Source organism: Budorcas taxicolor, chromosome 11, assembly GCF_023091745.1.
Source record: "Budorcas taxicolor isolate Tak-1 chromosome 11, Takin1.1, whole genome shotgun sequence".
In the NCBI taxonomy this organism is placed as follows: domain Eukaryota; kingdom Metazoa; phylum Chordata; class Mammalia; order Artiodactyla; family Bovidae; genus Budorcas; species Budorcas taxicolor.
In genome coordinates, this window is record NC_068920.1 from 104,133,183 (window position 1) to 104,202,691 (window position 69,509).

General features: G+C 48.6%; 1 protein-coding gene and 1 long non-coding RNA gene across 7 annotated transcripts; one reads left to right on the plus strand and one right to left on the minus strand.

Annotated features, from left to right (window-relative positions):
* Positions 1-483: 483 nt before the first annotated feature.
* On the minus strand, positions 484-21,363 carry LIMS1 (LIM zinc finger domain containing 1). Of its 6 annotated transcripts, none has more exons than XM_052648954.1 (11): positions 21,270-21,363; positions 13,892-14,051; positions 11,318-11,384; positions 10,562-10,772; positions 10,050-10,199; positions 8,445-8,595; positions 7,942-8,034; positions 6,715-6,763; positions 5,492-5,567; positions 5,163-5,306; positions 484-3,130 (listed from the first exon to the last, which is right to left on the minus strand). In XM_052648954.1, exons 2-11 carry the CDS (start codon positions 14,045-14,047, stop codon positions 3,016-3,018), a joined length of 1,212 nt encoding a protein of 403 aa, XP_052504914.1. In that variant the 5' UTR covers positions 14,048-14,051; positions 21,270-21,363; the 3' UTR covers positions 484-3,015. The 6 variants fall into 6 exon arrangements, with proteins under 6 accessions (XP_052504914.1, XP_052504910.1, XP_052504911.1 ...); XM_052648950.1 differs by lacking the exon at positions 21,270-21,363 and adding an exon at positions 17,433-17,722; XM_052648951.1 differs by lacking the exon at positions 21,270-21,363 and adding an exon at positions 17,433-17,720 and having other exon boundaries at positions 10,562-10,682.
* On the plus strand, positions 17,840-20,174 carry LOC128056250 (uncharacterized). The gene is made up of 3 exons (XR_008200157.1): positions 17,840-17,968; positions 18,323-18,428; positions 19,934-20,174. It is a non-coding gene; the product is annotated as an uncharacterized LOC128056250 (long non-coding RNA).
* Positions 21,364-69,509: the final 48,146 nt, after the last annotated feature.

Sequence of the window (69,509 nt, forward strand, 5' to 3'; positions counted from 1 at the left end):
ATCTATTCTCTTAGTAATTTTCAAATATGTAATACATATTAATAACTATAGTCACTAAGCTGTATATGATGTCTCTATGAATTATTTATTTTATAACTGGAAGTTTGTGTCTCTTGACCCTCTCCACCCATTTTGCCCACCCTCACCCCCCACCCCCCACCCCCTGCCCCTGACAGCCACCAATCTGTTCTCTGTATCAATGAGCTTGGTTTTTTTAATCATTCCACATATAAGTGAGATCATACACTATGTGTCTTTCTCTGACTTTTTAGTAGTGGCCTATCCATGCTGTTGTAAATAGCAAGATTACTTATCTGTGGCTGAATAATGTTTCATTGTTACACAGACCACACTTTCTCATTCAATCTTTCATTAGTGGACACTTGGGTTGTTTCCAAAATGGCTTTCTTAAGCACTAGTCCTATATCCTTATGGTTCCATGTCTCAAAGCCGTTCAAGTTAAGCAAAACATAACAGTTATTCTTAACAATTATGAACATTTATTAAGCACCAAGAGTATACTGCACTGGTTGCTATGTAAAAACATAATTATTGACATAGTGTCCCTGCCACTGAGTTTACAATCGAAAATGAAATACAACAATGCTGTAAGCCAACTTCAAATTTTCCTTAATTTAGAAATTGCTATTTTGGCAAACAAATAAGGCAAAAATGACCTACCATCAGTTACAATGTTAGTAAGATGTAAAGAATGTTGACTCGTACCCAGACATTTTCCCAATTATATTAGGCTTGATAAGGAAAAGAGCACTTAGAAATGTAGTAAACAATGAATTATTTCAAATGCCTTGTAGGATTTTAAGCAAAGATTTGTTCACTAGCCTGAGCTTCTCCCTTCTGGGAGGAAGCCATGTGAAACTAAGTAAGTCCATCCTCTCATGCACTGACAACCGTTTACTCCTTACTCCTGGTAAGAGCTCATTGATCCCTTGCAGGGGGCAGGGAGTATGTGTCTGAATAAAACACCCCATGGCCTTGGAGGCTTCAAGGGGCAAACTTGCAGGAATTACAAACTCATATTTTATGAGAGAGGTGAGCAGCAGGACCTCTGGGCACAGAAGAGACATGAAGCCTGTAGTGATTCAGCCCATGCCTCTTCCCAGTGATTAGAAACAGTTAAGTGGGCGCTTTCTGCTCTGGATTTCCCGTGTGGGAGCATTTAGGAATTCAGCATCAAGACCCCAGACTGCAGATCCTGCACTGTATCCACAGTACAGTATTTAATAAATACTTTAAAGATTTTTGTTGCTGGTCATGTATTAGCTGACAAAGGCACGCTGAAGGGAATTTGATTCTTGCTGTCAAATGCAAAGACTGTTCAGACTTCTGAACACAGTCTAAAGTATATATTATTTTCTATCACTGATTGTATTTGGAACTCTAAAAGAGCACTAAAAAAAATTAAGTTATTGGTTATAAATTAACTGAAAACTGAAATACAATTTACTGTAAAGTGCATGCACAAGTATTTAAAAATACATGCATACAAATATCTTAATGGCAGACTGGTAGCATCCTGAGATTTTTTTTTTTAATGGCAAAATAACATTTCAGCAATTTTTTGAAAATACCAATAATTTTCCCCGTAGAAGCCCATCTTTGCAACTTTCTTTTATATGATAACATAGGTAAGTAGCAGCAACATTTAAAAAGTGTTCACAAAATTCACTTTGCATATAGGTTTATGGAGAAAGACATCCAGAAACTTTAAGATAAAACTTTGCAAAATAAAATAATTCACTACTTTTGGCCTAAAGTTGACACTTAAACACCACTCTTCCAATTTAAAAGTGTTACTTATAACTCATACATACAGTAAATAAAATCTAATTATAAGATTTGTAATAAAAACTTGAAACACATATCAACATAATTCTCTTCTAATTAAGATCACAAATTAATTTCAATGTGTTTCCCTAAAAAGAAGAAAAAAATTTTAATATAATCATAGCTGTGGTAAATGAATTTGAGTTTACAAATCTCATTCAATACACTTGTTTTTAGTTTGTAAGGTATGAAACAGCTAGAATTCCTGATTAATGTATGTATTTTTCTAAGGCAAGGCAAGTTTATTTATATATAAAGCATAGATATTAGCATGGTTATAAAGGCAATATGATCAATACATAAACATTCACGTTTTTTAAGTGATACATTCCCAACTACTTAACATTTAATTTCATATCCTACTCTAAGACTGCATCTGTGACCTTAAGCTTCAAAGTATAATTGCTGTAATACATGAAAAAATACTTCATTTTTCCAATATTGTAAAGTATACTGTATTTTCAAATACCTAGTATAAATTTTTTCTGCACAAAATTTTAAAAAGAATACTATTAGCTAGCTATAACTACTATGTTAAGTAACTGTATAAAGAAGTTCACAAAGGAGAACAAAAATTAAAACTAAGCTTAATACTTATTGCATTTAACCATAACAATAAAAGTCCCCAAATCAAGTAGTTCTGAATATACTTGTTTCATATATGAGCAATGTGTATATTCATTTTACAGTCACTAGTTTGATAAACACACTAAGATTCTGTGAGATATGGTTTTCTTTTTTATATCCTCCCCAACTGCAGTTGTAATTAATTTTCTTTCAAATACAAAGTAAATAATGTTTATATTTTTTTATCTGAGTCATGTAAAAACTGACTCCTTTCATTTTTAAAAGTTATATTTAATATTTTGGACCCTAATTAAAATTTAACATTTAACCATGTTTCTTTTTCTATTATGTATCATCTACATTTCAACAAACTGATAAGGGTTATTAACAAAGGCAAATCTTGATCTCATCCATGTTTTAAATATGATGACAAACTTTTTTTCTCTTTAATGAGAAAAAGGAGATGAAGAACACCAACAGGTGTTCAATAGGTCCTCTTTGCTCTCAACGTTTTTGAGACTCAACTTTAAGACAGGGTGCATCAGGTCAGGCAATGTTGTGATCTCTTATCTTTGCATAGAAGAGAAAAAATAAAGGAAGTTATTTCCTTCCTAAGGTCTCAGCTAGCTTCTTAAGTCTTTTCTTCAGCTCCAACGGAAATTTCTCATAGCACTTCTTACAGACTGGCTTCATGTCAAACTCCACAAATTTATTCCTAAAGTTAATAATAATAAAAAAAAGTATTAGTGGAAATGTATTCACATTTGTATATAGACATACAGATAATGTACAGTAATTTTATTGAAGTAAATGAAGATACTATGCATATTATAACTATATTCATATTAGCAAAAAACTGTAATTCTACTCTCAATTCTAATCATTATGGTAAACATAAACTGCAATACTATTTGAAGAAAGTTGCCCTTATAAACTGCTCTTGTACAATGATCTATGTGATACAGAATGCTGATTACATTTTAGTTGTGCTAAGTATGCAGGGAATCTAACGTGAATAAAACTCAGATAAAGTCAATCATTTTAAAATACTGTGAGAACACTTTTTAAAAACAGTTATTCAGAGCAAAGAACTCTATCTCTCTGATAAGACTGATACTCTTTATTGAAGGTGTAAGTATCTCATGTAGTATTTTACATGGTGGAGCTATGAGGCTTCATCTTGCCTGGCCTCCTGTCCCAAGAACAATGATCATCTTCAAAAAGAAAAACCTAAACTAACATCTAGGTTACTTTGGTTGGCTGTCTCACAGAAAATTCAAGAGCACCAGTGGACCATGTGGCCTGTAGTCACATCTGTGATCAGTGTGTATATGGAGAACTCAATTCTTTAAAAGCCAGGACAGCACACACCCTCAATTCACTTGTGCAATTCCGGACACATGTTGAGAAGACCTCCTAGCTATAGGTGATGCACTTCCAGTTGACAGCTATCAGCGCTCATAGCCGTTGAGGTCATGAGTCCCTAACTGTGAATGGAACAAATGCAGAACTTTCTAACTAGTTCAATTTCTGTGAAATTACATCTAGGAAATGTGTGGGACACGTTCAGTGACACACTGTTATCTGTTACAAATTATTACATCTGTTGATACAATTTTAAAGAACAAAAATAACAAAATCCTGACCACATATTTAAACTGAAAAACCTTTTTTTTTTAAACACCATGTGAGAATTATTTTCTGATTTGTTTCCAGAGATCCTAATGATGACAGTAATTCAAATGTTATGTTTCAATTGGCAATTTGATTTAAATAGTGCTACTGAGTTAAAAAGTTCTCCCAAAGTGTTCTACAGACCCCATGAACTATAGCTTGCCAGGCTCCTCTGTTCATGGGATTTTCCAGGCAAAAATACGGGAGTGGGTTACCATATCCTTCTCTAGGGGATCCTCCCAACTCAGGTTGAACCCACATCTGCTTTAGCAGGTGGATTCTTTACCACTGAGCCACCAGGGAAGCCTGCTAAGCAAACCTTACATTGTGTTCATTTTCTATCTGAATTTTAATTTTTCTTTGTAGAAGGAAACTTGAAAACTGAAACAATAAAAAACTTTTAGAACTCAGAACACAATGGTCCCTATGAAGAACTGAGACAGTCTTTCTAACAATGCAAGAGAATTTCAAAGACTGAAATATGTCCTGTGAAAACCAGGAATTGTACAAAAACACATACACATATCCAGAGATGCCGTATCTTATTCTCTACTCTAGATGGTCTCTGCTTAGATAGGAAACATGCTGAGAGGGTTTAGTTTAACATAGAACTTAGAACATGTAGCACTGGAACTGACCAATTATATTATTTTAGGCATAGAAGCAAAAAACTAGGATTTTAAAAGCTGTAATGATCAGATAGAAATACTTTGAAACTTTTACAATATCTATTAAGAGATTAGAATTCTTCCCTTTGAATCCACTGGAAAAAAAAGAAATCTGTACCATATTGTGATTAAAAAACGAGCTGAGAGAGTCTACAGATTCAAGGAAGCAAGTGCAGTACAGGTTATGTGAAGGGTGGACCCTATTAAAGTGTGTAATTTAATAATTAGGCAAAAAGATCAGCTCTACACAGGACAAGCCCACCTATGCCAGCCTCTGGCAGCTACAAATACATGCCAAAAAGAAACAAGAAAAGCAAGAGATGAAACCAGGATTAACATGTATTCTAGAGGACTAACCACAGGAGAAAGCAGTAGAAATGGTGGCAGAGGGACAGAAAAGCTCACAGACAGACTGGCTTTTTCTTTTTCTGCTTGTCCTTATCCTTGGCTTCTCTCTCCCGCTTGGCAAGTCTCCTCTTAAATTCTTCTGGCATTTTCTCATAACAATGTTTGCAGACTGGCTTTAGATCAATCTCAACAAACTTATCCCTTTGTGTAGGACAGAGAAGGAACAAAAGAAAAGAGGGAACGATTAAAGGAGGAACCTTTGCTTTGAGAAGGCCTGGACAGAAAGAAGCAAGAAGCACCAGGTCTTTCTTTTCCAACACTGAATGCTCTCCACAACGTCCCCCGCGGGTCCCACCCGAGGGCTCGCAGGCCCAGTGCACACCTACTTGAGTGTCAGCTTGGCGCTGCAGGTGGAACAGGCAAAGCAGTGCACACACCAGGCCTTGTTGAGGGCGGAGACCACTGGGGAGAGAGGGGATGGTCACTCACCTGCAGCTCGGCTCACCACCCACCCCTTCCCCAGGCTGCTTCTCTAGGGCTTTCCTCACAAAAGAACCACACACAGCATTAAGCATCTCAGTGCCATTAACTGATGCTCACGGAATCAGTTGAAGTTACTCACTAATTTATCTATCACACTGTTAGAACACACAGTCTCAGCTCTGCATCTGTCTCCCACAACTGCAGGCCTCACCTCAGGGAAGGCCATCACTGCCTTTCAACCTGTATTGATGGTTAATGTTTCAAGGCATCTGAACAGTAGATGCCAAGTCTTCCCATCAGAGCCCCCACTCCCCAGCCTCGAAGGTGCAGCCCAATTCTCCTGGCACCGCTACCTGCCTCCTGCCACCGGCCCAGCAAGGAAGTCTGAACTAGGTAGGTAATTAAAACAGGAGCCAGGTGCTAACCCACTAGCCAGGGTGAGTCTGCCTCCCAAGCTGACACTAAGCTCCTCTGCCCGCTTCTCTCTCCTGGTAACTGCCTCCCGCAGGTGGAGGTGAGATTTATTTCCACCGGCACTAAAGATCACTTTCCTGAAGCCACCCCTTCACAAAGGGCACTTGGGCAGTGTTTCAGAAAGTATTTCCCAAATTTGGCTCTCTGCCCAGAGGCATGAAGCAGGCTGGAAACAGCAGTGTTTACAACTTCACCAGGAAGCTTCTGGCAGAATCTGCTAATGACTGCTGGCAAACAGCTGCTTCCTTTCCATGCTAGTCAATCAGGCCTCCTCATACGGGAGCAGGGGCAGGTTCTGGAAAGGTCTAGAGACAACCACCAGGTATTCACGTCTGCAGGGTTCAGGGGGCCCTCCCCAAGTGCTCCTAATGAACACACCTCGCAGCTTCCACGGAAAGTAATTCCAGGGATGGGAGGGAGAAGCAAGACTCGGGATCAGTCGTTTCTATGGTAATGACCTTGCACCACTGGCCTAAAGTGTCATCACAAGTGAGCAACAAGTTCAATTCTTAGGAGTTAGCATTTCACGGCTAGAGATCACTTGGGAAATACGCCAAAGAAAGAGGAAAAGTAACCGATGACCATCGCAACATTTTCCAATTTTCACATGACCCAGGGGTTTTGAGTCCAAAGGTGCCCTACAGGTGCTCACCATCGCCTTCTATAACACGGTTGCAGTGGAAACAAACATCACCAAATAGCTGGAAACAGGAAAAGACAAAAAAAGTGGTAAAATTAAAGATATGTTACAACTAAGTATCAGAACACCAAACATTTAATATAATTTCAGTTCTTTGTACAACTTGAAAACAAATACCCTACAGCATGTTTCTAGCTTCCATATACATGCATTAACATACAGTATTTTTCTTTCTGACTTACTTCACTCCGTATAATAGGCTCTAGCTTTATCCACCTCAGTAGGACTGACGCAAATGAGTTCTTTTTTTCATAGCTGAGTAATATTCATTGAATTGACAGAATAGTGTGGAAACATATACATTACCATATGTAAAAAAGATAGCAAGAGGGAATTTTCTGTGTGACACAGGGAGTGCTCTGTGACCACCTAGAGGAGTGGGAAGCATGGGAGATGGGAAGGAGTTTCAGGAAGGAGGGGATATATGTATACCTGTGGCTGATTTACATTGATGTGTGGCAGATGCCAACAACAATTATCTTTCAATTAAAAAAAAAACAGCCTGGCTACCTAAACTCAGAATTTGCTGTTACTAGAGATGATCAGTAAATGCTCACTGACTAGTTTTTAGTTCCTACAATGAAAACATTTTACTATTCATGTTGATGAAAAACAAAACACGGCTCTGGAGATGGTCCAGATTTCAGGATGGTAAAGGAGCATGAGAACCCCAGACTGGGCCCAGCACTGGAGTGGAAAATAGGCCGGAAGGACATTACTCGGTAAAGTGACAGAACTGGAAAGGACAGAGTAATCAATACTGATAACAGCGGTTAGACCAGTGAGTCCCATATTCTTGGGAAGCACACACTGAAGGGTTAGGGGTAAAGGACCACAGGGAATTTATCATCAAATGCTTTAGGACAGAATCAGCACACTTTTGTACGTGTACATTGACTCGCATATAATGAGACGAGCATTTATGTGTGCGTCAGAAGAAGGCAGGAAGGACACACACGTGATGAAGCAGGTACTTAATCTGAGTACAACGTGTAGGCATTTTCTTTGTATTTATTATTTTACCACTTTTCTCTGAGTATGAAGTGATTTTACAAATAAAAAGTTAAAAAGCCATGTGTATAGCCCAGTGTCCGTCTCCCCAGAGCTCTCTTTGCACGTAACTGTGGAGAAGCTCCAGTTCACATAAGTGTGTGTCGCATTCAAAGAGCCCATCTCTACCTGGTTGTAGTGGGTTTCGCAGTATGCCAGGCCCTTCCTCTCGTAATGGCGATGTCCAAGGAATGGCTTCTCACACTTAGCACAGACAAAATGCTGGAAGAAACGGCATTAGGTCATACTTGCAACACCATGTTTTATTGTTGTAGTGAAGCAAAGCCCTAGAGCTAAAGAGAAGATCCATGAAAGCCTAGGTGCTGGTGTCATCTGGGTCACAAGCAACCCTGCAGTGCTCCCACCCTTCACCCAGCATCCGGAGGCCCTGACTCAACAGCAGAATGAGAACAGAGAGGATACGTGGACGCCTCTCTGGGTTGGACCAGGAACCAAGAGGTCTCCCTGCACCGTCATGGCTGATCACAGCACTGTGCCATCTACGTTCTTAGTTTTCCACAAAGTTGACTGTCACCAAGTGGCCTCACTCGCCCCTCAGCATCCCCCAGCCTTGCTGGCACCCCTGAGCCTTGGGTGTGTGAGGGCCCCATTACCCCGCCACAGGCACTCACCTCCACGTGCCACTGCTTGCCCATGGCGTTCACCACACGCCCCTCAATGGGCCGGCGGCAGGCACCGCAGATGGGCACCCCCATCTTGTCGTGGCATGGCAGGCAGTACAGCTCCCCCTTGAGCTCCCGGGCGTCGGCAGTCAGCTCCTTCCTGCCGGAGAGGGAAACCACTGAGTGCCGCCAGCAAGGCGAGAGCCGGCGGCTGGTGCGGCTGACACCCTCAGATAAGGCATCTGAATAGACCACCGCAACAACCCCATAACTGCTTGCTCCCCCCAGAGGTGGTCACAGCGATTGACCAGCTTCAGCAGGCTTCATATTCGTGTCAACATAAACACCACTCAGCGACGACCAGTCAGACGTACCCCCACGCGGGCCCTTGTCGCTGCTCTCCTTGTTTTCCTTAAGAAGCTGGGGGAGAGGGATGCAGGCCCGGGGACAGACCTGCTAATGCTACCTTCTTAAAATAACAAGAGTGTGGAGACCAGTTCCACTTCCTGACACTCACTAACAAGCTGCTAAGAACAGCAGTGGGTTCACAGAAAACATACAGACCAAACGCCCAGACCGCTCCCCCGACGGATGCTTGAGTTCACTGCCGTCTTCAGTCTCCTGAGTCAATAAACCAAGGTGGCCCCCAAGCCAAGATGAGTTTCATCTGTTTTTAAAAGGTTCTTTAGGAGAAGTGCTCATGGAGAATGAACAGAGGGAGGACAGGCAAGAAAATCTGACCAAGCCGGAACTGAATCCCCAAAACAAGCTGTCTGTCAGCTTTCACTGCAGCTCTCTACTCCCCGTGGTAACAGCCAGGACAGTCATACCGACTATGGTCAAGTACCTTTTCCATTAAATTCTTATACTACCCAGCAGATTGTGAAACGCGTAGCCTAACAGCTTATCCTGAGCTTCTGAAGAAAAAACAAAATTGCCTTTAGATGTAAATAGAGAGTGAAAGTAAACAGATGTAGTTTAAACGCTAATGGTTACAACTGTGAAAGTTATATCCATTTTGATACAAAGATAAGACCATTTAAAGTTTTTTTCTTTGCATGGGAGAGGGGACCCTGTATTAAAAACAATGTGATGAAAAACAGCTATGGGGATCACTGGGGATATTTTAATATGAGCTGATTATTTAAAGGTATTAGGGCTTTCCAGGTGACACAGTGGTAAAGAATCCACCTGCCAATGTAGGAGACACAGGTTTGATCCCTGGGTCGGGAAGATCCCCTGGAGGAGGGCACAGCAACCCACTCCAGGATTCTTGCCTGGGAAATCTCATGGACAGAGGAGCCTGGTGGGCTACAGTCTGTGGTGTTGCAAGAGTCAGACATGACTGAGTGACTGAGCACACACATTTAAAGGTACATGTTTATGCACACTTATACACACACACACACACGGCAACATGTTACCCAGTGAGACCTCATGAAGGGTCTGAGGTTCTCTGTGTATTAGTCTCTTGACTCTCCTATAGGTTTAACATTTTCCAGATTAAAAGCTGAAGAAAACCAGTTTGGATGCTGGAGTAACAGTAATACCCAAGTCAGTGCGTTCACTTATTTCCACTGTCTGTACAGTGTAAGCAAGAGAACGTGGGCCTACCCGCAGTTGGCGCAGTTGAAGTGGTCTGGATGGTAGGGGTCGTTCTTGAATATCAGGGGCTGCTCGTCAATGATGGCGTGGCACTTCTGACAGATGTATTTGCCGAGGCCCCGGGCTTTCTCCCGGTTATGACAGGGGCGACACAGGTGCCTAAACAGAGCCACAGAAGCTGACATTTAAATCCAACGTTCTAATAATTTTAAAAAAAAAAAAGCTTCCCATATCTATGCAAAGAAATTCAAGAGACCATTTCTTAAAAATCACTGCTGTGTTTCAAGAGCAGAACCAAGCCCCACTTTCCACAGGAAGCTAATTACTCCCACCTGGATGATCAGGTAGCGCTTAAAAGACCCCCCTGGCAGCTGTACCAGATGTAGGACAATGCCAGGGCGTCCCCCACAGGCCCGGCCATGCCACACTGCACGTGCATGACCTGGGAGCACAGGCCACCCTGCGGCGCCACCCTGCCTACCCACCCACCTGCCTTGAGGGGACCGCTGCCCTGCTCATACCTCCCGGCGTTCTTGACGAAACCAATGTCGGCCAGGACCTCCTGGCACAGGTCGCAGCGGAAGCACTCGGGGTGCCAGCTGTTGTTCATGGCTTTGATCACCCGGCCGATGATGAATTCGCCTGCAGGAGGGACGCTCAGGCCGCAGCTCAGCCTCCCTGCCCACAGCCCTGGGAAACCACTCTTCCTGTGCCAGGACCCCGCAGGAGGCGCTGCGTTAGGAAAACGCCTCCATGTCCCCTGAGCCCCTGTGTTTGGCCCTGCAGCCACATTCTCGGGCCATCTCCTCTCATCTCTGGGTCTGCTCTCCTTTTCTAAACAAGGTGTGGGCTCTCCCTCTCCAAGGCCTGTGGTTATATCAGGTCATGGGCACAGAAAGCAGAAGTCCACAGCCGGCTTTCTTGTGATGCAGACTTAACTTCTTCCTGCATCCAGGCTTCTCAGCATCTACTCACTAATCCCGCGTTCTTTGGCTGTGTGACCGGCAGGCCACCCCTGTGCCTCTCGAGGTCCCCACTGCCCCCCACCGACTGCATTGACAAAAGGGAACTGCACGGAAGCCCAGCAGGTCCTGGGGTCACCCCTCGGGCCATGAGAACCAGTGCTCTCGGGTTGGGACTCTCCCAGGTGGTTAACCTCGATGACAGGGAGTGCGGCTGACAAGCACCTGACCAACTCTCCTTCCTACGCAGCTCGTGGGAGGAAGTCCTGCAGAAGGAAACTTACTTTTCACGGCAGATTGGGCACCAACACTTACCACACTGATGACAGCAAGGAGCAAAGAGCATCTGGAAGTCATGTTCACAGTACTTCCTTCCTTCAAACTGAAACAGAAAGTACCGCCCCCCTGAGTAGGAGACAGCCCCAGGATCCATCATCCTCCTGAGGCCTGTGAAGCAGAGGGGCACCCTCTGGCACCTTCCACATGCCTGTGTGTGGATATAGGACAGGCTCCCCGACCAGCTGAGACCAGAAGTGACCCTCCGCCTCCAGAGAGCAATGAGCCCCCTGCTCACCAGGCTTCACCAGGTCTTTGCTCAAACCCCACCTGCAGGGTGGAGGAGAACCACAGACCCCTCTCCCCATGTTGAAGAAAAAAAAACTTACAGACAGTAAATATTCTAGCATATTTTAACTGTCTTCACTTTTGTGTGATGTGCAGTGCTTAGTCACTCTGTCGTGTCCGACTCTTTGTGACCCCATGGACTGTAGCCCGTCAGGCTCCTCTGTCCATAGAATTCTCCAGGCAAGAATATTGGAGTGGGTTGCCATGCCATCCTCCAGGGGATCTTCCTGATCCAGGGATCAAACCCAGGTCTCCTGCATTGCACGTGGATTCTTTACCATCTGAGCCTCCAAGGAAGCCCATTACAAAGATTATTACTATACAAATGATCAAAATGTAAATATGGGGACTTCCCTGGCCATCCAGTGGTTATGCAGGGGACATGGGTTTGATCCCTGGTCCCAGAAGATTCCACAAGTGGAGGAGCAGTTAAGCCCACGTGCCGTAACTACCAAGCCCATGTGCCTCAACTACGAAGCCTGCGTGCCTCGACTAGAGAGCCTTTGCACCAGAATCAAAGATCTCACATAATGCAGTGAAGATTCTGATGCAGCCAAGTCAATCTATCAATTTGATCAATAGTTTTTAGGAAAGCATGTTACAAGTGTTAAATTGCATTTACTGTTTGATTATTTGCACAAGCAGCATATCCTACTGAGGTAAGCAGGACCCCTCTTTCCCTCACAGTGATTTCAGTACTCCACTGATAAGAATGCCTGACACCTAGCAGACTTGGAGTTCAATGTTATCTAGCTTATTAATGTTTTCTGTTTGGGGGACTGCTTGCATCCTTCTCACAGTATGGGGAAAAGAAAGTGATGGAGAGGCAATAGCAAGCCACGCAGGTAGGAGCCTGCCTCTTCTCTTTTCCTCCTTAGAATCTCTCCTAAGGCCGTTGCCATAATTACCCATTGCAGTAAAAATCTTAGCTCTGAAAATAGTAGGTCAGGGAAAGAAAACCACATCAGATATCAGAGACCAAACTGAGTTCTAACCCTATTATGTCACTGGTCTGCTCTTGTCAAGGGCATGCAGCCTCTCTGGGCCTCGAGAAGGATCAGGCAGGTAGAGGGCTTTACAAGTGTGGAGAACAACGTCTCCTTGGGGCAGGCTCCCTGGACCCCTGAGACTGTGCTGGAGGCCTGGCCGCCAGGGGCCACAGCCTCCCCTGCACCAGCTTAGGGACTGGAGAGCCCTGCTTGGTCCCCAGAACCACCCTGAAGGCCATCACCCTTGACAGGAAGAGAGATTCCTGTTCTGACGGAGAGGGTTTCTGTCGTAGGGAACGCATGCTGTGGGAACACAGTAGGAGCTGAAAAGATGTGTCTGAGCAACACAGTGTTCTGGAGTTTGTCCCGACACACACACTGCTCTGCTCTGCGGCCCCATGATTTCTGCAGGCTGGCTGTGAGCCCCCCTCCCAGGCCCCATTCCTATGGGAAAACACTGTCAGACTGACCAACAGTTGACTTACTAATGACCTCTAAAAGCCACCTTTCCTTCCTCAGGAATGGCTTGTAAAACAGGAAAAGTTTAAAATCTGCAGGAGGGGAACCAAACAGCAGCCGCCTCTGGGTGTCACATAACTGTGTACACATATCACGATATAGAGACATGCGTGCAGACACACAAGGAGGTGATCACACAGGCATGCACTCACACACAGACACAAGCACAGCCACACACATACACAGCCACACACAGACCACACAGCCACACACCACACACACAGATATACACAGACACATAGACACACACACACACATACACACTGTTGTCCTCACTCCCAGGTTGAGGCTGTCCCTAGACCAGCCCCGAAGCAGACGTGAAGGGGCATTTCAGGACAGTCAGCATGAACACACTTGAGCCCAGCGCCCACGGTAACAACCATAGGACCAGGAAGAATAGGTGTTTGGGAAAGAAGAGGAGACACTGAGAACAGGATAAGATGGGGTGCTCCCACCCCACAAATAAGAGCCCCTTTAGGACACAGGTGCTGCGGGCATCCACAGGGCTGACCACCACCCAGCAACACTGCCCAGCTCCCCCGCCACGCCCCCATCACTGGCCAGGCCTCCCTCCCTGTCCCCTCTACCCACCATCACTGCCCAGCCCCCACCAACACAGTATCACTGCCCAGCTCCCCAACCCCAGCATCACTGCCCAGGCCCTCTCTCCCCGTCCCCTCCACCCAGTATCACTGCCCAACCCCCACAACCCCCACCCAGCATCACAGCCCCGCCCCCACAGCTCACCCACACCCACCTCATAGAAGAGGCCCTCTGGGAACTGCTGGAAGCACTGGGCGCACACGAAGCACTGCTCGTGGTAGAGCTCGCCATTGCTGTTGACAATCTTCTCAGCGGGCGCAAAGCCGCCCCGGCAGCGCTCGCAGCTGGCGTTGGCCAGGGCGTTGGCCATGTTGCTGCAACAGACAGACAGGGGATATGGGTCACAGATGGCAGCTCTCCCTGAGTGCTTGGTCTGGGGTCACAACAACTGTGTCTTGTCCATAAAGCCGGCTTCCCGCCTGCGACCCAAGGTCTCAAGCCCACTTTCTCAAGTGGCACCTGGGTGCAGACCCTCTGGTTCGCTAACATCCTGCATCCTCCTGCCAACAGCCCAGAGAGCACCCTACCCCCTGCTCAGCCCGTGAGGAGCCAGGGCTGCAGGGGAGCCTCATGAGCCACCTCAAAGGACTGAACTGAGGGCCTGCCACTGGCTTCACTGAACTCCCCCCCAACACGGTCCGGACACGCTGAAGGCACAGCCCAGATACAGGACCCGGCTGGTGAGGCCTGCCAAAGCAGCTTCAGTCCTACAGTCCGATGGGGGGACAAATGCCAAACACGGACACTGGGAGATGGATCTGAATACAGTCACTGGGAGATGGATCTGAATGCCACAGAGTTTCCCATCCTGAGAACATTCTACAGCCGGTGATGTCAGGTCCAGAGACTGACAAGCCCAGCCTCACACAGCTGTCTGGTTCAGGGGAGACACAGGCCCAGAATCCAGGCTCCCCTGCCCAGGAGCCACAACGGGATGATGGTATCATGCTCGACAGGACCTGAGAGGCCTGTCAAGAAACAGGAACCGCGACAAGACCCCGGCTGAGGAGCTACCAGCCAGGTTCCCCTGGACCCCGAACACTCGGGTGCATTCAGTAAAGGGAAAGCACCTGACCGAACCCCCGATCAGATCTTTCCAGACTGTGGGCTCCAGTGAAGGACTTTTGGGTCTCTGGACGGGCCCCAGGGGGGAAGGCCCTGGCAGAGCTGGTGCTGGCCCAGCGGCATCATGATTTGCAAGTTTATTTTCAGATACCCAGATGCCCACTCAGAGCACGTGCTCCACTGTGTGTCGGGTCCCAGGGGCAGCGTCTGCGCCCCCAGAAACCCATTCAGCCCTCCTTGGGCAATCACTGCCAACCTCCGGAGCCTGCCCAGCCCCCAAGGGGGAGGTAGAGATCCCCCCACCCCTTGGAGGACCACTGCCTTGTCCCCATCACAGCCCACATCTCACTGCTTCCTTAGCAAGGTCTGCACAGAGCACACCTCACCCCCACTCCCACGGAAGATGACCCCACCCTCTCCTGGCAACGGTCTCACAGAGAAACATCCTGCTTTGTCGACTTCACAGTCCATGCAGAAGTCCACGTCCACGACCCCACACCAAAAAAACTCGATTAAAGCGTTGCCAGGAAAGGAAGGGAGGGATGTGGCCTTGACACTTGGCAAACTTGACCTAAGTCTCCTACTGAATCGAACTTTCTACTTGTTGTTGAAAAAGCGCTGGGGATCAGGGAGAGAAGCCATCAGCTCCCTCGTCACCCGACTCTGCTGCGAGCCGGATGAACGAGGGCAGTCTGGTTCCGGTCCTCTTCTCCTAACAGGGACCAAAATCCACAGGTGCTTCTCAGCAACGCGCGGTGGCCCGCAGCCACCCCCACAGGCCCAGTACTGCTCCGAGAGTTGAATAAGAAAAAGCCTATAAAACCACTTTGGAAACCAAAAGAAGCTACTCAAACATCAAACACTGTTACTAACTTAAAATTCTCTCAAAAGAGTCACTGAATTCTCAGTGATTTTAGCAGAATCCCAAGAGAGCTACAGGAGAAACCCTGGAGTGCCCCAAATACTGATTTCCCAGATCAGTGACATTCTCCAGGAGAAAAGGCCCCCCCTTCCCCATGTCTCTACAGGGGCCATGATTTCTTTATAAACTTCATTCAAAACAACATCTTCCAGAAGGATGAAGGCAGGTGGCATGGCTTTATTGAGACACACAACTTGCAAAAATGTTAACACAATGCCACTCTTTCTACCAGGATTTTGTAATTTTGGAAACATATTTCATATAAAATTAATATTATTAATGTGTAATGAGCACATTGTTATTTTAAATGAACTAATTACGAGTACTTAAACTTTTTCTCAGTTTTATTTTCTAATACAGTAAATACCAATAAAACAAGAAGTATTTGGAGACCTCAGTATTTTTTAAGACTATGAATGGGTCCCCATATCAAATTGTTTATCACCGACCCATTTATGCTCATTACACTACAGACCATTTACACTCGAGTTAAAATACTCACAGATTAGAATGTAGTTAGAAAACAGGCAGAGACATTATAAAAGCAAGTTTTCCCCCACACACAGTAAAAGTAAATTAGTCTTAGGGATAAAGTTCTGTGTTTTTGAAGAAGTGTTCATTTTAACAACTAGCAAGAAAACAAAGGAAAGAGAACATTAGCGGAAACTTTGAGGAAAGAAGCCCAAACAAACCAATAATCTCACCAACCTACTCAACTGCTTACATTGCCCATCCTCTCTGACCCTCTGGCACTGTGTGTGTGTGTGTGTGTGTGTGTGTGTGTATATAAATATATATATATATATATATATATATATTTTTAATGGGCTGTTTTTGAGCAGTTTTAGGTTTACAGCAAAATTCAGTGGAAGATGCCGAGTTCCTCTACAGCCCTGACCCTCGGGGCACAGTCCCCCACGGCCAATAACCCCAGACAGTAAAGTGAGGCCCACACTGAACACTGACCTATTCAGTCTTCTCACAGTGACTGACACGGTTACTGCAGACTTTAGAAGCTACTTTTAAAAGTCAGGGTGAGCTGTCGGTGGATTAGTTATAATTAACAGGCTAATGTTTCAGAGAGGATTTCCATGGTGGGAAATGTACGCCTGGGGAGCCTGAAAGCCTTGGTGGTGGTCTGGTCACAACTGTCTCAGCCGATCGATCCCCCTCCACAAAGTTGCCGCACACAGAAAACCTGACATCACCGAGCCTTCTGTTACTCAAGTGCCTTGTTGATCAAAGTGTGTGAAACATATACTCTAGCATTAAAGGGCAGGAATGCAAGCCCCTAAAGCACCTTGAGTTCACCAGGCATTCTGGTTACAGTGTAACTCTATCGGTCAGATTGGTCTTAGAGCTCATCAGGAGCCTGCTGTCTCAGGTAAAGAGAAGCGGGACATCTATTGCAATGCATGGGGAGTGGACGGAGGAAGTAGAGACTCAGGCCAGGTAAACTCCCCTCCCTGCTAAGCACACCCGGAGATGGAGATGCGGTGATTCCATTCCAGCCCCCAGGAGGAGTCAGCAGGGCTGCCTCCTGCCTATAGGCAGCACATTCCTTCTCTCCTCCCTTCTTTTCTGCACTTGTCCTGGGCATCCTCGCCCCCCACCTCCAGTCCTGGCAGGAGACCCGCTGAAGGTGCAGGTCAAAGCCCAAGGCAGTGAACTCCAGCCCCAGGAGGGGGCCCGGGAGGGGGCCACTCACAATCTGGCGTAAAAGTCACAGAACTCCTTGTAGACCCTGACATCGCTGTGCCGGCGCTGCAGCCTGGACTCGGCCCTCTCGTCCTGGCTGCCGAGACCCCGGCGCTCCCCGTTTCGGGCCGCCGGGGGGAACTCCTGGTCCTCTGGGATGACGGCTGGGAGCGGGCCCCGGAGTGCCATGGTGGGAGCGGCAGGACTGAGGGACAGGGGATGGAGGGACGCACGACACCCAGGCGGCTTCCCTGGTCACTCCCCCGCACTCCCCTCCCGGTTCCCACACGTCAGCTGCTCCAGGGTCATGCAGCCCTTCCGGTCCAGAGCTGGAGGTGGGTCTGGAAGCTGCAGGGCCCTCCCCTAACAAAGGATCGGCTGTGTGGCCGCCCTCCAGGGGAAGTAACAACCGGTGGGGGCATTGGCAGGAACCCGCTCCCTCCGCGGCTCTGGGCAGTGACAGCTCAGTCCCAGGTTCCCAAAGGGGTGCCAGGGAGAGAGCCCGTGTCCAGTTACAACTCATCCTGTTTGGCCCCAATTGAGCCGGTAAGAGCATGTAACCCGGTGGCCAGTACTCCTGGGTCTGCATCTCGGGTAAAGGACAAGGGATGCTCTGCACCTGGCTGTGCTCCTTCCACAGGGTCGCCCGCAGCGCTCACCGTCAGCCCTGCAGCGGTGGGGATCTGGGGCCTGGGGAGTAGATGGGGGAGGGGACAGCCTCTCCAGTCCCACCTCTCAGCCCCTGGAGCCTCCAACACAGCCTGAGGGCACCTCCTGGGCAGCAGGGGGCAGCTGTTCTTTTGGGGTCTCAGCTTCTTACAAAGTAACTGCCTGTGTTACTTCCTAACACTATGTGCTGTCATATCCAGAACATTCAGAATTCCAACTGTGTGTTCGCAGTGTGTTCTGCAGACCCAGCGGGTATGTAAGAGGTGCCCGACCCACTCAGCACAGGGAACCTGTGTGTGGCCAGGAGCCACGCGTGTTCCCTACAAGATTCATGCAGGTAATAGTGCGTTGCTCCCTAGGGTCCGGGAGTTGAGGGTGGATGGGCAACCACGTGGCACCAACCAGTAGGGGCTGCACGGGCCGGCCGGCTGGTCCCTCACATCCCCACCCAGCCACAGAGAGTGGACATGAATTATTCCTCCAACAGGACGAGGGGTAATCTGAGGCCAAATCAACACCATTGCTCAATTTTTATATCCAGGCCTTTTGTTACTTTTAAAGAATTTCTGGCACTTAATAATGTCACTCTAAGAAATGCAAACAATTCTTTTAGACTTTCATTGTAACCATAAAAAAACATTTATCTGAACTCCCTTGACCAAGATCACTAGAGCCTGCACAGCGCAGCAAGACAGCCTTGAAGCAAGTGGGAAGCTGTTTTAATATAGGACACCTCAAGGCCAGCTTTGAGCAGTGGGCCTGTGAGGTAGTTTCCTGGGTTCTGGGATTCCCAGAGGTTCTCCCAAGGGCTTCCACTGTCCGATCAACCTCTCTTCTCATCGTGACTGACATGGGGTCTCTCTGGCCGATCCCACAGGACAGGTCTGTACCCCAGACATCCCTGACATCCATCCAGACTGGAGAGCCTTGTATTTCACGAGCTCTGACCATTTTCTCATCTACCGGGCCGAGTCTCAGTCCCTTAGAGTCACTGTAACAAAACACCACTGGCTTATAAACAATAGAAATTCACGTGTCACGGTCCTGGAGGCAGCAAGCCCAGGACCAAGGCGCCAGGGTGGCCAGTGTGGCCAGGCAGGGTGAGGACTCTGCCCCTGCCCCCTGGGTTCTGGCTGGCGCCTCCTCGCTGAGCCCTCCCACGGTGGAGGGGCAGAGGCTCCACGGGTCCCATTCAAGAGACCTTCACACCTGACCTCATGGCCTCACAAGCCTCAGGGGTCAGGATCTCAACATACTAATTTTGGGGTGCACAAACATTCAGATCAGAGCAGCGAGGGTTGAGGACCCAGGCTGAGTGCACCCAGCAGCCTGTTGGATGCAGAACCACACGCAGCTCGTCTGCTGCTGAGCTGACCATGCCCGCATCCTGCAATCCGGCGTTCGGCCCTCCCACGTGCTGCATGAAAGGCTGCCAGTCCACCAGCCCAGTTGAGGCCATGATTTCAGCCAGAACAAATTCTGCCCCTGACGTAACACCCTGCCCGAGATGAATAACTTGCCCAAAGGTAACAGACCAAGAATGGCAGCTGTTTCTAAGAGCTCAAACACCTAGGGTCTGGACAGAAGCCCGAGCACGTTTGGCAAAGTTAAAAAAGCAACTTTTAACAAGTGGTACTTTTAAAATTCAAATCCTCTCAAATAATTTTGTAATTATTTGAATTGAATTACATTGAATTCAACTGAATTACATGCATCATTACCAAACATTTCATCTTATGTGGGTTTTAACTTTTTGAGTATAGTTGATTTACAATGTTGTTACTTTCTGCCAGACAGCGAAGTGAATCAGTTATACATATAGAGACATTCCCTATTTTCCAGATTCTTCTCCCATAAGGTAATTACAGAGCAGTAAGCAGAGCTCCTGGTGCTACATGGCAGGTCCTCATCTACGTGGTTGGTAAACACCAAGTGGGACGTGCTGACTGACTGCCTGGGAAACGGACTCCGACACAAAATGTGCAGGCCAATGTTCCCCCTTCTGTGGGTGCAGTCCCATGCTGATGTCACCCCAGCGCCTGGCAGGAGCTTCCAAGACCTCTGCCTTCAAGAGCCCCGTGTATCCAGCATGTGGGGACATCCTGATTAAATTACCACATGGCAGGCTGGCTGTGTTCCCTGTTTCTCTGGGTGTGTGTGCATGTATGCTCAATTGTGTTAAACTCTTTGCGACCCCATGGACTGTAGCCTGCCAGCTTCTCTGTCCACGGGGCTTCCCAGGCAAGAATACTGTGAGTGGGCTGCCGTGCTCTCCTCAGGGGATCTTCCTGACCCAGGGATTGAACCTGGTCTCTGGCATCTCCTGCATTGGCAGGCGGGTTTTGTTTGTTTTTTTTTTTAACACTAGTGTCACTTGGAAAGCCCTCACTGTCTCTCTATTTCACTCAAATGGGAAATTCACTCTGATTTTCCTTTTCTACTAAAACAAAACAACTGTGACATGAAGTAAAGACACTGGTGTGGCAGGTTCCTTCTCATGCCCCCGTTTCTGGCATAAACGCCCATTTCCTCCACGGGAGGACAGAGGTGAGAGTGGCCGGAGCACAGGATGCTGCTGCTCCCTGATATTCTGCCCCTTGGTCGGAGGGCTCGCGGCTGCAGAGCAGAAGGACGCCACGCAGCAGGACGGGCCAGAGCGAAGAGCTCAGGTGCTCTCGTCCTCCACCAGGTGGGTGGGGGGCTGCACCCTGTCACCTGCTGTGCAGGCCCAGCCTGGGGGGCCGGGAGGTGGGGAGGGAGGCACGAGGGGGGTCCTCACATGCGAGCCTGGGGATGCCACTCTGGCGCAAACAACACTTACTTCCAAGTTTATACCTGTTTGTGGCCTATCACGGAGAAGGCAATGGCACCCCACTCCAGTACTCTTGTCTGGAAAATCCCATGGACGGAGGAGCCTGGTAGGCTGCAGTCCATGGGGTCGCGAAGACTCGGACACAACTGAGCAACTTCCCTTTCACTTTTCACTTTCACGCATTGGAGAAGGAAATGGCAACCCACTCCAGTGTTCTTGCCTGAAGAATCCCAGGGACGGGGGAGTCTTCTATGGGGTCGCATAGAGTGGGACATGACTGAAGCGACTTAGCAGCAGCAGCAGCAGGGGCCTATCAAGCATATATCATACACCTGCTTTAATTATTAGAGAAAAGGACATACTGACCAGAAGCGAAGAACGTCCTTGTTAAAGCACTGAGGACGCCAGTGCTAGTCCTCAGACGATGACTCCCTCCCAGGGGCCAAGGTCACATTGGCTCTGCAGGCGCTGGCCTGTTGTTTTTCAACCTTGAAGGAATGCGTCCCTGACGTGTTTAATGTTCTCTGTTCTGACAAACAGAAAACTGTACTGAGACCTGGCTTCCCCGGAGCAGGTTCTCAGTCACCCGAGCGGCTGTCTTCTGGGTTACAGTCCGCAGTTTGGCTCAGAAAGTCACAAGCTTCTCTCTATTCCTTTTGTGGATTGTTTATTGATTATTTCTATCAACAGGAGCAAGAGGCACAATCTTTAACAGCAAAAAACTGGGGAACGATGGGCAGGTGGGCAGCCCCCTGGTGGGGACCCTGTGGGCTCTGGGATTGGGGGGCAGACTGCATGGCTCTGTGTGGGGCTGGATTCCCCAACTCCAAACACATGCAGCTTATTACAGATGGTGGACAAGAGGCAGGGAAGACTCACTAAGTCCTGCCACACAGAGACAGCCCACTGACACCTAATCTCTGCTCTTGTTCAAAACCACACACACTTGTGTTTCCACAAGTGGGGAGGGCTGCCTTGACTGGTGATGATAAAACACTCCCAGGTCTGCAGACACTGTCTAACAGGACACAGATGCGCAGGCCCTTCCTCCCCAGCTTCCGGCCTTCCAGGCCTGCCCACGCCCAGTTCCTCCTAGAAGCTCCTCTGGGTTCTGACCTGTGCTGGCTGACCTGTGTCTGGGAGCTGTGGAATTCACGATGCCCTAAGCCTGCTCCTCCAGCAAAAGGGCCAGCCCGCACAGACACGCCTCCCAACCAGCCCCTTAGGCTCCCCCAGCTCCCAACCAGTGGGACCAGCTCTACCCGTGTGAAGTCCCAGGGTACAGGCCAGCCAGTAGGCAGATATGTCCTTGCCCCAGGTCCCCCGGGATTGGGTGACTCCATATAAGGGTCCCACCCACGACTTCAGCCTGGCTTCATGCCCTCAGTAACGAAACCCCCTGGACTGCTATTGCGACTGGAATCTGCAAGCAGCTTCCAGGCCCCTCCCACTGCATCCCCATAGTCACTCAGAAGGGCAGGGTTTGGTTAACCTGAAGAACATGCTCGGAATTCCTCTTATAGGCTGGGCAGGTTTTCTTTGCGTGTTTAACGTCTATCATGGGAAAATGCGCCTGGAGCAGCCCCTCCACCCTCAGGTCACTTCTCTTGTCACTCATGCTGCGACCACAAACACACAGTCTCATCCCTAAATGTCCTTTTTAAGGGATCTACTGTGACCTGAGCAACACACACAGGCTCGAGAAGGTGTTGTATTTCAAACACAGAAGGGCAGTACTTCGAGTGAGAGTGTTGACTTCAGGGAAAGCCGGGTTACGATGAACTCCCTGCAGTGTCCAGAGCACCTTCACGACCAAGGTGGCCACAGCCTGTTTGCCTTCTGGCTCTCAGCTAGGTTCTTATTTTAGTTCTGACTCAGCTGGGATGGCTCCCCTATCGCTGACCTTTGGCGGAGCTGGAGGAGGAAGCCAGCTGAGTTACTCTGACCATCTGTGACCCAGCTGACTGTGAGGCCAGCCTCCTCAACGAAAAACACAGTGAGACTTTCAGGACAAAGGACAGAAAGGAACATTTTGCTCATGTCAAAACCACCCTTTCAAATTTTAATCTACATGTCTCTCTGCCAGTTGTTTTCTTTTAAACACAGAACATGCTTTCCTGTACATTCTAGCACATTAAGCAACATTTGAAAATACTGGACAAGAGGAAGTGGAGGAACTGAAATATTGTGTTTTCTGATAACTTTAAAAACTTTCATTAACTCCACACTTGGTGAGGGACCTGCTTCATCTATCATGCCCGAGATGCCCGAGGTACCGCTGGGGCATGTGAGGGCCGAGCAGGGTATCCAGTGCCAGCTAGCGTCTCTCTGTGTACTCTTCCGGTCTATGCAGCCCCCCTCCTCCCACGAGAGCCCCTGCCCACTGGGTGAACTAGGTTTTTGCAGGCAGGTTGCAGGCTTAGGGAGGACGCTCTCGGCCAGTCCCCAACTTTTCTCACATGTCTGTGCCTCTAGAGGAGTGGTGGTCACACCAAACCTAACCTGACCCGACTGTAGGCAGGCTTGCCCACTCCTCGAGAGCACCCCTTGGGACTCTGCTCCAAATCTGGGCACTGGGCCATGGAGATGCCACTCAGCCTGCTGCCCCTTCTTTCTGGCCCTGCCCCCAGGGGGTGTCCTGGGTGGGTGGGGCTGCTCCTCCCGCCCTCCTGCAGCCCCTCTCATCTTAGCCCTTAAGAGTCAGTGACCCATCTTTACAGTGAGCCTTCCTTATTCTGATCTCCCTGTGGATCCTCTCCCCACTGGACCCAACTCACTGCTTGAGGCTGCACTCAGACCTGGATCCAGGCAAATACCTACAACTGTGTGTGAAGCTGGGCGGGGAAGGGGCATGTGGTAAAATCACCAGGATCCAGGGAGCTCCCCACCTGTGTCCCTCTGAGCCCGGGGAGGGGTCCCTCTGCCCATCCCACCCACAAACTCCCAGGAAGCTGTGGAAGGGAGGCCTGTGCACGGGAAGCACTGGACTCAGGAGGCTGAGTGGTGCCCTGAGGTGTCTTCACATTTATGACTTAAATGATATACAAGGGACATGAGTCTTCCTGACTCTGGGGCCCTAATCCTCTTGTCAACAGAGCTGATGCCAGGGTGGCCGTACACCTGCCTGTCCCCAGTCCACAACAAGCACTGCAAAGCACAAACCAGAACCATCTCTTCTTACTGCATAAGTGAGAGCAAAGATGCCACCAGAACTGACCTGGCCCAGGACACATGACTGAGCTGGGAAAAGAGAAAGAACAAAATGACCAAGCTTTCAAAGAGCTCAGTCTACCAGGAAAGCCAACTGGAAGATGCACGCTGAGAACGGTGCCAACAAATCCCATCTCCAGTGCCACAAACACTCCTGCCAAGCTCTCCGACCAGGAGACCTTGACTTCTAAGTGTCCAGTTTCATAGGAATCCTGCTCGGCAGCTGAGCCAGAACCCCTACCTCCATCAGATCCTCGAATCCCTGCCCCCACCTCCATCAGATTCTCTGCATCTGACTGGTTCCTCTCCCCATCCCCCAACTCCCCATCCCAGGTGATGTCCAAAGCCCTGGCCTGTCTTCAGCAGGAATCGCGTGAGGTTGGTTTGGCTCAATCCCTCCCCCATTACACCACCCAGCCCCAGTGTCCCTCTCAGTAACTCTCCATCGCTGACCAACCCCAGTGTGTGCCTTGGTTGTAAACCCCAACTTTCCTTGTGAGACTCAGAGCTGACCCCACGCCTCTGCCCCGCTGCAGGTTCCCCACATTTATCCCAATGGTCTTTCCAGTTCCCTGACAGTATCCACATCTGTGTGTCACCACCCTCACCACAGGGGCGGGACCCACTGATGGGCTCCAATGAAGACAGGTCAGCAGAGTGGTAACTGGTCATTTCTGGGATTGGACTATGAAGCGCTGTAACTCTCGTCCCCTCTCTGGGGCCACTCACACCCCCACCCCCTTCCAGCCTTAGGAAGAGGCAGATTTCCAGACCCCCAGCATAGGCACTGGCCCACAGGACGTGGGAGATGATCACAATGGTGACTGCAGGCCTGCCAGCAGCAAATCCTGCCCACAGGTTGGATCTGGCTGCCTGGCTGCTTTCGTAAATACAGTTCACCAACACCTTGATTCGCATATTCCAGGCCTGCACTCACACTAAGACGGAGGGCTGAGTAGTTGTGACACAGACAGCTCACAAAGCCTGAGAAATTTATCACTGGCCCTTAACAAAAAGTCTGCCAGCTCCCGTTGCTGCTAAGTGCTGGGTAATTTGCTTCTCACCGAAGATAATTAACGCACTTGCTCCTGCAGCATCTTGGGCCTTTTTCTAACAACATGCGGTCTCTTAAGTATCTCTCTCTCTGCTTTCCACACACACTAACTTCTCTGCCAGCAGAAAATGAGTATTTCAACCAGCTTCCCCACTCACATCGCTGGCACGTGGCAGGACCTTAACGACGCAGACAGAACCACAAACGTCTAGTGCAGAAAACCCACAACATGACAGTATATCCTTTAAATGCAGCACAATATTAATTCAAGAAGAGCCGAGACTACAATTTGTGCTGAACAGAAATTATTTCCAGCTAAATCACTTACAAGGCATTTCTTGACTGCCACACACAGAATGATTCCAGATCTAAGAAAATTTTTGATCTTTTTGGGCTATACTTTTATAAAACCTCACTGTCTAAAATACCTGTGGCTCAGTGGTAAAGAATCCGCCTGCCAATGCAGGAGACTTGGGTTCGATCCCTGGGTTAGGAAGATCCCCTGGAGTAGGAAATGGCAACCCACTCCAGTATTCTTGCCTGGAAGATCCCTTGGACAGAGGAGCCTGAGGAGCTACAGTCTATGGAGTTGCAAAGAGTCAGACACGACTTAGCAACTAAATAACAAAACATCAGTTGATCTCCAACCCTGCCTAGATTCAGTTCAGTTCAGTCGCTCAGTCGTGTCCGACTCTCTGCGACCCCATGGATGCAGCACGCCAGGCCTCCCTGTCCATCACCAACTCCCGGAGTTCACTCAGATTCATGTCCACTGAGTCAGTGATGCCATCCAACCATCTTATCCTCTTTCGTCCCCTTCTCCTCCTGTCTTCAATCTTTCCCAGCATCAGGGTCTTTTCAAATGAGTCAGCTCTTTGCATCAGGTGGCCAAAGTACTGGAGTCTCAGCTTCAACATCAGTCCTTCCAATGAACACCCAGGACTGATCTCCTTCAGAATGGACTGGTTGGATCTCCTTGCAGTCCAAGGGACTCTCAAGAGTCTTCTTCAACAACACAGTTCAAAAGCATCAATTCTTCGGTGCTCAGCTTTCTTTATAGTCCAACTCTCACATCCATACATGACCACTGGAAAAACCATAGCCTTGACGAGACGGACCTTTGTTGACAAAGTAATGTCTCTGCTTTTTAATATGCTCTCTAGCTTGGTCATAACATTCCTTCCAAGCCTAGATTACTGATATTAGTTTTCACCATGAAACAAAGAATATGTTTTTTTGCACCTGGAAATGTTACTGAAATTTTCCAGAGAGGCACTTTTTTTTGTTTTGTTTTGTCACACTGGGGGCCTACAGGATCTTTGTTCCTCAACCAGGGATGGAACCAAAGCCCTTGGCAGTGGAAGCGCAGAGTCTGAATCACTCTTGGGGATCCAGTGGTTAGGACTCAGTGCTTTCACTGCTGAGGGCTTGAGTTCAATCCCTGGGCACAAGCTGCAAGGTAAACCAAATAAAATAAAATTTGTAAACCACTGCAGAATCTCAGTTTTGCCCCAACAACTTCTCTGTGCTAGAACTGCGAACTAAAGCTGGCAGCAGAGACTCTCAGAGGTCAGCACACACTCTCTGTGCTCTGATTCCTGTTTGGGTCTCAGCTCTGGCTCCCCCCACACAGACGCTGGGGCAGGAGGACAATATTCAGGCAAGATAAAAAGGAGGATATTCTCATAGTGTTTAGTTTTAAGTGATATAGTCATTATGACACAAAAATGTCATGTGCGCGTGCGTGCTAAGTCGTTTCAAGTTGTGTTCAACTCTGCGATCCTACGGATGGTAGCCTGCCAGGCTCCTGTGTCCACGGGATTTTCCAGACAAGAATCCTGGAGTGGGTTGCCATGCCCTCCTCCAGGGGATCTTCCCCCCAAATGTCATAGTTTTTAGCTTTTTAAATCTCTTTTCTCTGGCAAATCTCTATAAATTATCAATGAGTCAGAAAAATTCCATTTTGTTTCAACAGGCATCGCAGGAGGTTACCCTTGGTAAAATTTTAACTTTTAAGATATGACCAGGTATATTCTGACTGTCAGGTAAGAAATCGTAGCTTATACCTGAGAGAGGCCTCAGTGAGTAGTCTGAACACCTGGTTCCCAAAGCGCCAACCATGGGTTTTCTCGGCCCTTCCTTCTCTGTGAACAGCGCAGCACCCTGGGAGAAACCTTCACAGCCAGAAAAGCTGGGAACCGCGAGAGGGGCCAAGCTGGTATAAAGATGCATTATTTTATATTTATATGGAAATTATTAATAATCTTACCCACTGTGGGTTTGGGAAAGATTTTATAAATAGAACAGAAAAAACAAAAACTTTATGTAAAGAAAAAGATGAATAAACTATCAAAATTTAAAAAACAAAAACAAAAACAAAAAAACACCACCTCTGGGCTTCCCTGGTTGTTCAATGGTAAAGAATCCATCTGCCAATGCAGCAGACACAGGTTCATTCCCTAATCTAGGAAGATCCCACATGCAGCCCCACATGCAGCTAAGCCCATGTGCAGCTAAGCCCCACGTGCAGCTAAGCCCCACATGCAGTGAAGCCCATGCACCACAACTACTGAGCCAGGAGCAGCTCCTAGGGCCTGTGCTCTGCAACCAGAGAAACCAGGGCAGAGAGAAGCCCCAAACCGCAGGTAGAGAGCAGCCACCAATCTCCACAACTAGAGGAAAACCTGCGCCGCGACAAGGACCCAGCACAGCCAAAAATAAATGAATAAGTAAAATTACTTTTAAAAAATACTTCTGCTTTTCAAAGAACATTTATAAAAATAAGAAGACAAGTCACAGACTGGGAGGAGATGTTTGCAAAATAGGTATCTGACAATATCTGACCTGTATCTGGAATACATAAAGCACTGTTTCAACTGAATACTGTAAGAAATGACAGTGAAAAATGGGCAAAAACTGAACGGTAATTTTGCAGAAAATATACAGGATATCTTGTATAAATAACACAAAAAACAACACTCAGCTTCACAAATGGTGAGAGAAATGCAAGGAGACATCAGTACATGCTCCAGAAAGGCTAAAAGTTGAGGCCCCCGGACCAAGTCTGGGGGAGGATGCAGAGAGAATGGATTCCTGGAACACTGCTGGCGGGAATACAAAATGGTACAGCTTCTTTGGAAAACAGTTTAGCTACTTCTCAAAAAATTAAGTGTGTACCCACCAAACAATCCCGCCTTTCCCTGCAATTGAAAGGGAAGCACAGGACTTGTATGTGAACATTCATGCAAATATCATTTGAAACGGCCAAGACCTGGACACCACTCAACCCTCAACCAATAAATGCAGTAAATCTGTAAGTGGACAACGGCTTAGCAGTCCCTAATGATCCCGAGTCAGGCACTGTGGACTTGTCTCAAAACAATGACGCTGAGTTAAAAGAGCCGAAAGAAGACAGAGCGTACATGATTGAATGGTTCTGTTTATACACAACCCTAGAAGATGAAAACACAGCCAGAGCGACCACAGTGGCCAAGGCTCCTAAGGGACGTGGGAGGGTTACCGATGCAGGCTGGGACTTGGGGACTTGCATGACCTTGATGGTGGTACCTGTCAAAACTGATCCAGCCACACAGTAAACAGTGTATGTACTGAGCTCATTCGTTTCACCTCAACAAAGCTGTTTCTAAAAAACTGCACACTGGGATGATCTTTACTATTTGGGAAAAAACACTGCTGTGGGTAGGATTCTGTCCCCTAAAAGACGTGCAGAAGTCCTGACCCTGGTACCTGGGAATGTGACCTTACTGGAAATGGAGTGTCTGCCAACTTAACTAAGGCACAAGCTGAGGGTGCACTGGAACAGGCAGCTGTGACACCCACGTGTCTGGTGCCCTTACGAGGGGAGAAAAGATGGAAAAGACATAGAGGACGATGCCACATGAGGCACAGCCACATGGTGACACAGCCACAGGGGGAACACAGCCATGGAAAGGGACACACAGCTACAGGAAGGGACACACAGCCACAGGGGGAACACAGCCACAGGGGGAACACACAGCCACAAGAGGAACACAGCCACAGGGGGAACACAGCCATGGAAAGGGACACACAGCCACAGGAAGGGACACACAGCTACAGGGGGGAACACAGCCACAGGAAGGGACACACAGCCACAGAGGGAACACAGCCACAGGAAGGGACACACAGCCACAGGAAGGGACACACAGCCACCGGAAGACAAAGCCATGTGGGGACACTGCCACAGGGGGATGCACAGCCACGAGGGGGACACACAGCCATGGGGGGAAACACAGCCACAGGAAGACACAGCCAAGGGAGGACACACAGTTATGGGGGACACAGCCACAGGGCAGACACAGCCATGGGGGACACAGCCAGGGGAGGACACACAGCTATGGGATGACATAGCCACGGGGGAATACAGCCATGGCGGGGGGGGGGGGGGGTGGACACAGCCACGGAAAGGAACACACAGCTACGGGAAGACAAAGCCACGTCGGGACACATAGCCACAACACTGAAAGACCCACTGCAGCTGTTGGGGGAGCTGCTAGGCTGATTTCTGACCCCGGGTCTCCAAGGAACCACACATTTCTGCCTCTGAAGGCTCCCTGGCTGTGTGGTACTTGTTATGGCAGTTCTAAGAAGCTGACGGGACCACTGTTCTGTATGAATGTGAAACATACTTCATGATTATTTCTAAAAGTAGATTTTACGTAAGAACACTTGTGTCTAAAGTGGATACAGGTGGCGTTTCTCAGGAAAGCCTTTCACAAGCTTCTGTTCTAAACAGTTTCAGTTTGAGGTGGGAAGAACTTTCATGACTCTTGTGTGCTCTTTAGACACATGTGTCCGGTTGCAGAGCACAGTCTTCAGTTTCAACTCAAAAGGAAAACATCTTCAGGCAGTGAGCAGAGCCGGGCTAGTCTCTGGTTGTTTTTCTGCCCGAATCCATGATCATGCCAAGAAAACAACAGGTGCATGGGGGTCAGAGTTAGCATGGTTTTGTGCAACTCTGAGGTGCCTGGTGTCACCGGTGCTCAGTGCAGCAGCAGCTCGTGGTAGGAACACTTGCAGGTGACCCTCTGGGACCCAGACCCTGGTATCCCAGGGTGGCACAGCCTTGACTCTGCACAGAGTAGGTGCTCATCCCCAGTGTCCCTGGGCAGCCCAACCTCGACTCCGCGCACAGTAGGCACTCATCCCTGGTGTCTCAGGGTGGCCCAGCTTCGACCCAGCACACAGTAGGCATTCATCCCCGGTGTCTTGATTTGGCGCACAAGGAGGCACCGGATGAGTGTCAGCTGAGTGAGTAACCCACACAGGGCAACATTCACACGACACCACCTCCTGCTAAGCCAGTGGTGAGAGTTTTTTGAGATAATAAATGACACTGAATAACGGTAGTGATGCTTATCCTCGTTTTAAAGAGAGCCTCTTGAGGTTCATCTAGGTTTCCTGACCCAGCAGCCTGAACTGGGCGTGACTAACCTCAAAGTCAGCCCTCCCACCCCTATTATCTGAGGAGCCTGACTTGATACTACACACAGGCTTCCTATAAAACGAGGTGAAAACCCTGCCTCTCTAGGTTGACAGAGGACTTTTTCCTGGCTAAGCTCTCAGTCCTAAAATACACAGTCACTTCCCTGCACCTGGGAACACGGGAATGGCGGAAGCCCAAATCCCATCTTATCACACAGCAGAATCACCAGAAACACGGCCCCTCAACCCAAGGCAACAAGCAATACACCTTCAGAATGATTCTCCTTCCGGTAACGTAAACTCCAGACAAAAGAACATAATTGCATTGTTTCAAAGGCCTCTATGACTACACGGGTAACCAGCCCCTCTGACATGTAGGTAGGCTCATTCATGGAGACTCTGGCAACTGTGAAAATAAATAAAAGATGCCTGGTCTCAAATGCTGTTTTTTAGAAAAGTAAATTCTTTAGGATCTCAAATCTGAAATTAAACTATTTTTGGTAAGTTTTTGCTCTCAGAGCAAGAATAGATTGGAGTTCATTTCAGCGGTCATGATTACCTGCCTCTCTGGTCAAGCACGATGCGTTCGACATTCCCACTAAACCTCATCCTTATCCCTGGTGGTTCAGCAGTTAAGACTCTGAGCTTCCACTGCAGAGGCCACAGTTCAACCCCTGGTCGAGGAACTGAGATCCCACAAGTTGCTTGGCGCAGTCAATAACAACAAAAAAATCTGTTTAATCCAGTCAGTTCAAAGTTAAGGCGACTGAATGCAGCTAAGAGACACATGATGTCATAGCGAAACAAATCCAAATAATGTTGGTGTCAACACAGGGCTTCCCTGGAGGCTCAGTGATAATCTGCCTGCAATGCGGAAGACATGGGTTCTATACCTGAGTGGGGAAGATCTCCTAGAGAAGGAAACGGCAACCCCCTCCAGTATTTTTGCCTGGAGACTTCCATGGACAGAGGAGCCTGGCAGGCTACAGTTCATGGGGTCAGAGTCGGACACGACTGAGTGACTAACGCTTAATGCTGCAGCTCTCTTCAAATGCAGACAAGAGTGGACAATTTTCAAATAAACGTTTCCCTCCCAAAGTACAGTTATTGTGGTAAATTTGTAGACAATTTTAATATGTTTAAAGAGCTTCCTTGTCAATTTTTTCCTGTTAAATAACTTAAACTCTAAAAATAAATCCATAGGAGAAAGAGCAATAGTATATAATGTATTTACTCCTCCCACATCTAAGTGGAAAAATCAAATGCATGAACGGAGGGTCCACAAACACACTGATGTGCTGCCCAGCATAGGTGTCAGAAGCAGGGTTCCCTCAAAGCCCCTTCCCCTCGCAGGGAACACAGCAGTTTAACCCATAGCTTAATGTGGCAGGGGCTTTTCAGAACCTAAAACCTAAGAAAGAAATTCAGTAGGGGCAACAAAAACTAAAAATGTGTTGTCTGACTCAGGCAAGTTAACTTTGGAAATAGAAAACTCCTAAGCTCCTTAGTTACAAAGCTCTGAGGGTTTGCGATGTCCTTCCTTCCCTTCCAGATTACATTCAGAAGTTGCTCTGCCTTCCTCTGTGAAATCCATTTCAGTAACAAAGAACCTTCGAAGCCACCCCGACCCCCACCAAGACACCATCCACAAACCTCACCCCTAAAGAGCAGAGAAAAACTCCTCTGAAACGCGTCCTAAGAAGCCAAAGGGATGCATGTCTCCACCGTCCGCAGCTCTACCATTACCGGTAGCGGACTCAGGACTGAGAGAGGCCCGCGGGGCTCAGGCTGCCCATCCCCGTCCCCGCGGCTCCACTCACCTGAGTGCCTCCTCCCGCGGCCCCGGGAGCCTCAGGCTGTCCGGCCGGTCCCTCCGCCGGCGGTAGAGCCCCGACTGTGAGAGCTCTTTCAGCTGTAGGGCCGTCATGCTCCCGACCCTCCAGGGCCCGCCCCCGACCCCCGATCGCGACCCTCGGAGCCCGGCACCGACGGAGACCGTCCTGTCCCACGCGCACACCTGGCCCAGGGAGAGGCCTGGGGCGGCGGCGCCCTGCCCGGCGCTTCCTGCTTCCCCGACGCACCCCCTCCCTGGGCCGGGCTTATCTCCGCCTGCACCTGGGGGCGGGGGCGGGGGGGGGGGGGGGGGAACCTGGTGCTCACGTGTTGACCAACAGGCAAAGCCTGGCGGCGGTGAGCCATCACACCGGCGCCGGCATGAATCCTACCAGCATCGCTCTGATCAAAACCGGCTGAAAAGTCCCTGAAAGGTAGCGACTAAAGGAGGGGCCTGCCCTGTTCTATTTGCCAGGAAACCCACCAACACTTCACAGGCAGCTGCTGGTGTCAAGAAGTGCCTGGTCATCAGGAGCTCCTAGGGACATTTTCCTTAAAAAAAAAAAAGAAAGAAAGCCCAGTTTTCGAGGCAGCAGCTAGTTCCTCCCTCTCCACTGAGCTCTAAATCCTCTTTAGAAAGGAAGTGCCTTCTTTCCTCCCCCATTAAATGTTACTCAAAAATTCATAACTGAAAGGAAAGTGGTTTCTTCTACCAACCCCCATCCGGGGATTGTCTCAACCCAGGATCTCCTGGGGTCCCCTCACCTGAGATGCCCACAGTCTACCCAGAACTGTCCTGGGTACCCAGGAGCCCTGCATGTTTGACCCCAAATCAGGAGGGCAGGTCTGGTTCCTGGGGTGAAGAGTATAGGTGGGTGTCTGCAGAATGGGGGACAGACATCAGGGACATGTCCTTGTCACCCGGCCCCGCAGGATGCCAGCAAGACAGCAGGCAGCTCTGACTCAGCCTCTTCTCAGGACAGGCCACTCTTGCTCTCGGCCAGCAGCCAGGCTTTGTGGTTCTGGCAATTTGTCTGTGTCAGCATCTTCCTGCCAGGATCTCCTCCAGGCTGAGAGCAGAATGGCTCTTAAAGTTCTTTTCACTCCAGGAGTTAAAGAGTTAACATACCCCCCGTGTATTGTGAATCCAAGTATTGGGGCATCCCATGGAAGCAGGGTCTCTTCTTGGTCTCACTCCTTCACTCAGCATCACAGCCCTGGCTCCCCTGGGGCTGTGACCCTGATCCTGCAGCCCACTAGAAACATGACTTTCTACAGCTGCCATCAAAATGCAATATCCAGTTTTAAAAAAGATGCATTGGGGAAATTAGTAACATTGTTGTGTGTGTGTTAGTCACTTAGTCATCTGACTCTTTGCTACTTCATGGACTGTAGCCCACTAGGCTTTCCTGTCCACGGGATTCTCAAGGCAAGAATAGTGGAGCGGGTTGCTATTCCCTTCTCCAGGGGATCTTCCAGAGCCAGGGATCAAACCCGGGTCTCCCACACTGCAGGCCGATTCTTTATGTCTGAGCCACCAGGGAAGCCCAAGTAATATTGTTACCACTCTAGATTTAATTAGTGATGAAAGGTTAAAAACAATGAAGTGACAGGTGTTGCTCTTCCTCTCCCTGGAGGGAGACACAGAAAACTGATACCAGGAGCCGTGGCACTGGGCAGAGCAGCAGAAGACAGCTGTATACTTTCTGGACTTTCACTGTCTCGCTTATTCAAAATAAATTCGAAAAATATAGAAGATTTACATATGCCTTTCGTACAAAGCTCTGGAATCCTACTGAGACCAAAAAAAAAAAAAAAGAAAAGTTGAAAGTTTACAGTAAGAGACACCTCAAATCAGGATTCCTAAAGTGTCTAATTCTTTTTGTCATGATCAGTGAAAAATGCAGAGAAACAATCTTTTTTTTTAATTGTAAGCATCAAAACAGGTAAGATGCCTAATGAATAAAACACAATTACTTGTGGCCACTGCAGACACAGAAGCCTCAACATAGGACTGTAACACAGTTATATGGATATGTCCTATAACATAGGACATATGTATCTATAAGAAAATGTAAATAAGAGCGCTTGATTTTGTTTTTTGTTCATGGTGTTTTCTTTTTTCACTTTTTATTTTGTATTGGGGTATAGCCAGTTAATAAGGTTGTAATAGTTTCATGTGAACAGCAAAGGGACTTAGCCATACATATACATGTATCCATTCTCCCCCAAACCCCCCTCCATCCAGGCTGCCACATAACATTGAGCAGAGTTCCCTGTGCTGTCCTTGTTGGTTATCCATTTCAAATATAGCAGTGTGCACATGTCCATCCCAAATTCCCTAACTGTCCCTTCCCTCCTCCTTAACCATAAATCGGTTCTTTAAGTCTGAGTGTCTCTGTTAAGAGTGCTTGATTTCTAGAAGACCTTTTAAAGGTTCTAGGTGGCCCGCTGACAAGGAAAAGGCTTGGAAACTAGTAAAGCTGACAAGACAGGAAACACCTACTGTGTAGGACGAATCCTGTAGGTGATGAGTCTAAGGTTAAAAGGATGTGAACAGGAAAAAAAAAAAAAGAACAAACCGAAACAATTCATGGCCTTTGACTTTTAAAATAGCTGTGCTGACAAACAGAAATTTCAGTAAACTGATGCTAATATATGCTATCAACTGGGTAAAATTAAATCCCGAGGTTTTGGGCAAAGGTCTTTTAACCCGTCATTTTACTGACAACAGACTGTGAGAGATAGAGCTGTCCCTCTGTCCCAAGTTCACTGGGAGTTGCTGTGCGGGGTGTGCAGCTGGGGTGACCTACCCCCAGCAAAGTTTCCAGCACGGAAAGAGGGAGGGGAGGTGCACAAGGAGGCAGCGACAAGGACATCTCACGTCCCCGGGTCCCTTCCTTTCAAGCTTTTCCACAGAAAGTTGTCAACTGAGCCTGGGTGGAGATCAGGGCTATTTAAAAAGAGTTTTAAATTTCAAAGGACGGTCTAAGCATCTGGTACTGAGGGAGGCCACGTGGGTGTCTACACCGGAAGTTCATTTCTCAGAGTAGGGCAGTGCTCCCACCTGATGAAGCTCCCACCTGATGAAGCTCCCAGGCTCCCCGCCCCCACCTTTACTGCCCATCAGCTGCCAAGGAGCTGAAGGTTCACAAACACTGCTGCTGAGAGGCACCTCCCAACTCCCACCACAGGGGCGGCTACTCTGTGAACCTGCCCGCCCACCCACCGGGCTCTTCTGGGGCCTGACGGCTCTGTCAGTTTATTCTCTTGGATGAAATGACTAAACAGGAAGGTCCAGGGAGCATCGTACCAGGTCTTGCTCTGCAGGTTGACCTCTGACCCTGGGCCCCACCTTTCGGGGGTCATGGACCATCTGTGAGTCTGATAAAGGTCAGTGATCCTCAGCAGTGACTGTGAGCACAACACTGCCTCCACCTCAGGGCATGGGCAGGGGACTTAACAGGGACGCCCCTGCCAAAGGGAGGGGGAGCCCTGAGCTCAACTGCGGCCAGACTCCAGTTCAGAGGAGTCCCTGCTGTCCTCCTCAACTTCTCCCCACCTCCCAGCTCATCTCTGCCTCTGGCCTCACCCTCCTCTCTGTCCTCCACATTTGCAAGAGGTCTTCCCAAACATAAACTCAAAGGTCCTAGAAAACCCTGCAGTGCCCCCTACCCCAGCCAATCCCCGCTCAGTATCACTGCAGGGGTCTCTCTCACAGGGGGCTTTGGGACGAGGGTCTCCACCTCCCCCGCCACCAGATACCACCCTTCCCAGAGAAGCTATACAGCTACTTCATCTCTGGTCGACAAGGCCAGGTACATGGTACAGCAGGCATTTCCTAAGTTTTCTTAGTTGGTTTAGTTGTCCGACCAACTGATTCCGAGAGACTCTGCTAAGCTTGAGTCATCCTGCTTATTTAACTTCCATGCAGAGTACATCATGAGAAACGCTGGGCTGGAAGAAGCACAAGCTGGAATCAAGACTGCCAGGAGAAATATCAATAACCTCAGATATGCAGATGACACCACCCTTATGGCAGACAGTGAAGAGGAACTAAAAAGCCTCTTGATGAAAGTGAAAGACGAGAGTGAAAAAGTTGGCTTAAAGCTCAACATTCAGAAAACGAAGATCATGGCATCTGGTCCCATCACTTTATGGCAAATAGATGGGGAAACAGTGGAAACAGTGTCAGACTTTATTCTTTTGAGTTCCAAAATCACTGCAGATGGTGACTGCAGCCATGAAATTAAAAGACGCTTACTCCTTGGGAGAAAAGTTATGACCAACCTAGACAGCATATTCAAAAGCAGAGACATTACTTTGCCAACAAAGGTCTGTCTAGTCAAGGCTATGATTTTTCCAGTGGTCATGCATGGATGCGAGAGTTGGACTGTGAAGAAAGCTGAGCACCGAAGAATTGATGCTTTTGAACTGTGTTGTTGGAGAAGACTCTTGAGAGTCCCTTGGACTGCAAGGAGATCCAACCAGTCCATTCTAAAGGAGATCAGTCTTCGGTGTTCTTTGGAAGGAATGATGCTGACGCTGAAACTCCAGTACTTTGGCCACCTCATGCGAAGAGTTGACTCATTGGAAAAGACTCTGATGCTGGGGGGGATTGGGGGCAGGAGGAAAAGGGGATGACAGAGGATGAGATGGCTGGATGGCATCACCGACTCGATGGACGTGAGTTTGAGTGAACTCCGGGAGTTGGTGATGGACAGGGAGGCCTGGCGTGCTGCGATTCATGGGGTCGCAGAATCGGACATGACTGAGCGACTGAACTGAACTGAACTGAACTGAAGCTTGAGATGAATGCCCCAGAGCTTTGAAACTCCTAACCCTAACCCTGTTTTGCTTCTGCATTTAACAAGCGACGTTATCTAAGTGAGAATCATAAAGGCACATCCCTTCCATGATTTTGGGAAATGCTACTTTCCTCGCAGAATCCCTGACACTGTGTATTTGTAGGGCTGAGCACCTCCCATGAGCATGAACACTTTCTTTCGTGATAAAAACTAGAACACCGGCCCTGGTCTGCCCCTTCAGCTGAGTCAGCGAGGTTCTCAGTGTGCCTGCTCCATGCACTCCCTTCAGGCCATGGGGAGTGAAGAGAGCTGGTTAAACCCTCTGTCCTGAAGACAGGCTGCCAGTGTCCTGCATGGCAGGCTCCTTGGAGGAGGGGGCTGAGGCTGCACAGGCTTCCTGGCTAGCAGTGGGTGGGACCCACGTCAGGCTCCCTCCCCAGACCAGGAGCCTCAGGCTGCAGATGCCTGAGCCGCTGGACGCTGCCAGGCCATTAATCTCCTCGTATGATGAGAAGAATTTTGTTGGGCTTCCCCCGTGGTCTGGTGGTTAAGACTTCGCCTTCCAGTGCTAGGGGTACAGGTTCGATCCCTGGTCGGGAAGCTAAGATCCCACATGCCTCCTGGCCAAAAACCCAGAACATAAAACAGAAGCAATGTTGTAACAAATTCAATAAAGTCTTTAGAAATGGTTCACATTTTGAAAAAAAATCTTTAAAAAAAAAAAAAAAAAAAAAAAAGAATTTTGTTTTGCAAACACTCTGAACTCAGTGGAAATGAGTCCTTTTCAGTTTACATTTTATCACATGAGTAGTCACCTTTGGGGTAAGCAAAGTTTCCCTGATGGAGCAGAGCAGTCCCCTCTCTCGTCCATACTCCTTCCCCCCAGACACTGGCTTCCTTGTCATCCATGAAGGCTCAGACCCCACGTTTCTCATGCGCAGGTTCAAACAGTAGAGCAGAGTGTGAGAGGGCTGAATCCACCGTCCAGAAAAGAAGTCACCAAAAACACGGTCCCTAACCTGCTTGCCAGTCCCTCTGAACGCGCCCCTCCTCCTCTTGGGGAGCCTCGATGAAAGTCATCCATCAAAAACGGGGGGGGGGGGGGCGGGGGGGGGCAGGGCGGGGATGAGATTAGAGAGTCAGGTGGGGGTTGGGGGACGGGGGGTTGTCTCTCAAAGGTCTCTTTATCCAAAGAGCCTGGGAACCACAGGGGCCTGAGATCAAACTTGTTTTGCAAAGACCCCTCTCACAGACCTGGGAGCCAGGAGGCCTAGCCTTCAGAGGAGAGACTGGGGGGTGGGCATTTAGGGAGAGGAGGGGGTGAGGGGGGTGACGAACCAGACAGGGAGCCCGAGCTGCACCCCTTCTGCCTCAATCCTGCCCATGGAAAGCCAGCATTTAAATCCACTTTGAATCTAAGATTTTCAATAAGTATTACAAAAGAAAAGGCTGGGACACAGACAGACGTGTCCGCGTGGTGCTGTGTGCGGAGCTGATGGAAGTACTGCTCACAGCTCACAGCCCATCCAGCGTTCATCCCAGTCCCACCAGCCACGGATCATCACTACCCTCGCTGTGCAGAAGAGGTGACCAAATGTCAAAGCAGGTCGGTGTCTAGACAAGCACAGCCACCAAGGGGGCGTGTGGAGCAACACTCGGCCTTGCTACTGCCCCGGGGCCCAAGCTCCCGTCCACTGGTCAGCAGGCGGTCTGTCCTGAGCCTCTCAGGTGGACAAGCCCACCCAGGAGCTCCAGGGACACACAGTGAGGGGCCTGGGGGAACTGCCTCCAAATGTTCCTCGAAGGCACATGGATTACTCTAAACTACAGGTACTTAAGAATGGTGGATGCAACAGGGACACGGTGACCCCTCCTCCACCCCCCGAGGCAGGAGCTGAGCCTCCACAAAGGATGTGCTTATCGGCGGAGACAGAGAACCTGAACAAACAAACCCTCAGCCTCCTTAGGGGACCAATCCCAGGCCAAACTGCTCAGATTCTTCACTAATTGAGTGTCCAAAGCCTGCGCGTCTTTGTTCTGTCACGTGTGCATGCGTGCCAAGTCACTTCAGTCCTGACTGTGCAACCCTGTGGACTGTAGCCTGTCAGGCTCTTCTGTCCATGGGATTCTCCAGGAAAGAATATTGGAGTGGGATTTTCCTGACCCAGGGACTGAACCCAGGTCTCCTGCATTGCAGGCAGATTCTTTACCATCTGGGGCTTGCCTGGGGGCTCAGCTGGTAAAGAATCCGCCGCAATGTGGGAGACCTGGGTTCGCAATGTGGGAGACCTGGGTTCGATCCCTGGGTTGGGAAGATCCCCTGGAGAAGGAAAAGGCTACCCACTCCAGTATTCTGGCCTGGAGAATTCCATGGACTGTATAGCCCATTGGGTTGCAAAGAGTCGGACAAGATTGAGTGACTTTCACTTTCTTTACCATCTGAGCCACTAGGTAAGCCCCTCTTTGTCCTGGCTGCTGCTGCTGCTGCTGCTAAGTTGCTTCAGTCGTGTTCGACTCTGTGCGACCCCATAGACGGCAGCACACCAGACTCCCCTGTCCCTGGGATTCTCCAGGCAAGAACACTGGAGTCGGTTGCCATTGTCCTGGCAACTCCTCTAAAATTTATTTCTTTGTCTAATGAATATAAAAGCCACCTTCTTTGGCCACATTTTGGGTCCCACTTCTGTGAGACCTCCGTGTGCAGGAATTAAGACTTGCCTCTTTGTCTCCTGTTCATCTATCTTGTGTCAATTTTACTATCAGTCCAGAGACAAGAACTCCAGGGGGGTGGGAGGGTGTTTCCTTGCCACTGCGGGCACAGGAACCCTGAGAACAACCCCAGACTAAACACAGGCTGGAGAGACTGAACCACATCACCACCCCATTCCCCGTCCCACCAGCCCACGTTCCCTCCTGGAGCCAGGACCCCGGTCGACCTGGATGAAAGTGGTGGACGGGTACCGAAGGTTCAAAAGGAGACTGAGGCCACTGACACAGACCTTCCTTCTAGTTTCGGGAGCAAAAGCCAGTGGACAGAGTCAGGCGTGAATCTTTGATGTCACTGGATTCCTGGACTGCTTGGAGACCGTCTCCCTTCAGGGTCTGGTGAAGACTCAGGCTTCCAAGAGTTCAGGGAAAAAGGCAAAGATTCTAAAGAAAACAAGTTTTCTCAAGACCAAGTGTGTTGTGCAGAACAGCGGACTGAGGGGGACCTATGCCCCCAGCTCCTGGTCTGCAAGCCCTCTATTGACAGCCTCAATGTCTGTCAACAGAAAAGTAGATATAACATGCTGTGAGTTCTTCATTCAACACCGCACAGCTATAGAAGAGAGTGAAAGCAAAGTGAGAGTCACTCAGTCATGTCTGACTCTTTGCGACCCCATGGACTATACAGTCCATGGAATTCTCCAGGCCAGAATGCTGGAGCGGGTAGCCTTTCCCTTTTCCAGGGGATCTTCCCAACCTAGGGATCGAACCCAGGTCTCCCACATTGCGGGCGGATTCTTTACCAGCTGAGCCACTAGGGAAGCCCAGGAATACTGGAGTAGGTAGCCATTCCCTTCTCCAAGGGATCTTCTTGACTCGTGAATTGAACCGGGGTCTCCTGCATTGCAGGCGGATTCTTTACTAGCTGAGCTATCAGGGAATCCCAGAGAAGAGAGATAGCTCACTAAAGCTTCACAGACAACCCATGAATGAACCAAGAACAAGGCTGAGAGAAAAGCCCAATTTGCATAGTAACACAGATGATACATATTATATAAAATCTGAAACAAAATAAACAAGCACTTTCCTGGAGGTCCAGTGGTTTAGACCTCCTCCTTCCACTGCAGGAGGCATGCATGGCTTTGATCCCTAGATTCTGCATGAAAAAGAATAAATAATCCTTTGCAATGCTGGCCACCTGATGTGATGAGCCGATTCACTGGAAAAGATCCTGATGCTGGGAAAGATTGAAGGCAGGAGAAGGGGACAACAGAGGATGAGATGGTTGAATGGCATCACCAACTCAATGGACATGAGTTTGAGCAAGCTCCGGAAAATGGTGAAGGGCAGGGAAGCCTGGAATGCTGCAGTCCATGGGTTGCAAAGAGTCAGACATGACTGAGCGACTGAACAATTACATGCACTGTTAAGATTACACAAATGTTTAATAAAAGGATAAACAAGAGCTTAGTTTCCTCCTGGGGGAAAAGTAGGAGGGAAAATCATCAATAAAGTGCACCCAGTGATACAATTGTATTTGTAACGCTTTATTTAAGGCGGGTGATAGGTACTTGGAGGCTCCTATTTAATTCTCTGTATGTGTGTGCATGCACGTACACTCTCCGTCGTGTCTGATTCTGTGACCGCGCCACCACCTGGGAAGCATTACATTCTACATTTTCATTAAAAAGAATGAAGACGCAGAGCATGCTTCTCTTGGAACAGGTTTGTAAACCAACAGGTTTTGAAGCTGCACTTCTGCCACCATGTGGCTCCTTGAGGTATTACATGCACACAATTTGCAGAAAACGCCAGTCTGAAAAGGGGCATTGTTATCGTTCATTCTCAGGGGCAGCGTCACAGGAAAGTGACCCACAGTGAGAACCCGAGTGTCCACCACTCTGTATGTGACCAATGCTAGAAGCCTATTTGACCAGTTGTGAATGGTGCTTGATGACAGCACAGAAAGCATGACACGATGCAAACACAGGAAACGGGACGCCCACCTTACACCACGCACAAAGATGAACTCAGCATGGATTACGGACTTACACGTAAGACCTGAAACTACAAACTCCCAGGAGAAATCGAAAGGAAAAGCAACTTGACATCTGTCTTGGCAACGACCTTCTTCATGTGACCACCAAGAACGCAAGCCACCAAAGCAAAGTCGGCACGTGGGACTACATCAAACTGAAAAGCCCCTGTCCAGCAAAAGAAACAATAAAAAAATGAAAACATAATGTACAGATGAGAGAAGAAATTTTCAAATCACATGCCACATAAGCGGTTAATACCTAAGATGTATATTTTAAAAATGCATACAGCTCAAAAGCAAAAAAACAAAAACAAAAAGCCAAACATTTCCCCAAAGACTTACAGATGACCAACAGGTACACAGAAAATGCTCCACATCACTACTCATCAGGAAAATGCAAATCAAACTCCAATGAAATGTCACCTCACACCTGTCAGTAACGCTTTTATAAAAAAGGCAAGAAACAGTGAATGGTGGCAAGGATGTGGGGGGAAAAGGGAACCCTCATGCTCTGTGTGTGGGAATATCAGTGTGGGCAGCCACTGTTGAACAGAGCAGGGAGGTTCCTCAAAAAAACTAAAAATAGAGCTACCATGTCACCCAGCAATCCCATGTCCGGGTGTATACTGGAAGGAAATGAAATCATGATCGCAGAGACAGCTTTGTGCTCTCATGGTTACGGCAGCACCGCTCACAAGGACCAAGACACACAGACAACCCAAGGGTCCATCGCGGGGTGAACAGATAAAGAAATTTTCTCTCTCTCTTACACACAGGCACGCACGCACACACACACACAGAGGAAAGCATCTCAGCCATAAAAAGGACATCCTGCCATTTGCAAAAGCATGGATGGACTGCTAGGGCATTACACGAAGTGAAATGAATCAGACAGAGAGACAAATACTATGTGATCGAATCTACACGTGGAATCAAACAACACTGAACCCACAGAAACAGCAGAAGGGTAATGCCAGGGACTGGGCCGGGGAGGGGAGGAGACACGCTGGTCAGAGGATACAGAGTTGAGTTCCAGTTACGAGACCAATGAGCTTTGGGGATATGCTGTCCAGCATGGGGACAATAATTAACAATACTGTATACGTGAAAGTCCTTTCACGAGAAGAAATTTTATGTTCTCACCACAACAAAATGGTAATTATGTGTGGTCGTGGGTAGGTTAATTAACCTTATCGTGGTAAACATGTTGGGAAACTATATACGTGTCTCAAATCATTACATTATACACCTTAAAATTACATGAAATTACATGTCAATTACATCTCTAGAAAGCTGGAAAAAAGGGAAAATTTTAAAAACATGCTATGAAGCCCAGTCAAAGGTGATAAGAAAGTTGGTGGACATGAACTGTAGGGGAAAAAAGGATGAATGTAAGATATATCCAAGATAGGAAGGTTTAAATTAGTCCTAACACCAGCAAAGCCAGGTGAGACGGGCCGGCGTCCAGATGCAGCCACCCTGGGAGGCGAGTGCGGGACCTGTGTGTAGACTCCAAACCCAGGAGCGAAGAAGCAGGAAGAAGTAACCGAGACGATGCCGGTCCACAGTGTGAGGCTGACGCGCAGACCCGGTGCTCATCCCAGACCTTACCAGAGGCCAGCACCTCTCTTCTGAATACCCAGGCCGGAGAGACGCAAGCCTAGAGCGTACACACAGCGGTCCTGACTGGATGTACAGAAACAGGTCCTCATGTGAGAGCGTGTGCACTCAAGCACTAACTTGGTGAAGGGAGCAGACCACTGGCTTAACTACATTCTGTTCACTCTGTGGGGTGGGGTGTGTGATGACTGTACAGCGGTGCTTGCCCTGCCCGTTATCCCGGCTGCACCCCCCAGCCGACCCCAGGCCTGTGCGGGCTCAGCCCCTCCAGTGGGAGTAGGACTCAGCATCCAGTTGAGACTCATAAGATGGGGAAATTGACAAACAATGGGATCCCACTAAAAAGGAACGACATAAATTAGCCATCCGCTCAAACACACACAAACACAAACCTTCCCACAGGTGAGCACAGGTCTGACTGTCATGTGCTGGGCTCGATTCAGATCACCCCACATCCCACAGATGTCCCCCTCCTCCTCCCACTCCCACCAAGGTCAGCTCCCAGGTGCTCTGACACGTCTCCAGTTTTCCTTCCAGAACAGGGAGGAAGAAAGGTTGCAAGTTCTCAGTCATCACAAGAGTCCACTCATGAGGATGGTGACAAGGGAGGACTAGTTTGATGTAACTAAAGTACATTACTATCTGGCCATTGCCACAGAACTGGATTTAACTTGAAAGGATCTGAATGCAGTGATGTCTAAAATTTAATATCAAACAGAGTTTTCATGACTGCTAACCTCCTCCATGGGAGAAGGCAACGGCAACCCACTCCAGTTCTCTTGCCTGGAAAATCCCATGGACGGAGGACCCTGGTAGGCTGCAGTCCATGGGGTCGCTAAGGGTCGGACATGACTGAGCATCTTCACTTTCACGCACTGGAGAAGGAAATGGCAACCCACTCCAGTGTTCTTGCCTGGAGAATCTCGAGGAACGGGGGAGCCTGGTGGGCTGTCGTATGGGGTCGCACAGAGTCGGACACAACTGAAGCGACTTAGCAGCAGCAGCAGCAGCAGCAACCTCCTCCATGGCAGGGTCAGCAGATTCTTTTTTTCTGGTGGCACCATGAGGCTTCTGGGATCTCAGCCCACCACTAGGGGATCAAACCCCAGACCCTGGCAGTGAGAGTACCGAGTCCTAACCACTGGACCAAACGGTCAGAGTATGACTATTTCAGGCTCTGAGGGCCCCAGGCCTCTGTTGTGACTTTTCACTCCCCTCTGTGGCTCAGAGGCAGCCCTGGATGACAGCTAACAGACGCTGGGTTGCGTCCCAAGACTGATGTTTGAATATCATGTGATTTTCACACCTTCATGTTTTTCAGATATTAAAAGCTGTCAAAACCATTCTTGGCTCAGACTGTGGCTAGGCTTGGCCTGCAGACTGAACCACATCTGATAAACACACATAAAACACTATTTACTGTATAACCGTGAGAAAACAGATTTTTCTTTATAAAATGCTAACTCCTTAAGCAACATATCAGACAGTAGGTTCCCAAAGTGAATGCCCCAAAGACCCCCAATCACAGTCTTCACAAGGACGAGCACCGGGTTTACAACAGAAAGACACACCCCGAGCTTCCACGGCGCCTGCAACAGTAGAGCCAAGACAGAGTCTGACCCAAACACACCTGCCCAGCCCAGCCGAGGCAGCACTCCCGCCAGGACACCCCACACAGAGAGGAAGACCACAACTGCTGGAGCCAAGAGGAACAGGACTGTGGGGCTCAGGAAACAGACACCCCCTTCTCTTCCCAAACCGGCCGTGTCCGACATTTGGGACTTCATCCTCTGAAAAATTCCGAACAGGTGTTTCAGCATCACTGACCTCCACTTGACGTCCACCGCCCAGCTGTCCATCTTCACCCTCTCCTTTTTTTAAGATTTTCTTTAACGTGGACCATTTCTGAAGTCTTTATTGAATTTGTTACAATATTGTTTCAGTTTTATGCTTTGGTTTTTGGCCAAGAGGCGTGTGGGATCTTAGCTTTCTGACCCGGGACTGAACCACACGCCCTCTGCTAGAAGGTGCAGTCTTAACCAGTGGGCCACCAGGGAAGTACGTCCTCTTCACTCTCTGCTTCTATTGATTTTTCCTTCCTCCCAGCTTATAAGAAGTCATACATGTCCTTCAATTCTATTAAAGTTGTGAAAGAAAAAAAAGTCTGACAAACCTCTTTACAAGGTTAAAGGTTAAAGCCAGAATACCCCAGAACATCTTCACCTGACAGTTACCTTCATCATTCTGAACAGCAACATGGAAATATCACCCACAGAGAGAGATGCTTTTCAGCAGAAAGCTTTCTTTGCCCCTCAGATCACATCTAAGATCTGCCTGGTGAAAAAGTCTATTTGCAAACAAGTACCTCTGTTGAGAGTAGACATTTACTTTAGTTCACTGATATACTGGAAAGCTGACTGGTTGGGCGGTCTACAGCAGCTTCCTACACACCAGTCCTAATTGAACGACGTGAGCCCTGCAGGGGTTAGGGCAGGGTTAGAGGTGACAGGCACAGCCTGACATAGGGCAGGAACCCACAGCTGGTAGTGATCACCATAAACAGGACACTGAAGAATGAGCTGAGAAATTAATGTGAGGACATGTGGGAGAAGTCTTTTAAGAGAAAAGCATTCCTGGTGGCTTTTTTTTCACTATGTGTGATCTTGGTTCTCCCCCCAGGGATCAAGCCCATTCCCCCTGCACTGGGAGCGCGGGGTCTGAACCACTGGCCCACCAGTGAGGTCCCCAAAGAACCACACTTCTCCTTGCAAATGGAAAAGGGGAAAGAAAGAAAATGTACACAAGGAAATTCTCCTGGTTTGTGGAGGTGGACAGGGGGGGTTGTGTACTTCCCTATTTCACACACATACACAGAGGGCTGTGTTTCCCTGTTTTTCACACACACACACACACACACACACACACACACGGCTGTGTGTTTCCTCATTTCTTACATACACACACACACACACAGGGCTGTGTGTTTCCCTGTTTCACACACACACAGACACACACCACACACTCACATACACCACACACACATGTACACACACACACCACTTGCTGGAAAGGATCACACACACACACACCACACACACATATACACTGACACACACATATACACACACAGATACACAGATACACACATATACATACACACAGACACACACACACGCCACTACTGGAAAGGATCAAACTTGGCCTGTGCTGGTAAACTGCCAGCTTATTCAATTGTCAAGAATTCACAATATTTTAACTGTCTTATTTAACACAAGGCTTCTAGAAAAACCTCAGAAATTGAGTCACCATTACAATCATGAGTTGTGGAGGGGAGAGGACTTCTCTGTGTTATCAGAACATGCTTGTGTACGTGCTTCTGTGCACTTTCCTACAAAGGTCTGCACACTGCAGAGCCTCAAGGTGGGCTGTGCCCAGTAAGTCAAATTTAGACCCTGATGACCCATCCACATGCTCCAAGCACCTCTGGGCTTTTTCCTCACATCCTCGTCATGTCCTTGTTGGATGCGCCTTCACCAGGGATGCAGGACAGGACACTGAACCCACGCACTTGTTACATTTCGTCTCACACCAAGCTGAGCCCCCTCAAGGGCCCCACTCCCACCTCGTTTCCACAGCACATCGTCACCTCCACATGACTTGACCACTGATGCAACCACCTAACCTAACCACGCAGAACACTCACCTGAGCAGCTAATAGCACTGCCCACGTCTTTCGGGGTTTGGCAGCATACCACCATGAGATCTCAAGGCTGAAAGAAGGGGCTGACAGAGCCAGACCGATGATGGGGGCAGGAGGGGGTCTCCTGCCTCAACACACAGACCCCCAGCCTCTCCAGAAAGACTCAACGGTAGACCCCACAGCTTGGGCTATGATGCTGTGCCATGTGTGCTCAGCCGTGTCCGACTCTCTCTGACCCCATGGACTGTAGCCCACCAGGCTCCTCTGTCCATGGGATTCCCCAGGCAAGCATACTGGAGTGGGCTGCCATTTCCTCCTCCATGGGATCTTCCCGACCCAGGGATGGAACCCGCATCTCCTGTGTCTCCTGCATTGCAGGCGGGTTCTTTACCAGCTGAGCCATCAGGAAAGCCCCATGTGGGATGGATTAAAGAGGCTGAATATAAGAACCGTTTCCTGGGCCTAGAAACTGACGTTCAGGAAGATTCATAAATTTCCCCCCAAACAAGCCAAAATACCTAAAGTAAGGGGACTGTGCTCTGGCCACAGTGTCAGTTAACTTTAATTAAAACAAACTGTTTTCTATGTCCTGACTACAGAGGGCGCTTACTGACCTGCAGCATGTGCACAGTTAAAAAGTATTTTATAAAAAGGGGAAAGTAAGTAGCATTGAAAACCCTCATCTTTGCAGAGAATTGCTGAAATAAACAATTATTTTGAAAGCTATATTTGAAGTATACTTTGGAAACTAGCATTAAACACTAATATTTTTTGCTCTTTTTTCCTATCATATAGAGTATTTTCATCAGTTTATTTATGAACGGGGAAAAAATGAGGCCTTTTTTTCAAAGAGCCTAACAAAATGATATCTTTTGCAGAAATAGAAAAATCCATTCTAAAAGTCACAGGAACCTCAAGGAACATGCCCCCCGCCCCCCAAGCCAAAATATCTCGAAAAAGATGAAGTCTGAGGTTTCATAACTTCCTGATTTCAAAACTACAAACTTCCAATAATGTAAACAGTGCAGTGCTGGCAGGAGTTCAGACACACAGACCAGTGGGAGAGAACTCAGGGCTGGTAATAAACCCTCCACATACAGTCAGATGGTTTCAACAAGGGTGCCAAGACTGCTCAGTGGGAGAAAGTGCAGTCTTTTCAACAAATGGTGGGCAAAACGTACTCAAGCATTCATTCAAGCAAAAGAATAAAGCTGGGCTCTTAACCTCACGGCATAAACAGAAGCTGACTCCAAACAGCTCAGATAAAACTCTTAGAAGAGAACACAGGAGAGAAACCATTATATTGGATTTTGTTACAATTTACTGGATATGACCCCCCAAAAAAGAGCAACAAAAATAACACCAGGCAGTGGGAACTGTATCAACATTAAACATTTCTGTGTGGCATAGGACACAATCTAGAGTGAAGGAGAACCTAGTCACCTAAAATCTGTAAAGAACTCACACAGCTCAACACAACGACAACTAGATACAGTGAGCACGGCGGGGAAAGACTGAGAGATGGAAGAGAAGCAGGTCAAAGGCAACTATGCAGGCAGAACCACAGGAAGAAAAGGATGAAGGGGAAATTCCGAGAACCTTTAAAAATACTTTCTGCTTTGCTGGAAGAGAAGTCTGCCCTGTCACTTATCCGGCTCCAAGTGGAGTTGAAGCCTGGGAATCCCCATATAAGGGCGCTCACTCAGGGCTGTTTCCACAGGCATGTTACAGCCCCCGCGGCATACACACACATATTACAGGCTGAGGTTTCCATCCTCAATAGCCAGGAAACATGCCAAGACACGTCATCCTTGCCCAAACACGGTTCAGCATCTGGCGGTTTTCCTGCGCAGTTTTCCTGCGGTGGCAGCTGGTGGTGGACACGGAGCCCGTGTGGCTATCATCCCCACAAGCAGCCCTTCAGTCAGAAAGATGCTCACACTACGATCACGCCCTGCCGCCCCTGGACGGGACTGTCCCGTCTCCGGAGAAGCCGCCTTCCAGCCCACACTCCCTCTCGGGCTTTGGAGCAGAGCCTCTGTGCTGGGTGAGCCTCGCGCCTTGTCTCAGCTCTGCGCGGTCCAGTCAGGCAGCTGCCAGCCAGGCAGCAACTTATCTGAATCAAGACGTGCTTTATGTGTGAAATACACACGGGATTCCTCAGAAATGTAAAATGTCCCAGCAACTGTTAACATGATCGTAGAGTGGATATAGTCTGGACACGGTGATAGTTTGGCATTTTGAGTCACATCAAATCTATTATTAAAATTAACTTCATCTGTTCTTTTCTACATGTGGTTGCTAGAAAACTGTGCAAATGTGGCATGGCTCACTTGATGTATTATGGACAGTCGTCCTAGACAAGATCACAGGCCTGTTACAGAATGAAGAGACGTGGCCCAGAAACCATTCAGAGGACAAGGCGCTGAAAACTCGGGCGCCCCCGTCCAAGCTCAGGGAACAGGAGGCTTTGAATCCTCTGAGGGTAGCACGCAGCCCAGGGTGGGGTTCGGGGCAGCCTGGCCTGGAACCTGCCCAGGTGTCCTCACCTGCAGGCTGGACTCCTGTCTGTAAAGTGTGTATCAAACTCCCTCCAGGGCTGCAAGTACTATAAACAAAGGAATGTATTTCCACCATCAGCAACACTAACTGAGCTCTCAACAGACTTCCCTTTCTTTCAGAGCCTTAGAAGTCCTGTAGACACACTGAGGAGCTGATTCAGCCACCCTGGGGTGAGTCACAGAGCCAGGGAGAGACTTGGGTCCCACCGGGCAGGCAGGCAGAGAGCCTTCAGAGTTCAGCCCCTCCTAGGGCCCCACCCACTCCTTCCTCTTAGATCCTCACAAATCATTACAATTAACTTCGAAATTCTGGCAGCAGCTCAGGACTCCTTAGGACTGTTATTAATAACTCACTGCTACCGTCTAAATTTGAATGTTGCTCTACCCTAACTGCAGCATGGATACATCCTTTACTGACGGCAGGGTCTGGTCAGACACATAATGAATGAGACCTTCATAATGGCCTGAGAAATGAGCAAAGTCACACTGAATACAGACTTTCAATGACTGACCAGGTGAATCAGGACCACAGGGATGAAGAGCAACTTGACGAAGCCGTCACCTCTGACTGAGCAGGCCGGGCTTCATTTCTGGACGGTTTTTGGAAAAGCCACTTTTATGATCTCCTCACAGTTGATGTTATTTTCTTATTCTCCACCCAACTTTCCCCAAACACTTGCCATCACTGATTATAGGTGCCAACCCTTCTGGGGTCTGGCTGAAGGAAGCTTGACAAGCATGCCAGGATCTGGTCTCCAGGACCCCTCCCACCATGACAGCAATGCAGGGTCTGGGCAGGGGAAGAGGGGAGTGGTGGATGACCCCTGCAGGATCCCCTGCCATGCCCCTTTGAGAAGGTGGGGGGATGGGCAGAGCAGGGGGAGGAAGGGAAAGGGAAGAGAGGGGAGGAGGCTGAACAAGGAAAAAGCAAAAGAAGGAAGATAAAGTCTCTGCAGCAGTGGTTGGGCACGGTAGTGGGGGGTTGCTCTGAAGAGGGGAGAAAACACATGAAAATCTCAGACACTAAACAGAACATGGTTCCTTTCAACCCTAACCTCCTCCAGGAGTTTCAGGTCTTTAAGGAGGCAAGCTCTAAATATGCAAAGTAAAGTAAAAACCAAAGCTCAAGAAACAGTTTGGTGGACCCTCAGAAAGTTCAACAGAGAATTACTATACGCTTTGGCAATCCCACCTCTGGGTCCCCACCCCACGGAACTGAAAGCAGGGACTCAGACGCCCGCACCCCCAAGTGCACCGCAGCACTCCCACAACAGAGAGCAGGCAGGAACTGCCGTGGGTCCCTTGACAGACGAGTGGTGACAAAATGTGGCCCATCCACACAATGGAGTAACAGCTGCCACGGAAAGGAAAGCCACCCAGATGCATGTGCAGCAGGGTGAGCCTCGAAGTCATGCCGCTAAGTGGAAGGGCACACACTGAGGTCACGTGTCATACGACCCACGTGTGTCATGTGTCGTGTGGCCCACACATCACACTGCTTTGATACACGTGTGTCATGTGTTGTATGACCCATGTGTATCATGAGTCACGTGACCCAGTTGTGTCATGTCTTATCCAACCCCCTTGTGTCACGTCTTATAACCCACGCATGCCACGTGTGGCATGTTCCACTCGTGTAGTGTTATGTGACCCACTCATGTCACATGACCTATGTGTATCATGTGTCGTGTGACCCACTTGTGTCACGTGTCGTATGACCCACACGTCACGTGTCATATGACCCACTCATGTAAGACGCACAAGCAAGTTCAGATGCAGGAAACGCATCGGAGCCGTTGAGGTGGGCAGCAGGGGTGGGGAGTTAGGGCTTCAGGTACACAGCACTCGGCATGACGGAAAGTCCTGTCAACGGAGAGAGGTGACGGTTGTAGAGCATCGTGGATGTAGTTAATGCACTAAAATTTATACCTTAAAATGGTTCAAATGGAGAGTTTTATGTTAGAGGTATTTTACCACAATAAAAATAGTTTTTAAAAAGAGGTGGTCTGGGACTTCCCTGGTGGTCCAGTGGCTAAAACTCTGCACTCCCAACACAGGGGATGGAGCCAGATCCCTGATCAGGAAACTAGACAGATCCCTCACGCAGCAACTGAAGATCCCAAGGGCTGCAACTAAGACCTGTTACAGACCAAAAAAAAAAAGGTAGGGGCGGGAGAGAATGTTTGTCAACCACCTGGATCTCACCAAGTACCAAGCTAGACCCTTCTACATACATGATCTCAATTAATCCTCCCTATTCATAGATTACAGGTTATGATCATTCACAGATGAAGAATCTGCAACTCACATAGTAAATAACTGTTTCAGAATCATAGAAGTGGCAAAAGTAAGATCTGAACCCAAGTCTGGTCACCGTAAAAGCCATGCTCTTCAGCTGTACCTCAGTGTTTCAAGGATAACCAGGCCCAGTGAGTCAGTGCGGAAGGCGGCCCTGAGCCAGCCCATCAGCAACAAGAAAGACCACAAACAGCTGAGCCCAAGGACTGGGTGCCACGCCCCCCATCATGTGCAAGGAGCTTCCTTCTAGCAGCAAAGGAACCTCCTTTCAGCACAGGATTAAAGCCCATCAGTACACTGCCTAGGGCGTATCTACCTCTTCTCGCCCCCAGCAAGATGATTTGGTAAATCTATTTTTCCATTTTTCATGTTCTATGTACCTGACCCCCCAACTCTCACCTGGAGGGCTAAAGCACCCAATTCCCCTGTCGATACCATGGGATACTTATAGTGACTTGCGGAACATAAAGGGACTTTCCAGGTGGCTCCGTGGTAAAGAGCTCGCCTGTCAGTGCACGAAACACCAGAGACCTGGGGATTCAATCCATGCATCAGGAAGATTTCCTAGAGGAGAAATGCAACAATTTCAGTATTCTTGCCTGGAACAGCCCATGGACAGAGGAGCTTGGGCTACAGGCCATGGGGTCGCGAAGAGTCAGACACAACTGAGCGACTTAGCATGCACACCTGTGGAACATAAATACTTTCCTACACATGCCCTCACGTCACCCACCCTTTAACTCTAGTCCACAGTGCAGACGGATTACTACAGGCTAACGACAGGCTAAGTCGTAGCTAAGATCTGTCCTCCACACGGAGGCAGTGAGAGAAGCCAGCTCCCATTTTGCCCTCCTTCTGAGGACAAGTGGATCCTCAACGTGTTGTAAGAACTTGGGGGCAAGTCCTAATTGAAGATCACTGCAAGGCCTCTGCTTTAAAATAATAAAGACACTTTTTTAAAAGTTCCTGTAAAGGTGCTATCTTTTCTTGGGGGACCCTCAGGGCTACTGACATCAAGTTGTCAGTGAGATTTCAGACTCCTCCAGCCATCCTGAGGAGGCCCGGGTCCCCTTGCCCCATCACGGAGCCTTCACTGCAGGATGTCCACGCCATGGTCCTGCTACACCGTTTCTCTGTCATCTGAGAAACTCTTTTCAACTTTTTTTTTTTCCTTTCTTGCCCCTGAAAAAGATAATTCCCTTCTCTTGATCACTGTAACTATCCCATATTTCATGGTTACGTGTGGTTGTATTGTGTATATATATGTGTGTGTGTAACATAAATATAAATACATTTATAATAAACTCCCTGATCCATCACCCATCCCATACCACACGACTATTCCTGAAGATTAGCTGTAAATTGAACAGTTTCATAAATACATTTACATCTCTAAGGAAATTCACAGTGAATCCTGTATAAGGCAAGAGATCCTTTTGGGGTGAATAATGACCTCTTAAATGTTTTACAATGCAGACTTGCTGCATTATTTTCCTCCAAATGTCCTGCTGATTTTCAAACAGTTACCATTAATGAGTAAGAATAGCTCCCCCAATCCTCACGCTGCTTTTTCTCACCACTGCACGACCAAAGTTCACTAACCACAGTGTTAAACGGTACCCGTTTGGCAGTCTGTTTTAAAACCCCAGAAAGGATCTGAGTTAAAAATATTTAACACAATAAAACCCCAAAAAGCATTCCTAAGATCTTTTATAGCAAAACTCTGCAGGACCATAAACTGGAGGGCTAAACGTTATCAAGGTTGTTAACAATTTCTCTGTAAACATAGGGAGTTACCTCCCTCACCCACTCTGGTGTGAAACCCATAAAACAACAGCTGCTTACACACACATTGCACAGTCACACACACACCCAGGAAGCAAGACCACCTCGCTGCCCTTTGAAGCAGGGAACAGACAATAGCACGCCAAAGGCTACTAGGACCCCTTTCTGCTTCTGGGTTTGCAAGTTTAGACAAACATCTTTTGAGATTTGCTTCCAAATGACTGAGAAAGACAAGAGGAAAACAAACCCACAAGTACAACAGTGCCTTTGTCCAGCCACTCTGGGCCATCCCCTCCATTTCTCTGGAGGCCGTGGGGGTCCTCTTACCTGCACACGCACAGTCCCACCTGGGTGTCCTTACCTGATACTTCTACACTCAGGGACAGGCCCCGCTCTGTGTGTCCACCCTTATTCCACAGGCTTATCGGGCTCGGGAAGCCGGGTTCCCATCACAGCGTGTTATCTTTAAGCTCCGGTTTCCTACACTGAATAGAACTTCCTCATCTCCGCTCCAGGTCTGGTGCCCTGAACTATATTTAAGCCTATGAAGCCACATCGAGGATTCTTCCTGCACGCAGTCGAGCCATGTGATGGTTACATGATAACCCCGTGGTTTCAAGTGAGACGACACCCCGATGTCACAACTCACATCCTGCTGGGCTGTTCTACAGACTTTACTGAGTTGCCAAATTCATCCACACTCACTGAAGGCACTTGTAATGTGCAGGGCAAGGCTGAGAAAAATGACTGACAACGGGTCAGCACAGAAAGAGCCGAGTGCCTTAGGTCTGGACGACACCTTCACCTCTGAGCAGAGCGTCTCTGGGGCTTTACAGAGCAGGTCGAGCAGCTGGTCTTTACTTTGCCTTCCCCGTAAAATAAACCCAGGGCTGGGCGACCGTGCTCCATCGGGCTGGGCGGTGGGAGCAGACCTTTGTGCCCTGGCTGAGTCACCACTGGGGCCGCCTCGTGCCAAGCTTCCATTGAGGAAGAGTAAGGGGTGTCTGCTAGAGTCGAGGGGCAGCCTTCCTCCTCCTGACACAACAAGGCTGCCCTGCCAGGATTCACGAGGACGCAAGACTAGTCCAGAACCGACTCCTTTGTTACAGAGCAGAGTCCTGATGATTGATTCCTGGTGGTGGTGGTGGTTTAGTCCCTAAGTTGTATCTGATTCTTTTGCGACCCCATGAACTGTAGCCTGCCAGGCTCCTCTGTCCATGTGACTTCTCAGGCAAGAATACTGAAATGGATTGCCATTTCCCTCTCCAAGGGATCTTCCCAAACCAGGGATTGAACCCACATCTCCTGTACCGGCAGACGGATTCTTTATCACTGAGCCACCAGGAAAATGAGGCAGATCCAGAACAAGAAAACAACCCATCACCTCCGTTGGTCGCCCCAGCATAGAGCCTGAGGAGGGGGGTCTGGGAGGCAAGCAGAAGGTCTCTGTGGGCAGAGGAAGCTCGGAGATTCAGGCTTGGCCCCGAGCCTCACCTGCAGCCCCGACCATCAGGGCTGGTAGATGTCTCACATCATACGCACGCAGTAAACTTCCAGCCAGAATCATCTGGTTTTTGTTAATTCACTTCTTTCTGGGAACTTGGGGGCAGGCTGTTTGTGGGGAGAATCAGGCCCCTGCCCCACTCCCGCTGCAGACACAAACCCCGAGAAGGGGCCACATCTCTTGGGAGGAGAAAGAAAGGGAGGAAGCCTTGGGCATGTGCGCACATGCACACACACATGCGTGTGTGCACACACATGCCCGAGTGAGGTGAGGACTGTGCGGCAGACGGAGGTCCCAGGAGTCGCAAGGCCCCCAGGGCATGCATAAACACACCCCCACACACACAGGCACGCACACGCGCACGTGAGGTGAGGACCCTGGGGCAGGCGGAGGTCCCAGGGAGAAGCGCCGCTGAGGCCAGCCCCCTCCAAGTCACTGCTCCAAGTCACCCCCTGCCCACTGGAGGCTGGGTGCCCTATAAAGGGACCCGCCTTCTCCACTCACCCATGGTCAGGCTTCTGTTTTCCTTCATAGGCCCCCAGACAGACACAATGCCATCAGGTTAGTTCCTCCCCACGGAATATCCCTTAAACGAGATATTCAGAATACACAGATCTAACCTGTAACATGTTCCATGTCCACACATAGCTTTTCAGCTCTGCCTTTGAAAGGCTCTGGGATAATTTCAACCCACTTGTTTTACCTAGTCTATCAAGTGCTACTGAACCTCTCCATCTTGAGCTTTTTCATTGTTCATTTTTAAAAATGTAGTTGACTGTGCTGGGTCTTGGTTGCGGCACCCAAGGTCTTTGCTGCAGCGTGTAGGATCTAGTTCCCTGACCAGGGGCTGGACTCATGCTCCCTGCATTGGGAATGCAGTCTTAACCACTGGACCACCACGGAAGTCCCACTTCTCCATCTTTAAACATTCTTCTTACATCCTGACTATGAAACACATTATAACCCAAAAGTTAATCATTATCCATCCCTACATATAAGCTTTCCCTATGGCCTCTCGTCTCACCGGAGAAAACTTTAGTTTACCAATCATCTCTCATTTAAACAAAATAAACCAGAACAAAAACCTTTTCAATGGACCATCATCACCGACTCAAAGGATATGAGCTTGAGCAACCTCTGGGAGCTGGTAATGGACAGAGAACGCTGGCGTGCTGCAGTCCACGGGGTCGCAAAGAGTGGGACACAACTGAACAAATGAACTGAACTGAATTGACTGTCTTAAAGGCTCTGAGCTTCTGTGAAAGTGTTAGTTGCTCAGTTGTGTCTGACAGTTTGCGGCCCATAGACTGTAGTCTGCCAGGCTCCTCTGTCCATGGAATTCTCCAAGCAAGAACAGGAGAAGGAGTGGCAGCCATTCCCTTCTCCAGGAGATCTTTCCAACCCAGGGATTGGACCCAGGTCTCCTGCATTGCAGGCAGATTCTTTACCATCTGACCCACCAGGGAAGCCCATATTTGAACTTCTAAATATGATAAAAAAGAAATTAATACAACTTATGAGAGTAAAGTAAAAAAGCCAAGCAAACTTTGTTTACAAATCCCAGGCATTCCTAGAAAACTTAGTGTTTATTAAACTGTGTAAAAGTACTCTTTTACCATATCTAAAATAGAAGTAGGTGCTATGATCAGAGAATTATAAAAAAATGCTTTCTCCTTTTTAAAGAAACTATGGATGCAAACTCTGACATCCATCTCCCTGGCCCCACCTTCACCCTTTATCCCTGGCCCCAGCAACTCCGTATCTATGTGCCCCAAACCATCAAGGTAACAAAAGTGCCCACAAGCTCCCAGGGGCTCCTTAGGGAATGGGCTTCCCTGGTGGTAAAGAATCCATCTGCAATGCAGGAGACCTGGGTTTGATCCCTGGGTTGGGAAGATCTCCTGGAGGAGGGAATACCCAGTCCAGTATTTTTGCTTGGAGAATCCCATGGACAGAGGAGCCTGGTGGGCTACAGTCCATGGGACTGCTAAGAATCGGACATAACTGAGCAAATTTCATTTTTCTTTCCTTAGGGAATGATTCTAGCACCACTGATAACTACTAATCCAGAGGATTTCTGAGGTAATCAAGCTACCTAATGGCCAAAGCGCAGACCACCTGAAGGGTCTTCCGCCACAAGCCTCCCCTCCGCCCTGAGCCCCCTGCCCTGTCTGCGGCCCCACCACGACTATCGCAAGTGCAGACAAACATCAAACTGGCCTTAGTCCAGTCCCTCCTGAGGCAGGTGAGGAGTGCGTGTCCTGTCAGTGCCACCTGTGACTCCTTCTGTCTTGTTGGCACCTCTGTGGGTCACGTTTGGCTACAGACTCATGAATCCTACATCACCCATTATCCAATGCCCCCTCCTACTCTCAGGAAAGACTAAACACCCTGGATGACTCAGACTGACTTCTGGAAGAGTCATTGCAAACCAAGACACAGTTTTTCAGATAAAAGAGTGAAGGTGGGCACAGGAGGGCGCAACTGCACTGCCCCCCGTGCCCACCGAAGATCAGGGGGACAGTGCAGACCCTCAGTCCAGGACAACAGGACCCTGAGGCTACAGTGGAGAAAAGGGCCCAACAGACTCCAAGGAGAGGAGGAGAGAGGGGAGGACAGCTGGGAGGGAGAGGTGGCTGTGCTAAAGGGCGAGGCCGGGAGCCAGGCTTCTGCCTCAAGCTCACTTTGGGTGTTGGGGGCAGGGGACAGGGGAGGGTCAGGCCAGGCTGCACAGGCATGGGGCCAAACTTGCTGACTTCTGTTTCCCACTGAGAGAAGGGTTAGCTCCCATTTTAGAAGCACACACTACGCTTCTGTGTGTGTGTGCATGTGCGCTCAATTGTGTCCTGCTCTTTGCAACCCCATGGACTGCAGCCCACCAGGCTCCTCCATCCATGGGATTCTCCAGGTAAGAATACTGGAGTGGGTTGCCATTTCCTTCTCCAGGGGATCTTTCTGACCCAGGGATCAAACCCGCAGCTCCTGCATTGGCAGGCAGATTCTTTACCACTGAACCATGTGGGAAGTCCTATGCTTGCAAATGTATCAAAAAAAATACACCACTCCAGGTTTAAAAATCCAATCCCCCTTGACCATGGAGGGAAAGTTACAAATGATAAAACAAACTATTGAGGAGAAAAGTAGTGTGAGAAGTCAGGACTGATGCCCACAAAGGTGCTGGGGCCTGTTACCAAGTGGATGCTGCCTACAGTGGCTAAATACTAAAAAGTAATAAAAGTATTCCCCACTGAATGTGGAGGTACACTTACTCAAATTATTAAATTTCAACATGGGAGTGGGCGGGGGAGAGATGAGGACACAGAACGTGGAGGACTTGGGGGCCATAAAAACGATCTGGAGCTTCCCTGGTGGCTTAGTGGATAGGAAATCCACCTGCAAATGCAGCAGTCACGGGTTCAACCCCTGATCCAGGAAGAACCCACATGGTGCGGAGCAACCAAGCCCATGTACCACAACTACTGAGCCTGCCCACCCAGATCCTGTACACGGCAACAAGAGAAGCCACTGTAAGGAGAAGCCAGCGCACCTCAACTAGAGAGTAGCCCCTGCTCACCACAGCTAGAGAAAAGCTCGTGCAGCAAAGAAGACCCAGCACAGCCAGAAATAAATAAATGAAATTTTAAAAAACCCACTCTGTATGATACCAGAATGATGGACACATGTCCTTATGCACTTCTCCAAACCCACAGAATTACAATACCAAGCATAAACCCTAATGTAAACTAGGGGCTTTGGGGACCAGAATCTGTCAATGTAGGTTCATCAGTTGCAACAAATGCATCATCTGCTGAGGGATGCTGATAACAGGGGAGGTTGTGCACATGTGGGGTAGAAGGTGTATAGGAAATCCTATACCTTCCCCTCAACTTTGCTCTGAACTTAAAAATACACTAAAATATAAAGTCTTTTTAAAAAATTAGCAAGGTTGTAAAAACTGAACAATATTTAATTAGTCCCCAACTCAAGCATGAAAAATTTGAAGCCAATTCTATATTAAGTTCTATAAGCCAATTTTATATTAAGTTTGCAATTTTGGAATTTCCATAGGAGCCTTATAATACATTTCATTAATAAAATCATGAGCAATCCACAAAAGCTCAATCCAAACTGCAGCTGAAAAACACAATAGTGTAGCAGCAATCCAGGGATGATCATCTTGAGTAAGTTATGTCACATTTCTCATCTGTAAAACATGTATGGGCATACTAGCCATGGGAATTTTATGTGGCGTTCAAGTTCAAGCTGAAGTGAGAAAGTTGTACCCCAGAGTCATGAGTGACGACACTCTCCACAATGCATTCTGGGGCTGAGTGACAAGCAAAGGAGAGTTTGGGGTTCAGCAGCCTGGACCACAGGTACAGGGTCTGTGCAGAGGGGGTCCTGGGCAGTGCGAGAGTGGCCAGAGGGAGGAGAGCCCCCGGGGGGGCTCCCATCAACTCAGAGTAGACGCGTCTGCCCCACAGAGGGTTGTGAGAGCAGGGACAACATGCACAACCCTCGACTGTGAAGTGTTCAAACAAAAGCAACACCAGATGCTCTCCAGAGCTTTCATCAGCTGTTCTCCTTTGAAAATCCTTTTCCTGATGCTGTCTAGAGTTCTGCAGCACCTGGAGAAATTTCACCCACTTCAAAATGGAAATTCAGCCACAAAACTCTTGTATTGTGTGCCCTTAGGAAAAAGATATTCAAAGCCTTAGTAAATATCCAGACCAATCAAAAGCAAAACCCACACAAAGAGCAGACTTTCAACCTCACCCCTCGACACACACAAACTCCCAAGTGGGCTTCCACTTTATTTGGATTCAGGCGTCTTCTAAACCAGAACCTGGAGACTGAATAAAGATGTTAAAGTATAATAAAAAAGCCAAAATTGAGTGCAAACCCACATCAGCCATCTACTACCTGGGAGGAAGGTCTTTAACTTCAGTGAGCTCTTCAAAAACCTCCAGGCCCCTCACCACCACAGCTGGCTTTGGGTGTCAGGGGTCTCCTCAGCCCCTTGAAATCTTTGCTCGGGATGTCCTGACAGTGAAGTCTGCTTCCATCTCCCACCCCTAGACATTTCTCCAACCTCCTTCTCTACCCATCACTCATCACCACCTAATACATCTGACGTGTTTGGTTCTGACCTCTCCCCACAGCAGAGACATAAGCCCCTCAAGGATGGGAGCTCCGTCTGTTCAGCTTCCTCCTGCGTCCCCAGAGACTGGGATGTAACTGCCCACAGTGAGGTCTCAGGCCCACTTAACTGAGTCTGCAAACTCAAGTGAATTCGTTCACCCCTCCACTGGGGCTAATATCACCTACTGTATTGCAGGGTTGTTTTGAGGATTACTTAGAAATAAAGATTAAAAGCACTTTGTAGAAGGCAGAAGGCAGAAGGCAGATCATGAAGAAACAGAAAATCTGAGCTGGTAAGTCGACTGACTCAGTAAACAAAACCTCCCAGAAAACAAAAGTCTAGGACCAGACTTTTATTGAATTCTACCAAGTATTTAAGGAAGAGTTAATACCAGTGACTCTCAAACTCTTCCAAAAGATAAAAGAGGAAGGAACATGCCCAAACTCATTTTAGAAGGCCAGCATCCATCATCCTGACATAAAAAACCAGACAAGAATATTGTAAGAAAAAAAAAAAAAAAGGCTAATATCCCTAATGGACATAGATGTAAAAATCCTTAACAAAACATTAGCAAATTCAACAATACATTAGAAGGAACTTCCTTGGTGGAATGGTGGATAAAAATCCACTTGCCAATGCAGAGTACACGGGTTCAATCGCTGGCCCAGGAAGATCCCACCTGCCACAGAGCTACTAAGCCTGTGAACCACAACTACTGAGCCTGTACTCTAGAGCGTGTGTGCCACAACCACTGAAGCCCGTGCACCCTACAGCCCACGCTCAACAACAAGAGAAGCCGTCACAATGAGAAGCCTGCACGCCACAACTAGAGGGCAGCCTCTGCTCACAGCAACCAGGGAAAAGCCTGCGCAGCAATGAAGACCCAGCAGAGCCAGAAATGAATAAGTTATTAACAAACACACACACACTTCACGCACTGGCTGGCACACAGCAACTCAACTACCATTAGTTTCCTTTCAGTTTCCTAGTCGAGATAACTGGCTAACAGCTGCTGCACATTCCAGGCAGGAAACTAAAAACATGACCGAAAGATCGCTGCAGGCAGTTAAAACACAGGGGGAAGCAGGGCCTCCTGCTGCAGAGCTCCTCAGTGTACCTGTGACTGCGAGAGACGGTGAGAGTCTCCACCTACAACAAGGTCAGCGCAAAAGTCGAGAACAGGTATAAAGTTACTAATTTGAGGCCTTCCGAATCTAAAAGGAAGAAATGAAACTTGTATTCATACGGCTTCTTTTCATTTCACTTTTCTAGTAACCCATTTTTATTGTCCTTCACAGAAGCACCGGTCAAGAATGAACTGGAAAAAAGTCCACGGGGTTGAAGAGAGTCAGACACAACTGAGTGACTAACACTAACTTACTACTTTGTTTTGTCTTATTTTTGGCTGTGCAGGGTCTTTGCTGCCGCCTGGGCTTTGCTCTAGTTGTGGTAAGTGGGGGCTACTCTCGAGTTGCAGTGTGTGGGCTTCTCTTGTTGCAGAGTGCAGGCTCTAGAGCACACAGACTTCAGTAGCAATGGTTGCCGGGCTCGAGAGCCAGGCTCAGTAGGTTGTAGGACACAGGCTTAGCTGCTCTGAGGCATGTGGGATCTTCTTGGATCAGGGATCAAACCCACTGTCTCCTGCATTGGCACGTGGATTCGTTACCACTGGGAAATCTTTTTTAAAGAAGAGCCTCACTCTTCACTACAACTTGGGGAGCACTGGCCAAGCATGCCTGGTGCAGTCCAGGAAGCCAAAGAGAACCAGCAAAGCTCGCTCACACTGCACGTTCAAGAACTGTGGGTGGGCCAGGTTCCAGGCCAAGAGAGGATGGACTGGGGGAGGTGTTGTGGGTACAGACCCAGTGAAGGGAAATTCCTGGAGGTGAAGCAGAAACACCAAGATGCACAGGATGGGCACAGAGTCAGGTGAAGATGAAAAAGACTGCGGGTGCGGTTCCCAGGTCCTCTGTCCCCAGAGGCTCTGCGATGGTCAGGCCACCCACAGCACCCCCAGTGCCCACACATGAGCCCCACGCACTTCACAGCCTCTATGTCTGCGTCTCATGGCAGTTTTGCAACCACTGCACTAAAGCCTCATTTTCTGGGAGAACTTCACCCTTTACCCTCCTTTCTAACATGTCAGGGCCAGTGGTTCTTGGCCTGCAGGCAGGCAGACCTGGCCAGGCTCTCAGAGGACACGCAGCTCCAAGGGAGACCTTGCCTGTCAGCCACGCTTGGGGCCACCAGCCCCTCCACCCATGGAACAGCCCCCTCAAGCAAGGACTCAAAGCCCACTCATCTCTGTGTCTTTTTACCATATAGGATTATGTGTTAAATGCACAAAAACTAAACAGCAAGAGTCTTCTGGGAAGAGATGAAATGTGTAATGTTCACCGTCTGAAACGGTCACTGTGCTCACCTTTCCCTTCAGCTAAAGTGTTTACAAGACGTTCCGTGAGGCCGCCTGGCTCCCTTCCCTCCTGGACGAGAGGCCAGGGGAGCTGTCAGCACTTCCAGGAGACTGTCCACTGCCCACCCCAGTCAGCCACGTGGGTGATGAGTGATCACACCCACCCACGTTTTCTTTCGGGGTGTCCACACTGTTTGCCAACAGCTCCACAAGAACATCCAGGACAGCAGAGCAGAACTGCAATGTGGCTCAAACACTTCTCAGTTCCCATCTGCCCCATGGGACCCACAGAACCACTGCTGCTTCCACACAGGATGAGATGTGGGCGAAGACCCAGACCCCTAAACTACGTGATATTTCACTCCAGCCCTTGAAAGGCCTCTCTCCTCCAGCAGAGGACCTCCACAGACAGTCTGAAAAGCAAGCTTTTGTCTTACCAGTTATTACCGCTACTTTATAAACACCGAGTCTCTTGTACCGCACTGTAACCCGAGGAAGGATGCACAATAGCCAAGTCCCTCACAATAAATAATACACAGACACTCAGCACTTACTGCAGAAAAGAAAGCAATAAAAATACTAACATGGTGTCCATAAGCTTGTTCATAGCCCAGAGATTTTAACAAGAGAATCAGACAGTTGCAATGTTTAGCAGCTTGGAAAAATGCTACCACAGTAGATTCACTGGAAAAGGCCCTAATGCTGGGCAGGATTGAGGGCAGGAGGAGAAGGGGGCAGGAGGGCTAGACGATGAGATGGTTGAATGGCATCACCAACTTAATGGACATGAGTCTGAGCAAACTCTGGGAGATGGTGGAGGACAGAGGAGCCTGATGTGCTGCAGTTCATGGGGTGACAGGAGTCAGACTCCACTTAGCAACTGAACAACTACATTAGTAATATATATATATATATAAAACTAATGTAGTGTGTATATATATATATATATACAAAACAAATGAGATCTGCATACTTGTCCCTCAGCTACTCAGACTTACTCCAGTTCTCCTAGAGCCCAGATCTCTCTGGTCTCTGGGTATTCAGAGGCCAACTCTTCAGCAGCAAGAGGAATAGCTCTGTGCCCTTCCCTCACCCCTGCAGGTGAGGGCCGCAGGGCAGTCTGTCGTCCCCTTCCTCAGGGTCTGTGTCTGCCCAGTCCTTCACCTCCAGGATGGTCACATCCCCGAGACACTGCTGTGAGAAGCGTCAGGCCTGGGAGAAGAGGGATGGAGCCTGTTTGAGTCTTTCTGTCTTTCTCTGGGGAACTCAGGGCCGCGCTACTTTGCCACTAAAAAGGTTTCCTCCCCCACACCAGCCTGCCAGCACTTCTGGCTTCCGGAAACCCTGGGTTCTGGAAAGTGCATCTCTTTGGGGCCAGAGAGGGATTGTATTCCTGTCACATCTTGAGACTTACTTTTCTCCACACAAACAATATAAACAACCATTGAACCCTGTCTACCTTCAGGAAACAAGCTCTCCATAATTGTTGCAAGCATGTCTCACTAGCCAAGACGAATGCATACCTCTCTCCATGTGTGCCAAACATGCGCCAAGGCTAAAAAACACACGCGCTCCTTCTTTTTCCCCAAATAACTATCCCCTCCCTTGTCACTCTCTCTCCCCTACCCTTAAAACCGGCATGATGGGAAAGGAATTTCTTCCACAAATAATGTTGGGAAAGTGGATTTCCATATGCAAAAGGAGGAAGTTGGCCCCTTATCTTGAACTACTTAAAAATACTAACCCCAAATGAATTAAAGACCTAAAATTAAAACACAAAACTCTGTAAAAGACTCCTAGAAGAAAACACAGGGGAAAGAGGGATGACATTGGACTAGACAATGACTCCTTGAATATGACGCCAGAAGTGCAGGCAACGAAACAAAAATGGACAAATTTGACTACATCAAACTTAAAAATTCTGTGCATCAAAAAAGTCAACTAACAATCAACAGGGTAAAAAGTCAACCTATGGAATGGGGAAATATATTTACATATCATATATGTGATCAGGAGTTAATATTCAGAAACAAAAAAAAATTCACATAATCCAACTAAAAACTAGGCAAAGGATTTAAAACAGACATTTCTCAAAAGATATATATATATACACATATATATACACAGATGGTCAACAGAGACATGAAAAGATGTTTCCCATCACTAATCATCAGGGAATGTAAATCAGAACCACAACGAGATACACCCCTCACAGCCATGAGGATGCCTATTACAAAACAAAACAAAACAGAAAATAGCAAGTGCTGGCGGGGATATAGAGAATCTGGCAGCTTTGTGCATTGTTGGTGGGGTTGTAAAATGTGTAACAGCTAGGGGAAAATGGATGGGAGTTTCTCAGAAAGTTATAAGCAGAACTGCCGAATGAGCAGCAACTGCACTTCTAGGTGTGTATCCAGGAGAACTGAAAGCAGGGTCTCAAAGGAATATTTGAACAGACACGTTCACAGCAGCATCATGCGTAACAGCCAAGAGGTAAAAGCAGCACAAACATCTCCTGACAGATGAGCGGTTGATTGTCACTGAACCCCTCAGGGAACACCAACCACACAGCCTTAAAAAGGAAAGTCTGACACAGGCCTCAACATGTATGCACTCTGATTTTGTGCTCAGTGAGACAGGTCCATCACCAAGGGACAAATATGGCGTGATTTCCCTTATGTTAGATCTCTAGTGTAGGGAAGCCTACAGACAGAAAGCAGAACCCTGGCTGCCAGGGCCTGGTGGGGAGGAACTGGGAGACACTACTCGCTGGACACAGAGATTCCCTTTGGGAGGATGAAAATGTTCTGGAGGTCTGATTCACAGCAATGTAAATACAGCTAACACTGCTGAACCACACACTAAAAATGGCCATGATGGTAAATTCTAAGTGCTTCTAGTCACAACGTTTAAGAGAAACACCATGACACACTTGGCAGAGAAGGAGTTAGAGCCCCGTCAGCTCAGCCCCTCGCCGGGTGCCCAGGTCAAGCTGCAGTATGGGTGCAGACTCCCCATCTCTATGAATGAGGGAGTAAATAACACATGTCCTGAGACGCTGCCCTGAAGCTTACAGGAGACCTGCCAACACAGAAGACCTGCACAGCGGGATGGTGGTCCCATCCGCAGGGGCTGCATCTGTGAATCCCATCATCAGAGCTGTCCCCGTCCTCACGAAGGAGAGGCTCCCTGAGCTGGGTCCGTTCCCCTCCGGGCGACCTGCCAGGAATCCTCATGGGGAGTGCTGTGATCCCCACTCTGCTCGCAAGGAACCTGGCTGGAGCAGGGTTGTCGTTGTTCAGTTGCTAAGTCTTGTCTGACTCTGAAACCATGAACTGCAGCAGGCCAGGCTTCCCTGTCCTTCACCATCTCCCGGAGAAATGGTGGTTGTATTCCCCTTGCCAGTGAAAACTCTACATGATGTCCATTCCAGCGTGAGAGCCCCTAAAACCCTGTGACCTCCTGTTCTTCACAGGCAGGAGCCAGGGCTGGTGGTGAGAAAACAAAACTGAGGATATGGAAACAGAAGGAGCATAATATAGAAACAGGACACAGGACAGTCTCCCAAAGGTCGGTTACATAATCAGACAGACTAAGAAAGGTAACTTTTACGTTTACAATCTACATTTCCCAAAACTGGTTTAAAAGGCTATCTAATCTCAGGTCTATCTTTTAAAATATTTATTTATTTACTTGGCTGGTCCAGATCTTAATTGTGGCATGTGGGATCTAGTTCCCTGACCAGGAATTGAACCCAGGCCCCCTGCATTAGTAGCTCAGAATCTCAGCCACTGTACCACCATGGAATTCCCCTCAGGCTTTTCTTCAAACGAGGTCACTGTTGTTTACTTGCTAAGTCGAGTCTTAACTCTTGGCAACCTATGGACTTTGCCCGCCAGGCTCCTCAGTCCATGGGATTTCCCAGGAAGAAAACTGGAATGGGTTGCCATTTCCTTTTCTAGGGGATCTTCAAGGATTGAACCTTCGTCTCCTGCATTGGCAGGCAGGTTCTTTACCACTGAGCCACCGGGGAAGCCCCGCAAACAAGGTCAGGCCCTCCTAAACACTCATTTTCATACTTAGCTGTCTTTCAAAGCAGTTGTAACTCTAACACAACGTATTTCTTGGGCTTCCCTCATAGCTCAGTTGGTAAAGAATCCACCTGCAATGCAGGAGACCCCAGTTTGATTCCTGGGTCAGGAAGATCCGCTGGAGAAGGGACTCTAATATTTTACCTCTAATATTCTTGGGCTTCCCTTGTGGCTCAGCTGGTAAAGAATCTGCCCACAATGCAGAAGTCATGGGTTTGATCCCTGGGTTGGGAAGATCCTCTGGAGAAGGGAAAGGCTAACTACCCACTCCAGCATTCTGGCCTGGAGAATTCCATGGACTGTATAGTCCATGGGGTTGCAAAGAGTCTGATACGACTGAATGACTTTCACTTTCTTTCAACATATTTCTCCAACTAAGATAGAAAAGAGCCAATGAACGCCCTCTGTGATGCTAAAAGATGAAATCATACGCCAACTGCACTGAATTTGAGACCTCTGCCCCCATCATGCATTAGAGCATCCATTGCCCATCACCTGCCAGAGACTCATCACCTAATGTGACAACATCACTAAGCATCTTCCAAGCCCGCAGTGTAGACGGGGTCCCCCAGGAGCCCAGGACACAGGCTGAGCTGAAAGTGAAACTATGCCCTTCAGACTGGGGCTCAAACATACCTAGCTGGGAGTCCAGCCCAACCTAAACCCTGATTGGGGCTTGAATCTTCGGTCTTTTAACTGGGATCACACACCTCATTTTGACACTTAATGAAGCTCAGGTTCTAGATGTCTCATCGCAGAGAGAATTCAATGAGAGACAAAGTCTAGGTAAGAGAAGGATTCATTTAGAAACACACTCCACAGGTAGAGTGCAGAAGGTGAGAGTGGCCCCAAAATATGGCGTGGTTAGTTTCCATGTGCTGGGTAGTTTCATAGGCTAATGAGTGGGAGGATTATTTCAACTATTTTGGGGAAGGGAAGGGGATTTCCAGGGATTGGGCCACTGCCCCCTTTAGGTCTTTGAAGGTCGTCCTGAGAACTGTCATGGTGCCTGGGTGTGTCAGTTAGCTTGCTCAGGTGTTACAGTGAGTGTACATTGAGGCTCAAGGTCTAGTGGAAGTCAACTCATCTGCCATCTTGGACCATTTGGGTTCTAATCAGTTTATGTCGCCTCCTCGGGCTATGTCATTCTTTCACAGGTTGCACCCTGCCCCCTTCCCATTTTAGGAGGAGGTCAGAGGTCAATCCAGTCACAAGCAGCCCTGGGTAGAGACAGATGGGGCTGGAGAGCTCAGGGCTCCAGCCCAGCACAGGTCTTCAGAAGCTCTGGCTTCCCCTCAGGGGCCACGCGGACCTCTGCACACCCCTTCTCGTGACCCCGGGGGTCAGGCCCGTCAGGACAAGAGCTGGGCCACTGGCAGTGCTGCCACCCATGCCTCCTTCCAGGAAGGAGGTCAGGGGTCAGGGAGGGTAGGTCACAGCCATTGACGGGAGGGATGGCAAAGGCTTCGCCAAGGAGGTCACATCTGAGAAAGACTCTAGGGGTGGTGGAGTGGGCCCTGTGGTTACCGTGGACCGAGTGACAGCTGGTGAGAGGTTCTGGGCTGGGGGCCTGGCTGGTGAGCTGGACGAACTGCAGGGATGCAAACATGGCCAGAGTGGCGTGGACAGGGCTGGACGCAGGGCGGGCAGTGCCCCATCACTGTGAGGACCAGGGCTGTTCTGCGTCAGGGGATGCCCACAGAGGCCTCCAGGCTTGAGGACAGGGTGGGACTCTGGCTTTATGGAGACCATAAAGAGGTTTGAACAGCTGAGTGGGGTGGGGGCGGGGAGCTAGGAGGAAGGTTGGGGGGTGGGGGTGGTCAGGAGACAGATTCCACAGTCCAGACGCTAGTGACTGGACCTCATCATGACTTGGCGTTTATTCACTGGGGGCAGAGGTGAGCCATGCTCAGGAAGGGCACTGAGGGATTGCCCACCCCACCTCTTCAAGGACCATCTGGTATGAGCCCGAGGTGCGGGGGCAGGACAGGTGGCGACCAGGCTCCATCTCTCTACTGGATCCCCAGTACCTGGAAGGGGCCCTGGTAGGAAGGTCTGGAGAACAAATGACCACTGAATAATGGCTCTCAAGGCTGATATAGTATCAAACCATTTATAAATGTTTGCCTGTTTTCATCATTGCTGATCAACTCATAGTTACAACCTAAAAGCTGAGAGTTACATTTCATTCTGTGGGAAGTTTTAGAACTTCAAGCCAAAGGGACAGCATCTCAAGTGACCCTGAGAGAACTGCTCTGAGGAGGTGAGGGGAGGAGCCAGCTTATATAGAAGTTTTTGCAACAAAGGGAAGGTAGTCTGAACATCAGAAGATGATTGTTAAAGAAAAACAGGTGTCCCAAGTTAAAGAATTCAGCAATT

Bases quoted from the DNA above. Each gene is read 5' to 3' on its own strand.
- LIMS1 (XM_052648950.1), bottom strand. From the start codon at position 17,611: ATGGCACTCCGGGGCCCGCTCCCAGCCGTCATCCCAGAGGACCAGGAG. The intron at 11,385-13,891 runs GTGGGTGTGGGT...TTTCTGTTTCAG, and splicing joins CAGAGGGCCTCTTCTATGAG to TTTGAAGGAAGGAAGTACTG. The intron at 3,131-5,162 runs GTGAGCTTTTCT...TATTAACTTTAG, and splicing joins AAGAAAAAGCCAGTCTGTCT to GAATAAATTTGTGGAGTTTG.